This window comes from Amblyomma maculatum, chromosome 5 (genome assembly GCF_055883805.1).
Source record: "Amblyomma maculatum isolate TAMU_Amacu chromosome 5, ASM5588380v1, whole genome shotgun sequence".
Taxonomy (NCBI): domain Eukaryota; kingdom Metazoa; phylum Arthropoda; class Arachnida; order Ixodida; family Ixodidae; genus Amblyomma; species Amblyomma maculatum.
Genome location: NC_139348.1, coordinates 132,441,608 through 132,513,696, shown reverse-complemented (window position 1 = coordinate 132,513,696; position 72,089 = coordinate 132,441,608). Strand labels below are relative to the sequence as shown.

At 45.6% G+C, this 72,089-nt stretch overlaps 2 protein-coding genes across 2 annotated transcripts; both read right to left on the bottom strand.

Moving 5' to 3' along the window:
- Window positions 1–34,426: 34,426 nt before the first annotated feature.
- Window positions 34,427–60,282, bottom strand: LOC146189604 (uncharacterized). The gene is made up of 14 exons (XM_084605304.1): window positions 60,260–60,282; window positions 59,800–59,926; window positions 58,877–59,011; window positions 57,535–57,638; window positions 56,868–56,992; window positions 55,667–55,783; window positions 54,483–54,622; window positions 51,627–51,723; window positions 45,588–45,688; window positions 43,981–44,130; window positions 42,047–42,208; window positions 40,128–40,283; window positions 35,463–36,902; window positions 34,427–34,783 (listed from the first exon to the last, which is right to left on the bottom strand). Exons 1-14 carry the CDS (start codon window positions 60,280–60,282, stop codon window positions 34,427–34,429), a joined length of 3,234 nt encoding a protein of 1,077 aa, XP_084461430.1.
- A 633-nt stretch (window positions 60,283–60,915) lies between these two features.
- On the bottom strand, window positions 60,916–68,949 carry LOC146189603 (sodium-dependent acetylcholine transporter-like). The gene is made up of 5 exons (XM_084605303.1): window positions 68,923–68,949; window positions 67,340–67,472; window positions 66,812–66,943; window positions 64,792–64,967; window positions 60,916–61,095 (listed from the first exon to the last, which is right to left on the bottom strand). Exons 1-5 carry the CDS (start codon window positions 68,947–68,949, stop codon window positions 60,916–60,918), a joined length of 648 nt encoding a protein of 215 aa, XP_084461429.1.
- Window positions 68,950–72,089: the final 3,140 nt, after the last annotated feature.

Sequence of the window (72,089 nt, the reverse complement as noted above, 5' to 3'; positions counted from 1 at the left end):
TTCCCGAGAACTTCAGCCTATAATATTAGAATCGCGTGTCTTCCTCTGAACAGTTAGTAACACTGCTGTCTCGACTACAATACCATCAGCAGTCAGGAAAACTAGGTCAAAGTGGCTCTGAGAATCTGCCCTCTTGCTTTAACAGGATAGAACAAGTACCACTCTTTTGCTCCGAAGTAGGACGAAATGTCAATGATTATTTCTTTTTTTTTTTTTGGTGGTACAATGCGTTAGTCCATTCTTCTCGAAAAATTTTCCTTTGCTCCCATTAGCAAAGAAAAGCATGATCCTACTCGCCTCTAAACTAAACCTACACATTAATCACGCGACACTGGAACGCATCGATCCCCCAGTGTTGGATAGAAATCAGTGCTTTAAGTTAGCGGTCAATAGCATTCCATTACAAAGCGCAGGTCACTAAGCCGGAGGAAAGAATAACCGCAAAGCTTCCAGGCAGGGAGAGAGAGAAGAGGAGAAAGGATCTTGCGTGGGGAAAGAGACGTAAGGAGGAGAGAGTGCGTGATCAAGAATTAATGAGAAGCACTCAGTCACACTCTATCATGAAATCCCCGGAGTGCGGCTGATGCCTCCTTTTTGTCGTTTTTTTCTCGCGTTTTCTCGATGGCGCTTGGTGTTTGGCGAGAGAGCAGGGATCCGGAATGCGATCAGAGGCGTCCCCTGGGGTCTCAGTAGCAGGGACGGGGGGGGGCGGCCAGCGTCCGAGGACAGATGGATTTTCCTCGCTTCTGCCCATCGGTCATTACGTGGCTGCGTAGAAGAGGAGGAGAGTGAGGGAGGGAAGAGTTTATAGAGCAAACAGCGGACCGCTCTCGGCAATTTCTCTCGATCTGACTGAGTGCGCGCGCCGACGCTTTGCGAACGCCGGCGCAGAGATGACGAAATGCGTGTTTGCCAACTGCCTCAATGAATCGCAAAGTCGGTGCCATCGCGAGCTCTGAGTGGTTGCTACTGAGAGTCTAGTAAGCGTCTGGTGGAGGCTGCGCAACAATAAAAAGAAAGGGTTCTCCGCGGCGTTAGCGAAAGGGAGGTTTTCACGAGTGGGCACATTATTCTACGGTGAAGTGGAACGACACGAAACTAATATCGTTTAGGGGCAACCATACACTCCGTTCGCTCGTGAGGTTGCATGTGTGTTCTTGCATACTTGCTTGTGACGTGTGATTTATTGCCTGTTGGTGGTATAGACGAATGCGTGTCGGCAGTATAGGAAAATGCCTGTCGTGCCTGGCAAATTTTACTGTCCTAGAACACAATACATTGTTGCTATTCGCACAAAAAAAAGAAACAAAAAAAACGCTGCCGCACCTAAAGCAATAATCCGGGAAATGTTTTTCTGAAATGCCTACATATAGCACCTAAGAAGATTTAAGTATCAGTACAAATCCATGTCATGTACAAAATAAAAGCATATCATAATGTATCATGTACACGCGTAAACAAAAGTGTTTCCTGTCATCAGTTGACAGTCAGCACTATATTACGGTACGTGTCTGCTGTCGAGACTAGTGCAGAGCACCTCACTTAATAGACAGTTTCGGTCTCACATAAGTGTCAGCTTCACGCGCATAGAGCTCTTACGTGTGGTCAGTGCGCATGCGCAGAACGGGAAGAGACTATATATGTCTCGCGGACGTCTTCACGTTGCTGGCGCACGTAGAGTTGACAACATGGCGGCGCCCTGCGCGCCCGCCTCACAGCAATAACAGCTTCGTCACTGATTCCTTGGAGCGATGTCCCGTTCTAAACTGTTTTTTTTTTCTCCTTCAGTTTGCCCAATCTTAACCTCGCATAAAGTTTCAAGTGCCAAATAGCTTTTGTTGTTTTTTAGATAGAAGGGCGATTTTTCAACTGCTAAGCCTAACGAAGGAACGTGTCGTCATAGCAACGATCTCGCGAGATCACGCGAGACCAGAGTTGAGCGAGAAGTGGCTAGAGTGCCAGATGCAAGCCGGCAGCCAACCAGGGCCAATCCGTTGTAAACGGTTGTAATTTAGGTTGTAAACATGAGCCCTCTTTGTTAGTGTTTTTCTGGTTTGTTTTGATTATATATATTAAATGGCGCGGCATAACACGCTCGCACATTGTTTCGAGGCTCAATGAAAAATCCACACAGTTTGCGGCACGTATGCCACGTACGTGAAACTAAAAGCAGACCTGGCGAAATGCGCGCAGAGCACGTAGACTTCTCACGTTTGCGTGCGTGAACTCTGTACGCACGTGAAACTAAAACTGTCTAATGTTCTGGCCTATTTGCACACGCATCTACGTCAGACACAACTTTTTCGACAGACAGTTTGCTACCGACTACTCTTCACTTGCAGAATATAGGCCATCTGGCTAGCGTGCTCGCGTGCGAGCTCCCAACCTGCTATCGCAGCACAACATTGTGCGTAAGTTCAGCATGCTGTCTAAAGCAATAAAGCAACGCACTGCTTTCACTGGATGGCGCATATACCCGCGGGACCATGCCGCTGTGTGATGGCTGTGTTAGAAAAAATTATAAGAGTTCAACGCTGCTGAACCGAATATTGAGCGAAAGCAATAGCTGCAAGTGACCGAGCATTCTTCTAATTCTTCCCCAGCCCACGCATAAAGCCCCTTTTTAACCAAGCCGTATGAACGTGCCTTATTGGGCTCTAGGAGTAACGTGAATGTCAGGGTCCTGGCAAGCTGATTCTGACATAACCGTCTCATGTGAAACGAGAGACCCAAGTTGGCAGCTCCTGCCAGCTCGGGGTCGTCTACGGGGGCCGTCTAAAGGTCAAAGGTCAATGGTGGTCACCGCCGTTCCACGCTGAAGCCTCAAACTGCGAGCAGTATTCCTTTCGCAATAAAATGTCTAGCGCTGTGCCGTGGCTTCAGTGGACGTCGCTTCCTGTGACAATCCCCGAGAGATTACGAACCTTCAGCTTAGCTGCATACTGCCCCAAAACGCTGAACTTTGTCCCGCACTAGTCGTTCACAGACTATCCGCGGAGGACTACATGTACAGGGTGATCCACTTCTAGCTATAACACGGCCACTACTTTCAAAGCATCATTGCGTCCAACCCGGCCATTCCATGCGAAGCATCACCTCCGTGTCCCACTGTGCACATATCGCTTTGCTTCCATAAGCGCCTGCATCCGACGCAATGCTGCTTTCAAAGCAGTGACTGTGTTATACCTAAAAGTGGATGACCCTGTACATCCCGCGCTCAGGTTTGCCACGATAGCGACTTGATATCAAGATTAATTGTTAAAACAGCTTGCGCACGCTAACTCGTTCGCCTAGGCAGCCTACAACACCTGATTGTTACGTGATATGACTGTGACCTGATGTGATGTGACATGTCTGTGATGTGACTGTACTGTCTTCACCCATCCCTCTCTCACCCACAACTTTTATACCCACCTACCCCTCTCCCCCAGTGCAGGGTAGTAAACCAGTTCCTTTACCGGTTAATCTCCCTGCCTTTCCTCCTCATCTTCATCCTCCTCCTCCTGATATGAAGAGCGATCTCCTGCAGCTTTTGTGCCGAAAAACCATGTCAGACTGGAAAGCCTATGCGAACAGGCCAGCAGAGAAGGGGAGAGCACACTGAGAATACCTGGACAGTAGGTATGCACTATCAGATAGCGCTAGCAAGCAGTTCTATTTTCGAGTTTTGCTCACGCCTGTAGCTTCTTGCGCAAGTTTGAAATCTTCGTTATCCGCAGGTTGACCGCCCAATCGGAAAGTGGATGCCCCCAAACCTCCTTCCCTGCCTCGCTAAACGGGGCAACGAGAGCGAGCTCTGGGGTGAGCAGAGGTCGCTACGAAAGGAGGGACAAATTATAGTAGCTAGGTTCCAGCAGCAGCGAACGCCTGCTCTGAAGGGGGCAATTTACAGCATCATACTGATCACCTTCGGCCACAGAGGCGGACGCAGTGGCTATGAAAGAGACAGAAACGAGTTGAGTTGAGTAGCCTTACAAAGAAAGTGTGGCGCGTCTTGGCTGATTGTCGTAGCTTTTAAAGCAGCATAAGCGATGAATGCAGAAAGTAAAACAACGCGCGGAGCATCGAATCAATCAATAAATGATATTCTAGTAAGGAGCATAAGTAAGCTGGTGAATACGTCACTGCGAAAATTCCGTTTAGCTGCCGTATACCTATACTAACCGAAATTTAAAAAAAAAAAGAAACTAGAAAAGAAAAAGAAAAGAATGAATGAAAAGAAAGGAAGGGACCTGTCAGCATTTTTTCTTCCAGCACTAGAAGGAAGTGACAGATTGCTGTGCCCCGACGCCCTCTCCTCTCCGCACGCCAGATATCATGACTATCAAGGTCACAAATGACTAAAAGCGCCCTCTGCTCGGTGCATGTGTCGCTTATAGCTGAGGTGCCGCAGATGACACTCAGCGTGAAAGCTTTTGCCCGCGGCAATCCGCTCCGACGGTGACAACGCCGCTCTTTATGCATGAGACACTCCATCAAGGGAAACCATCGTTACTAACGAAAAAAAGTCGTGTTCCGTGAAGAGAGAGAGAGATAGGCAAAGAACGAATTCAAAGGGTTGAAAGAACTCGTTCTCTGCTTATCTTAGTCCTGAAGGGGGCCCTTTCAGCGAGGGAAAGGAGAAGCTGCAGGAAAAACTAGTAAGGGAGAAAGCACAACCAACTATTCATTGGCAGCCAACAAAGGGCAGCTTGCGCGTTCTCAGAAATATCCCGATTGAAAACGCTTTAAAAGATGCGCACGAGAAAAGTTTTACAAGCAGGTGCTTTTTCTTTTCTAAATTGAATACATTCTCTAACTTTTGGTCGGAGTTTATGGCCCAGACCTGTTTCCACAGTGGCGGAGTGAGGCGCAGCAGCAAGCTGAATTTATGGTCGTGTTTAAAAAAATAGCCTCACTACAACGCCAGGAATGACAGTTCTACCCCGGGAAAAACAATATTGCGTATCCCTCGCAGCTCTGGGGTCCCTAGTTCCTGTCGCGCTGGTATGCAAGCAATCATATAAAGATTACTGCTTCATGTACTCGATCTTCACTCCCACGGAGGAGCTCGTTCGCTGCTTAGGAGACTCCGCATCGAGCTATGGCGGTGCAGACAAAGAAGCAATCTCGCGTGCTATGCATAATTACGCGAGGAGCATCGCCACCGAAGGGATGGTTAAATGTTTTAAAAGGTCAACGCACCCAGGGAAATTACGAATTCGGGGAAACGGCCGTGCTCCTTCTTCTTCTTGCCTTTTTGTTTTCTTTGTTTTCTTACAACTGCGTAAACGCAACTGAGGACGTTGACCTGTTCAGCTTACGAGGCTTCTACAAGACTTGGCGTTCCAAGTTAGGGTGAAGAGGTGACAGCGGGTGTTAGAACTTTCTCGTCTTCCCCTATTCCAGAGGGTGTTCCCGTCACCATCATCATCATCATAAGATGGCACGTTGTTAGGCCTCTCGGGCAGCTGTCCGCGTAGTGAGAGGCTGCCCTAACTTATGCGCATCCTATACATAAGCAGTGTGGCTGTCGGATAGGACCGCTAAAGCCGTAGGCAGAAATGAAGACCGAAACGTGGCACCAGGTTGTTGATGTTTTGTCTACTTTCAATAAAATCTTTGCAAAAGCATCTCACGCCGCAGTGCTCTTATTTTCCTCACCAAACGTTTGCCGTTTTTTCGTCGCGGGGGTCGCCTCAGCTCTGCTTCCGGTTGACAGTTGACAGCCGTGTAGTGCGGACGCGTGTTCCATCGCTCCTCCGATTGCACGTGGCTACCGGAAACGGACGGACTGGCGACAGCGGGAGCTTCCGAAGCGTCAGATAGATGAGTTCTTTCTTTTATTAACTTTATTTCTTTTTCAGCTAGTTAGGTTAGGTGCAGCCTAAACACTAGGTTTTAGCTCTTGGTCCTAGCGGCCTGGTTTTTCGTGCCAGCAGCTAGGTTTTCTTGGCGTTCATTGTTTAGCTATCTTGTTTAGATAAATATTTTTCTTTCTAGGCTATTGGCATTCGCAGATTTGGTTTTTAACGCGTGTTTGCTAGTCGTTTCTTGTGTCTTCTTTTGGCAATTTGTATATTCTAAGAATTCGTAACAGTTATAGTTCAGTCGATGAGCGCTTAAGATGTGCAATCAAAAGAAGGTAAAGTGTACTCAGTGTGAGGCGCAGGTTAATCTCAAAGAAACGCGTTTTGATTCTGTAGGTGAAGCGGAAGGTAGCGACTTTTTGTGTCGGTGTTGCGTACTGAATGCACGTCTAGATAGATTTGATCAAGAAAGGGGGCAGTTTAGTGTCTCGTATGGAGGATTTAGAAAATGAAGTACGTTTGTTAAGGACGGAAAATCAGAAACTGCTTGGACAGCTTACTCAGATTGAAAAGAAAGGGGCCGACTTTGTCCTTGGAACCAACAAGGACGAACATTCCAATGCGGGCCACGTGGCGGGGGCCAGCACTGACATGGAAGGCATAAGCAAAGTAGGTCAGGCGGATCCGAACCGTCAGAGTTATTTAGAAGCAGCTAAGACGCCGGAAAAAAAGGAAGAAGTAAGGAAGAATGAAAATTCCAGAGATAAGGACACAGATAACCGAAAGCAGGAGCCAACAGTTGGGAGAGGGAGAGAGAAGGCCCAGGTGCTTATCGCCGGAGATTCTAACGTGAACAGGTGCAAGCGAGATATCTTGGAATGTGTAAGGGGTGATAAGAGAGTGTTGGTTGGAGCCTTCCCAGGGAGAATAATGAGGGCTGTACTAAAAGAGAGTAAAAATAGGCTGTTGAAGGATTCCGCAGAGCGCAGTATGGTAATAGTACCCGCGGGTCTAAACGATGTCCTAAATGTTGACGCTGCAGGAGTGGTGGAAAGTTTAGCTAAGGGAGTTGACGAGATCAGGGAGATAGCACAGCAGACGCAGATAGTTGTATGCACAGTACCAGAGGTGCTAGGATTGAACGGAAAGATGGAAAAGGACGTGGTGACAGTTAATCAGGACATAAGAAAGTTAAGCCTGGAGAAGCGTTTTGAAGTGGTTGAGGTAAACAGGGAGGTACATAAAGCAGGTTTTGGTAGGGCTTTTCAGCGATATGGCATTCATTTTAACAGAAGGGTCGGAGCAGAGATCGGCTGGCGCTTGGCAAGCAGGGCTGTAGCTTTTTTAGGGGGTCCGCGAGGACTCCGTGCACAGAGGTAGTTAGAAGGGAAGCAGAAGAAAGTGTAATAATGGAGGCTGAGCCCCCAAAAATGGCAAAGAGTAGGTCGAGAAAGAAAAGTACAAAAAAGAAATTTAACACTAGGATCAGCTACATAAACATTCAAGGAGGTAGAAAAAGAGCGAAATGGCTAGAGATAGAACAGCAGTTGAAGGATGACAAAATAGGTGTGTACACTCTTTGCGAGACTCATATCAGGGATCTGGAAGATCCGCCGTTTATAGAAGGCTACGTCTGGGAAGGGTGCAACAGAACGAGAACGGAAAGAAAGGGTGGAGGGGTAGGTATGTTGATACACCAGGGAACAATTTGGCAAAGAATTAAATCATCTTGTAAAGAACATATCTGAGTTTCAGGAACCATTGCCGGCATAAGGACATGACTAGGGGTAGTTTATTTAGGAACAGGACATCAATGCAGGCAAGAAAACAGGGATCTTCTTGAATGTCTCAGTAACGATATAAGCCAGTTTGGAAACGGGGCCAATATTATTCTGCTGGGGGACATGAACGGCCACATCGACGATCTGGGTGGATACACGGATTGTAACGGGAAGCTAATGCTAGATTTCTGCGAGCGACACGATCTAGTTATAGTAAATAGAGAAACAAAATGTGAAGGTCAAATCACGTGGGAATTCCGCAACAGGCAGACGACCATTGGCTATTGTCTAATCTCGCAGGAAATTTATAGCAAGGTCACAAAAATGGAAATAGACGAAGAAGGGGAGTGTAGTCTGGGAAGTGATCATAAACGTATTAGTCTGCAGATGGGGCCCTTGATGAAAAGAGAAATGGAACTTAGACAAAACGTAAACGCAAAATTAAACGACGATCAAATAGCGCAGATAGCAGCAGACATAGAGGAAGCAATAGAGAAAAGCCCCATGGAAAACTGGGATTTTGAACAGTAGAACTACTCATAAGGAGTAAAATTCAGGAGGTTAAAGTAGCAAACCGCTGGAATGGAAAGAGGAAGCCACGGAGCTGGTGGAATAAGGAAATCAGGGAAGCTATTGAACAACGACGGGCTGCTTCAAGGGAACACCGAATGGCAAAGAAAGCACAAGCTTCTCAGGAGGAAATCGACCAAAAATGGGAATCATATCGACAAAAGAAACTTCAAGTGCAGGCCCTCGTCCAAAGTAAAATAAGACAGTCCACCGATCGCTGGATGGCTGATATACACGATGCCTCTAGAGGCGGAGCAAGAAAATTCTGGAACCATATAAGCTGGCTAGGGAAGAAGAATCAAAGAAAGCAAGATCGGATTCAAGTTAACGAGGGAAATTGTTTAAAGGGAGACAACGCAGTGAACTACATCAGTTATAGCCGAGTCATTTAAGAACGACGATAGGGTAATCTCCGCAAATTAGGAAGCAACACAAGGTAGCAGAATACAAAGCACCTTAGAACTGACCAATCTAAACTGGAAAAAGGCAGAAAAAAATATTCCTAAAAACACATCTACAGGAATAGATGGAATTCCGATCAAGCTGATTAATGAACTCGGTCCAAAAAGTAAGGAAACGTTGTTAAAAGCTTTGGAAACAGTCATAGCGAATAAGCAAATTCCGGACAGCTGGCGGCAGAGTAAAATGAATTTGATTTATAAAGGGAAAGGAGAAAGGATGTACATAAAATCCTACAGGCCGATTACCATAACATCTGTAATGTACAGGTTAGCCATGCAGGCGGTGAAATTAAAGGTGCAAGCATGGGTTGAAAGTAACAAGATACTCGGAGAACTTCAGAACGGCTTTAGAAATGGTAGGCGCTTAGATGATAGCCTGTTCGTGCTTACCCATGCATCGAAATATCTAGAGTGGAAAATAGACCTTTGCATTTGGCCTTCCTGGACATAAACGGGGCGTACGACAACGTAAGCAGGGAACTCCTGTGGAACATATTAAAAGAAGAAAGTATCGGTTATGAGATAATAGAGTTCCTACAGGAAATATACCGGGATAACAAAGTAGAAATTACGTGGGAAGGGATAAGAAGTATGGAGGATATCAAAGTATGCAAAGGATTATGACAAGGCTGTCCTCTATCACCGGTGCTGTTCATGCTTTAAATGATAAACCTGGAACGGAGGATACAAGACAGCAACCTAGGTTTTAACCTGTCATACAGATTAGGTGGAAAGGCGGTAGAGCAGCGCCTCCCCGGCTTGATGTATGCAGACGATATTGTGCTGCTAGCTGAGAGTCTGGAAGAATTGCAAACTCTAGTTAAGTATTGCGGAGACGAAGGGGACGCCCTAGGCTTAGATTAGATAAATTCGATAGAAAAAAAACAGAGTGTGGAATTATACCGAAAGTGTAAAATGCAGATCAGGAAGGAAGATTTCTTTGATAACTCAAGAGGCAGTGCCCTACTTTTTGAAGCTAGATCAGGGTGCCTTACAACACGCAGCTACAAAAAGAAGCTTAACAATGGAGATGACGCATGTGCTGTATGTGGAAACTCCAGTGAAACAATTGACCACATTATACTCGAATGCAATGGTATCCATCCGGAAGTTGATGCAGGCCCATTCACTGTTCCTGAAGCTCTGGAGTTTAGAGATAACAGTGGCCGGGTGAATAAACCGGCGGTGGAAGCTAGCAAAAAACGGCTGGAAGATTGGTGGCTTAAAAGCAGAGAAGTGACATAATGTTAGTAATGTAGGAGCAAAATTTAATAAATAGAATGATGGTTTAGTTAACCACTCTAAATCAATAATTAAGATATAGGAAGAAAAATGAGCATGATAGCTACTGCTACCACCCCGTTTCAAAGGGGACGCTCCTATATTCCATCCATCCATCCTATCACGCGCCTGCTCAGCAGCAGGCAAACACTGAGATCCAGAACTTTGGTGTTAATCTTGACGTAAAATTGCTTGATTTCAAAGAACGGCTAGCGGCTACATCAGTGGAGCGACGTCTCGTACATACAGGTCGGTCGGGTTCTCCTCGCCAGTGTGAAGGATCTGAAAGACTGTGTATCCTCAACAACTGGTAATTCATCCCGGTCACTCCTAATTGCGCAGCTCTTTGCCTATTGCGCTAAATTGAGCCAACGCTAGACGATGACAACCATATAATGCGAGAGATATATTTGTTGCAATGCATTAACTACACAGTGACTCAGCGCACACAGAGGACGAGATATCATTTGCCAACTCAATCTCATGCGGCAAAGCCTACGTAACTTAATTCTACCTGCAGTGCTCTATACAGGAGTGATTCGCTGTTAAAGACATCGCGGAAGCGCATTTTTGTTTACTGTATTTGCATAATTGTATTTATGTTGTGCGTGTAATAACTGTTGGTCATGTCATATGCAATGACTAGTCGCAAAACGCCATACGATACAGCTTTGATGCTAATCCAGTTATGCCTATAGCAACACCTAGCGAGCGGTTTAGTACAGAAAGAATTGTAAGAAGTGAGCCACTAGCGTGAGTAGAATGTTTTTCTTGTGCCAATAGTTATAGGTAAGCTTTTCAATTTCAATGTTTTATATCAAATTAACTATATATCGAACTATTCCATGACCTCTTAAGAGTTCTATATTTCCAGGCTTATATGTGCAACTTCCTCATACGCAAAACTTCTACTAGTGCTACTGCTACCACATTAGCAGCTGCGAATGGTATGATCCAAACCACTACTGCTACCACCATCATCACTTTAACTTATGGTGCTGTAGAAAGCGCTAAAATTGTCTAACATAGCGATCAGTGTATAATGCCCATAGTTAGCTCTACACCAAATTACACCTTATGCCGCAGTGGAAGTAAAATCACGCACCAAAAGAGCGGGAATTCCGCGCGTTTACTGTGCCAGCAGAATGACGCCCTTATTATCGTGAAGTTTCGCATCCTTGCCCTCATTACCAACAGGAAACATTCAGCATGCGACGTCAGTTAATTCTTCTCCGAGCGCAGGTTGGTGCTGATGGTCTCAACTAAGAGACAGCGCCGGTCTTGGAATCAATGGGTTCGCGGTACCATTGCTCACCCGGCCACAGTTGCACGACTACTTATGAACACTCTCTACCCTCCCCGACCATGACGGTTTGGGCCCATATAGGCTTGCAATGCAAATGTACTGGTCGTAACGACCAACTGCGGTGAAAGTCGTTTTCCCCTCCGAATAAATCGTGCAGACAGGGTGCATTCAAATTTCCACTATGACCGCCATCTGTTCTATGTCATGGCCGCCTCGGCCTTCTAGGGAAAGAACAGCTACAGAAGGAATATACGAATTCTTTTTTTCTCACAGCGTCAGCTTCTCGCCTTGAGATGCTCGCTCAAGTCAGCGCTTGAGAAGTGATAAAAACACACGCTAGATGGTCATTACGAGCAGCGCAAAGAGAGAGGCAGAGTGAGGGACAAATACTGAGAGCTGAGTCTGCCCGCGCACATCCCTGAAACGACGGCTTGTTTACGTGCCACTTATTATGCATGGTGGAGAACAAGGCAAACTGCTGGTCGTGTATGGATATGGACCAGGGTCGGAAGGCTCGCTACGTCTCCCCATTGATGATCTGAACTGCTGCCGCCGACATGGATGAGCACATACGGTGACGCCGAGCGTTTCGCTTGTGGATAGAGCCCTTCCACAGCCCTTCGGCGCTGAGTGAAGCTATTCTATATTCCTGAATAACATGAATGAACAAGTGACTGCGTGCATTCTGAGCGCAGTCGGACTCTGCACGAAGCGAGGCGCTGCCCTGTGCCGATAGATTTTTCTTTTTGCAGCCGGAGCTGCAATGAGCCATCCATCTGGCGGTTGACGGTCCCGAATCGGAAAGTGACCATTGTATATGTAGTGGCGTGCTATTGATTTCTTATTCACATTTAGAAATTCGATATGTTTTTCCTCCCCACGATACTATCTTTTCTTTCCAACCAACGCTATGACGACGGCCCCGCACGTCGTCAATGAATCATTATGCAAGACATCAGGTACAGGTGCCAATTCGTGTAGATACGATTTTACTAAGAGGCGATGGGACGCGGTGTCCACACGGTGCCAGTGATACAAGGCCCCCGCAACGAGCGGAGAATAAATTGAACTTGACAGAGGCATCCAAGGACTAACAGAAGGTTCAACGCACGAGATTAGTAAATACGAATTGGTCCACACAAGGTGATGCCAACTTTTAACGAATGAAGGGACGATTTTGATTCATAAGTCAAGTAATTTGAGCATTTTCTGGAAGGAACATCACATGTATGCTACAGTGCTATCGACACCAAATTTCGCGTAATCGACTATCATCACGACTGCCTACCGGTGTCACGGCAAAAATATATGAGGTCGTTCAAAGCAGGCACTACGATCGCTAAAGCAGGCACTACGATCGCCGGATGGGGCAGGAAGGGATGCCAGGCAAAACGTTGATTCGAGAGAGGCTCGGAGGAGGCCCAACACTCCCTCCTAAGTGGCTGCCGGGTATACTCCCCCGCCGCACTCGTAGTCGTGCGTCCACAGCCGTTTCTTACAGCGATAGTTGAAGACGCTGGATTAACGCGATATATTACGTCATCACGGCGCGCCATGCTGAGATGTGCGAACACAGTGACGTCAGGAGTGACAGCACGTGACGTCACCAACCATACCCAGAACTATCAAACAAATAATAATAGTAAATCAACATAAGCTCGCCGGACGATCATACATACATACATCTGAACCTGCAATTCTGCTAAATCAATTGTATTAATCTTCAGTGATTACTTTCATACTATTGCTTCATTGAATATGCATTCACCAAACGATGAAGATGTGTGCAAAGGGTGTCTACAAACAGACACTGAATTTCGCACTATCTTTCTAGTACAGTTCATGTGGTATTCCGATCAGACGCATCACTGTAGCTGACGCCACGTTCAAGTGGAAACATGCGTTGAAACAGTAGCACGGAACAGAACACTGGCCAAAATATGTCATGAGATTACGGTGGAGATGAAAAGACCTTGCCTCATTTAGTACAGATCGAGCACTACAATTTCAAAGAAAAGAGGCTTTGCAATTTTAGGCTTTGCAAGTTTGAGCTTAAACTGAACATTAAAAAGACAAAGATCATGGCGTCTTGCCCTATCAAGTCCTGGAGCATCAAGGGACAAGAAGTGGAAGCCGTGACAGATTTTCTCTTTTTGGGCTCCAAGATTACCCCGGAAGGTGACAGCAGCCATGAAATTAGGAGACGCCTACGTTTGGGAAAGAGAGCCATGGCTAGCCTTGACCGCCTAGTAAAGAGTAGAGACATTTCACTGCCAACCAAGATCCGTATAACTCGTGCTATGGTATTTCCAGTTGTGATGTATGGATGCGAGAGTTGGACTGTGAAAAAGGCTGACCGCCGAAGAATTGACGCGTTTGAATTGTGGTGCTGGCGAAGACTCTTGAGAGTTCCTTGGACTGCCAGAAGATCAAATCAGTCAATATTGTCGACCATAAACCCTGACTGCTCATTGGATGGTTAAATTATAAAGTTAAAGCTTAGCTACTTTGGTCATCTGATGAGAAGAGAGGAGTCGCTGGAGCTAGCTTTGATGTTGGGAAATGTTGAGGGTTATCGGAGAAGGGGTAGGCAGTGAACGCGATGGTTAGATGGCATCCTCGAGGCGCTGCAGATGAAGTTATGTGATGTTAGGAAGACATTGACAGACCGTAACTGAGCGTGGCGTGATATGGTCCATAGGGTCACGAAGAGTCGGACACGACTGAACGACTGAACTGAACTGAACAGCCTTAAATATGAAACTGAAAAGGACGTTACTCTAAGCAAAAAAAACATGTCTAATTACTGTCTGGTGAGTGAAATTTATATTTGTTTTTGGTGTGACTTTTTTGTCTATCACCAATCGTCATCGCGGTCGCTACTCATGATTTCCAGCATAAAGGACTACATAAAAACGGGTGCAAGCACTGATCGAAACATTCTCGGTAAAACTTTTCTACAGCGTTTCTACAAAACCGCTATGGAATTGAACGTTTTAGACATCAACCCTTCCACTGCACCAAAAAAAAAAACTTACAAGGGTTCAACGCTGCTGAACCAAATATTGAGCGAAAGCATTAGCTGCGGATGACCGAGCGTTCTTCTTCTCTTTTTCTTCTTCCTCAGCCCACATATAAATCCCCGCTTTAACCAAGCCATATGAACATGCCTTAGTGGCCTATAGGGGTAACGTGAATGCCAGGGTCCTAGCAAGCTGATTCTAACATAACCGTCCCATGTGAAACGAGAGACCCAAGTTGGCAGCTCCAGCCAGCCCGTGTGTCACGTGGGGTGTGACGTCACAGCGTCACGTCGGTAAGACGTGGCTCTCGCAGCGCTACGCTGAAGGCTCGAAACCTAAAGTAGTATTGCTTTCGTAATAAAACATTTGAGACCTTAATTCTAGTGTTCTGACCATTTAAGCACGCCCCACCGTAGCATGGATGGTTACTGTTCCCGACCGAAGCACGTGTGCTAGCTATTTGAGAATCATTCTTACTCCTCTATTAGCTGCAGCGTCCACAGTGCTGCACAGGACTGTAAGCTAGAGATTAAGTTCGCTGTTTTTTGGAGCGGCCAATCATGTCATGCGAGGACTTGACCATCCGTCAGAGTGCTTGGCTTCGCCCCGTCGACTTGTCCGGCCAAATGACCCGAGGCTAAATACAGAGGACGAAGAGGAACCAGACGTGCTTATTAAATATGGAAGCTGCGAGGGAAGTCATCTCAGAGTTACCATGCCTGCAAGATTTAAGGAATAAATCGAAAAAAGGGACGCGCTTGCGCTTCAATCCGACTAACACGTACTAAACAAAATGTTAAGTTGGTAAAATGAGGGGCATCGGAACACGCTGGGCACTGGCGCTTCATATTTAATGTAGCGAGGCGAAAAAAAATATAATGATAAGAAGACGTATGTATATACACCGGAAAGCCCCGCGTCTGCAGAAAAAAAAAATAAAGGCGTTAGCCCGAACGAGTTTGAAGATTGAACCAATCATGGGATTTTGATTATGCTCCAAATTTTCCTCGCGCTAATCACCCTTCAAAACTAGATTTATTCTTGCTTTTCTGGTTTGATCCAACGGTCCGAACTGGCCTTAATAATAGAGCGCAATTTTCTGAGGGGAACATGAGCGCAGGAGAATCGCTGTTATATTCAAATGCTTTAAAGAGGCGTGTTTCCCTTAATTATGGGCACTTAAGACCCGAAAAGCCCGAAGTCTTCTCCTGGGGCAATGGCGTACATTTCTCACCCCGGCGGCTAACTGCTGTGCTGTAGGTCGGCCGGTCGTTCCCGTCGCCGTCGCAAGCCTCTACAGTAGGTCCCGGCCTTAGGCACGTGGACGTGTCCGTTTCAGCGGAGGCCGTTATCTTAAACACTGCTCCCTAATAGCTTTTCTTGTCCAACAATTACACGCGCCTGTTGATTGCAAGTTCCTTGCGGATATATTTCAGGAAACAAATGTGACCTTACAGGCAAAAAATCGCAAGAATAAGAGTTTTGGGTTTTAATGGACTCCTGTCACATTTCCCTTTTTGCGCCAATCGACAATAGTCGTTTGCTCCTCTAGATCAACGGTGCCACAGTGATGAATTATTGATCCATTTTTAAAATGTTCGTTAATATTTTGTTGTTTAATTTCTGTGGCTAGGACCAGACGTGTTACATAGACGTTATATTGGCATATAGCAGCGCAGTAACCCAAAAACAAAAACTGCACATTTGTTGACTTTGCCGCACGACGTGCAAAACTCGGAAAAGGCGTGTCAGCTATGCAATTTAAATGATAACGCCCTTGATAAGTAACAAATATGTGCCGGGATTGGATCATACACGTGCAACCGTCGGACGCAGACGCAAGTGCAGGACCGTACCTATTTGGACAGCGTTCAGATCAACATGCGGTGAACAATCCCGGCCTCGGCGGCCGCTTTTCGATGGAGGCGAAAAGCAAGGCGCCCGTGTGCTGTGCGATTTCAGTGCACGTTAAAAAAACCCCAGGTGGTCTAAATTTCTGGAGTCCTTCACTACGGTGTCTCTCATAGCCTGAGTTGCTTTGGGACGTTAAACCCCACAAACCAACCAATCAACCAGTTCAAACGCGTTCAGATCCTCCGTCACGAAATCCCGCGACAAGCAATCAAGGGTACTCCGCTTCAACAGGGAACCAATCTTTCCTGGAACCGCAGGCTAATGCACACCGAGCACGAGCGCTCGAGCAGCTTCGCACGCATTGCACCCTGTCCAATGTGGCAGATCATGGCTCCTTTGCCAGCGACACCTGTGGCGCGTCCCTCGTTTCACCAGCGTTCGCTGTCATAGGATCCTCGCTCTGTGACCACCGCTTCTTAGACCAGGCGCTTTCGAATCTCCCGCTGCTGCGAAGTCTTGAGGTCACGAGCATCGGCATAAAGCAGCTTTCTGTGCTTATACCATACAAGTGCCCAGACTGTGGGCGAAGGCAATCTGGGCACTGCTACAGCATCGAAATAAGCCTCCCGCTGCCGCTGTCAACGTTCACGCGCAGTAGTGGCTTCAAAATGGCAGCAACGTCCTATCTTGCCTATTCGCCGATTGACATCATCATCAGCATCATTATCATCATCAGCAGCCTGACTATACCCACTGCAGGGCGAAGGCCTCTCCCATGTTTCTCCACTTAACCCGGTTCTGTGCTAGCTGCATCCACTTGACCCCCGCGAACTTCTTAACCTCATCCGCCCACCTAACTTTCATATTCGGCATCATATTCGGCAGCGAACTAGGCGTGATCCTCTGTTTTCCAACGCATGCAGTGCCACTGTTGACAGCGGCAAGCAGCGACGGGTGTCACTGCCGATCCTTCCCTGGCAATAGAAAGAGTTCACATTACAGCAGAAACCAATGGAATTCAGTAATGCTATGAATGCTACTGGTCATGAGGTTGATGACGTGAAGGCCACGTGATATGGTAGAGTTCTATTTGGTCACCGGGGTGTTTGACGTAGTTAGACCACTTCACATGGCCGAGTTTACAGGTGACATGCCCAAACTAGGTCATTTCCAAAACCTATTATGAGTGGTCGAAACTAAGTAAAATAAAGCGAAGACAATCATTTGAGGCAGTAATGAGGAAAAGCTGTAGTAACAGCGTTGCTTTTAATGCTACCTCACTCCACTTTTATTGCGACTTAAGCGTCTCCATAATTTGGTCTCTAGTAGTTGCTGCTGTGGTTTGCGGTCTGTCATGACACTCTTCCAGAAGCCGCTGCTGCGCCACCCTACTACGCCTTGCACAGTCTGCGTCATCTTTGTATGGAGAACGCGATCACCCGTGATCATGTGCCCATTCGAGGCAGCCGTATCATTTGGGCAAGCGTAATAGTGCAACACGACGACGCGTGGTTATTTGGAGCACCGCTTCTCATAAAGAGCTTTGCTAAAATAACACGAAAACAAAGCTGTCAAGCCATTTCTTACGGCACTCCTGAAAAAAGCAACGCCTAGATTAGGGGCTACGCAGTCAGATATTAATGCAGAAGTATAATATGTCCCATTAGCACAAATTCTGGCAGAAGCGGCAGCATCCACGTCCCTTAAAATCAACAAATACCAAGCTTGAGAGGCATACATGACGGTTCTCCTCACGATCATGCCTCTGTCAAGTGAAATGCTGGCGACAAGGCCGGGCACTCATTAATGGGCTTCAGCATCACTCGGAACTTTATTATAGACTGACGTAAAGCAAGGTGCCGTGTTTCTGTATATATTAGGCACACTCATGAGTGATAACCATGATTTATGACTCGTATTCACTGGGCAAAGCAGCGTGACTAAGCAATTTACAAATTTACGTAATGATTGCGCATTCTCGCACTTAAGTAGTCCTCTCTCTGCAGTTTTCTTTTTTTTTCCTTTTTTTTTCTTTTCAATCAATGCTTGCTGATTGTTAAGAAATTCGCAACCACTACACCACTACTGTAACACCCTCGGGCATGGATGAAGATAACGAATAGTGTTCGTGTTGTGCTATAAGCATCCTAGCAAGCTAGAAATCTTGGTGCAGCTCGGCAGTGCCACAATCCCCCAGCCGATAGCTTCGAGGGCGTCAAAGATAACGCTGCTGAACAGCTCAAATCAGACGTGAGAGAAGCACGCATAGTGTGCGTTTAGTTGTACAGTGAGCTACAGGAATATCATGAAATTATGGTTTGCACAAGAAAGTGCTCGGACACATATGTCCTACAATGAGCTCGCACAGGAAAATAGTTTGAAAGTCTAGGCCTTGACGTTTCTACAAAAGATTTCTGTTAGGTTTACAAGCGAGCAGGAAAGAAATCTATCCTGTACTTTGGAATTGCGCATTCGAAATTGTAAGACGGCACTGTCCTGAAATACCCCAGTATCACTATATTAAAGTCGTGGGAGCCCCGCCTTAAAGTGTTCATCTTTAATCAGGTTCCCCAGATCAATACTTAGGCTTCATCTGAACAGTTTTGCGAAGAAAGGATAATCGATGGTGGCTTAAGGCAACAAACTGTATTCCAAGGGAGGAAAGCGTAGCAGAGCGGCAGAAAGTTAGGTGGGCGAATGAGGTTAAAAAGTTCGCAGGGCTCAAGTGGATGCAGCTAGCAGAGAACGGGCTTAATTGGAGAAATATGGGAGAGGCCTTCGCCCTGCAGTGGGAATAGACAGGATGATGATGATGATGATTATTATTATTATTATTATTATTATTATTATTATTATTATTATTATTATTATTATTATGATGATGATGATGATGATGATGATGATGATGATGATGATGATGATGATGATGATGATGATGATGACCAGTTTCTAATGTCATTCTGCGGTGACCGCATTATTAGATGGATAAAAAAAAGACAGGTACCAAAAATAACGCGAGTGATTCAGTTGAGAGCGAAAAAAATGTCGGCAATTTCGTATTCTTTATATAATTTCTTATCCGCACGCTATCCCTGAAAACCACAGAAAAATATAACGAACAAGGGGTATGAGTGGATCTTTCGGCAGAGGAAAAATTCTCAAAACTGTGTATGTAAAATCAGCTGTCATTCCAGATGGACACTGTTACAAAAGGCATGAGCGGTAGCTTGTATAGTACACAGACAAGCTGTCTACAGGAACATAATATCCTTCTCTTGACATTCTATTCATAATTTCCGACCTGTAGTGTCCCAGCTAAATTCAATCCTCCTAGTGCTTCGTCTCGTTGCACGCTGGTTCCTTTAGACATGGATGGAAACCAGCAAGCCCAAGAGGAACCTATGCGGATAAAATTATGTATTCAGTTTTCTTGTCCTTGTGTGTACGTCTACGCCGGCTTAACTGCAAAATGAACAAAACAAATACGTCACAGGGGTTGTTTCTGAAAGGTCACGTGTTCATATCCGCAGCTCCAAGCAGTGAAAAAGCAAGGATAAGCCCTTTGTTCAAAGAACATTTCCGCGCAGGTTTGCTAAGAAGAGAGCGCGGGAAATGGAACTGAAGCTTTCGAGATTGGAAGGTTCACGAGAATTGGGCAATTTTAAGCATAATGTTACTAAGTGATAAAGAGCGGTATTTTTTATGTGTTGCGATCTAATAACGAATGTTTTAGGGCAGGGTGCCTCGAATATTTTTGGCGTTTCACCTTAATGCAGAGTAACCGCCTTGAAGAGTTATTAAAATCCTTGTCAGCGATGCAGATAACTCCTACAGCCGCTTTCTTCCCTTTTGGCGCTGCGGAAATGTGCAGAAAACAGAAAGAAATGATGGACACGCCCATGTGGGATTTGCTTAAGAAGATTACGGATAGTCTACTCTGGTATTCATGAAATGAAACCGAGGCTGCTGGGCCAGTCAGTTTTCCTTTTTTTTTTTTTTCTTGATGCTCTCCCTGCATCTGAAAGTTCACATGTGAGGCTTGGAGGTTAAAAAAAAGAAGCAACGTGGCATATAGTTAAATTTAGAACAAATAATCAAATATTAACATATCTCAAGGGAAGGCGCTTAAGCATATTTCGATCGAAAGCTTCGCTGTACCCTTTCGGCAGTGGGCTGTCCGAAGATATAACTTCCGCTGAAATTTTCAACAAACCTTAGCAGTGACGAAACTCATTTTCTTTGTGACCAAGTAAATTTGCGCTCTTTTTTTTTTTATATATATAAGAAGGTTTCCCTCGCCCCTCTTAGAGACCAGCCTCGGCAAGTGATGTTATCGCATTGTGCCTAAGAGTGATCAGCTCAGCAGCACAGCAGAAAATTGGTAAGGAACGAGTAGAGGACGCAAAACGGCACATATACTAGTATATTTTCTACAGAGCCGAGGTACTAGTGAGAGTGTGAAAATATTTTGAAATAAATTAACAAGAACGAAATTACTGAAGGAATAACATGACACAAGTGCCACACAAACGATAATGGAAACGAGACACGCTCTCGTTCTCTTGTCCTTTTGTGCGGCATTCCTCTCTTTACAAGCTGCCTCAAGCTTCAAAGCTAATAGAAAATTGATTTGAAACTTGATTGACTGAAACTGATTTCCCTTGCCGCCATCTCTGAAACATTCTTGTAGTGTTCCTACGTGTGCGTCTTTCTTCTTCTTTTTTTCAGGGACTGGACGATCCCCTGAGCTGGAAGGTGTACTAAGTGTGTGATAAAGATCAAAGAAACATTTAAATTTCATGGCAGTAACACACATAACGAAATAACAGAATTCTTCAATAAAATATAGCTGCATATTCATATTTTAAACAAGACATGCGTTAATAGCAGACAGAAGGAGACAAAAGCGGCATGATTTAGAGTTTTCGAAGGTTTAAATAGATAATAGAGGAACAGCAAAGGCAAGGGCCTGTATTGCAACTTCCCGAAGCTTTACATGAATAAATAAATTAGAAAACAGCCCTGTTATTGCACAGACGAAGTATGCGTAAGTAACCGATATAGATTACGAATGGTCAGGACGTATCTTCAAATTTATTCACTATAAGTCCAAACCCGATTCTCAATCGTTAACGTTTTTCAATTTATGGTTTACGGGGCTGAACGTCTCAAAGCAACTCCGGCTATGAGAGGCGCCATAGTGGAAGGCTCTAAATAATTTCTACCACTAGGGTTATCTTCCGTGAACTGACAGGGCAAACTGTACGGAAGGATTCGAGATCGAATTCCGGCCGCGGCGGCTGCTTTTCGATGGAGGCGAAAAGCCAGGCTCCCGTGCGCTGCGCAACGCCAGTGTATGCTAAGAAAACCCAGATGGTCAAAATTTCAAGGGCCCTCCACTACGACATCATTCAGCGCCGGAGTCGCATTGGGACATTCAACCCCATCATCATCATCATCATCATCATCATCATCATCATCATCATCATCATCATCAGCCTGACTATACCCACTGTAGGACGAAGGCCTCTCCCATATTTCTCCACTTAACCCGGTTCTGTGCTAGCTGCATCCACTTGACCCCTGCGAACTTCTTAACCTCATCCGCCCACCTGACTTTCTGCCGCCCCCTGCTACGCTTTCCTTCCCTTGGAATCCAGTTTGTTACCCTAAGCGACCATCGGTTATCCTCTCTTCGCACTACATGTCATGCCCATAAATCCCATAAACCAAACCAAACTAGCATCGTCCTAAACGCTTAGCCTCGACGGTGGTACGTTGTGATGCTGAAATAAAGATTCCTAAAGAGTGCTTTAGTTTCGTAGGCAGCATAGCTTTGTAAAGCGCCAAGCGTCGAACTTGAAGCAGTGGTATGAACTCTGCACTGGATAGCAAAGATATGGCGATTCTAGTGTCAGCACAAAAAAGCACTCTGGGTGTCATTTGCTGTTTACTTAGAAGGCACAAATACCGGCGAATGAGAGCATTGGAACATTCCTTTGAATTCATTGGGCCTTTTGACATATTTCGTTCAGAGCGAAGCTTCTCCTACACGTACGAATTATAAAAAATTGTTTTCGCAAAACTGAAACAAATTCGATTGAATTATTTTCTTCGAACTGTACAACTTCACGGCTCTCCGAGTTTTAATGTCCGACTGAGGTATCGTCTGAGTCCTGGCGACGCTTTGCACACCAGCCAGGGCTACTATGTATAATGAGAAATGCAAAATAAGTAATATAAAATACCTATTTATACATGACATACATACTTAAGCGAGAAACACTACAAGAATATACAGGGTATATGCAAGATATTAACTAAAAAGCATACGAAAGAGGACTATTGAACACTGACGTATAACCCGAATAAGAATGAAATCTTTAAATTTATGTGCCTTAAAGGACAAAAAAGAAATTTATTTATTTATTTATTTATTTATTTATTTATTTATTTATTTATTTGTTTATTTATTTATTTATTTATTTATTTATTTATTTATTTATTTATTTATTTATTTATTTGCTTATTTATTTATTTATTTATTTATTTATTTATTTATTTATTTATTTATTTATTTATTTATTTATTTATTTATTTATTTATTTATTTATTTATTTGCTTATTTATTTATTTATTTATTTGCTTATTTATTTATTTATTTATTTATTTATTTATTTATTTATTTATTTATTTATTTAATACTTCAAGTCCCCACAAATAGTTGAATAACAGAATATTTAACTTTAACTGTAATAAACTAGCGGCGGAAGGCAATATATTGCTCTTCTTCTATATACCTTTCAATATCGAGAACTGATGGTAGATTTTACTACCTGAACTGTTCAGTGTGCACCCGGGCCTTTCTGCTCGCTTCCCGTGGATCTAAGCGCGGATTTTGCTCGGGAGAGATTGCTGTCCGTAAGCCGAATCTCGGCAGCCAAGCGGCTCGCCCTCTTAAGCTTGAGGGCGGGTTCACAAGCCATCCCAAGCCAAAGTGCTGTCACGCTGTCACGCTGTACGAAAAGTTGTGGAAACAACCGTGATAAGGAGGTACCAGGAAGAATGCTACAAAGCCGATTTGATTGAGCAACCCCGAGACGCGTACGCGGAAACTGCGATAAGTGAAGTCTGTTTTTTTTTTTCTTTTTTTTTCGACCTTCTTTTCAGAGCGACAGCTGCACGACTTTAACTTTCTTTATGGCTCGCGTTTTCTTTTTTTTTTTTTTCCTTGTCGGGATTTTTAGCGACGAGGCAGCCAAAGTAGAAGCTCCAGCGGTCACTAGCTGCTCATTAAAGTTGTGAGTAGCCGGTGTTTCAGCGAACCAGACTGGATATAAGACGCATTTTTAAAATATTTCGGGAACACTTAGGTATTTCCTTACCGTAGTGAAAACAACCGTTTATTTATTTCTTCTTTTTTTAAGTTTTCGGCAGTCTTTTTTTTATTTTGTGCGAAATTTATTAGACTCAATGTTTTTTGTACCACAAAATAGAAACTCGCTTTTTATGCATACACAATTGAAAAGCAAAATGTTTATTGAAATGCAACACTTTAACTTCGAAAAACCAGATTTAACAAAAATGAACAAAATTTGTAAAACTGCAATTGTACCTGAAAAAAAAAACGTAATTTTTTTTTTGGAGGGAGAGGAGGGAGGGGGGGGGGGGGCGGGAGGGATATAGAAATTGTCTTCCTCTCATTGGCCATTACCTGTGAAAAAATAAAAATTTTATTTTCAATAGTATCTTGGCATTCAATAATATTGACACGCAAAACGAGGCCAATGACGAAAATAAAACTTATCGGGGAAGGGACGCCTGTTTTTCGCCTCCTCGCTGTCAGAACTTAAACCCGACGGTCGAGGTAGCATGTTCAAACTCTCAGCTGCTCGATGTGTCGATAAAATTAACCACAAACTATCGCCAAAGTTGAGATATTTCTAAAGTTTTCGAACTGGCCTTTCTTGCTTTTTACTTGGACGCCACTGCAAAAAAAAAAAAAAAAAAAGGTGACGCCTTGATAAAAAAAAAAGTAACATTAAAAACTAGACCTCAGTTGTCACAGTACGTCCACATGGCTCAGACCGTCCATAAACAAATCAGAAAGCTCCGAAATCGGCGTGGAAGTCATTGTTAGCCGACTAATACGGGTTATCGTTAGCGAGCTAACGATACTGAATGGGCGCGGTAAGGAAAGAGTTACGTTCCCTGTTTAATGATACGTATGAGATGACAACATTGACGGTTAACATCTGGGGCTGCCCTTGTCGGTCCTCACTTGAGTACGTTCACCCCAACGTTGGTTCACCTCGGCATGTACTCGTGCCAGCTTTCCAAACGAACCAGTGACAATCAAAGCTAGTAGAGAGGTAAGCTGGGCTAGATGGTTAACGTTCATCTTTTCCACGAAGTGGTTGCTTCGCTAAAAAAATACACGGACAAAAGAAGTGGACATAACGTGCGCAGTGCCTGTCCACTACTTTTTTTTGTCCGTGTATATTTTTATCGCAGTAACCCCTTCGTGGAAAAGATGAACAATCTGAGCTGTTGGTTCCGACCCACCACCGTTTCGTATTTTCCTGCATGATTGCGCAACAGAACTTCCAAACTCATTAATATATCTTTATTTGGTGGCTTCAAATCTTCCGCAATTTAGTTATTTGCGGCACGGTTGCGAGATGGCTGACTCTCTTAATTATTGCTTATTAGCTCTCTTGTCTCAAATATACTCATTTGCCAAGAGTCGGAAGCTACCGCATCATGCGAGAGGTCACACAACGTAGATATGAAGCCCTGATTAGGCCAAACCAAATAGGCCTACGTGGACTATTATCAGCGTACCTGATACGGAATCTCACTCACTCGTTGGACACATTGGTCTGTTTGATACGCATTCGATTACCACCCCAAACTTCCTCCGCCACCGGTGGCTCAGTGGTTGGGGCGCTCGATGGCTGTTCCCAGGGATGAGGGATCGAATTCCGGTCGCGGCGGCCGCTTTTCCATACAAATGAAAAGCAAGGCGCCCATGTGCTGTGCGATGTCAGTGCACATTAAAGAACCCCTAGTGGTCGAAATTTCCGGAGTCCTCAACTACGGCGTCTCTCATAGCCTGAGTCGCGTTAAGCTGTGAAATCCCCCGATAATTACATTACTAAGCAGTTTTCAAAAATCACTGCATTTTTACATTTATTTCTTGAAGAATCGCTGAAACTTTCAGGACTCACGGCATGAAATAGAATGACCAATAATCACTACGTAATGGTGTATTAGATAATGTTTCAAAAGAAATGCAGTTTTTCCGAATTTGTTCATCCTAATGCGTGACGCAGGCAAAGAAGTACCTGAACAAACACAATTAGCGGGAACACAGCTCGGCGTGGCTTTGCATGTGCGGAGCATCATAGCGCCCAAGCCAGTAGCAAATTCACTCAAAATGGCGGACGACACAAAGCACCGCTTCGACGCCCACGCACTCGAGCGCTATTCAGCATTGATTCGTGACCGGTTTACGTGGAATGATGCAAAGCACATGCGTGGGGAGCCGTTTTCGCGCTAATTGTGATTGACACTTCACATATAGTAATGGCTCCTGTGTGCATTACAAGTTTACTTATTTATTGTTGCGCAGGAGCCAAGAAGCTTCAGGTTGCGTGTTGAAAACTCTGCGTCGGTTTGGCAGCACAAAGGGCAGAGGCGCATTCTAATAAACATAATTTTTAAGGAACTTATCTACTTCTGATGAGAAATTACTAACGCGAAGTAAGTGTTATATTCCGAAAGAGTTGTTAAAATTACCCGAAACGAAATTTTATTACTAGCATATTTGTTGCTATATATGTTCGCAACCGTTCGTTTCTCATCGAGCTAAGCGTCTGGCCCAAGAGCTTTTTTCTGCAAAATATTGAGCCACACTTTACAAAGAAATCAAAATATTGCGTAAATAAAATCACTGTAAATCTGAGTACTGCGATATGAAAACGACACATGACTGGAGTATTGTTTTGTGCGGTGTTTCTGTGCTAAAAAGGAGACACTGCCTAACAAAGCATCGCTAGTCCTATATAACCGCCGCAAGCCCACTGCTGGGGGTCTGCGGTGGCTGCTTCACGCTAACGCTTCTTATGCCCCTGCTCCAGCGCAGCCCCCTCGGCACAAACTCCGACCGAGATGGCAGTTCTGAAAGTTTGAGGTGCACCTATCACGTAGTCACTGGCACGCTGGCGCTGCTGCGAGACAATTTTGCCCGACACTCCTCGTACACCGCTGATCGGCTTCTCGTTCGCCGAGGTTTGCGAACGCGACGAGCTCCACGGCATCAAGAGTTGTGTCCATACAGTTTAACGTCACAAAGCGGTCAAACAATGCGGAACGCCGTGTATGAAATTGTCCGGATAATCTCAGCCACGTGTGGATTTAGCCGCAACAATAGAACTCTTTCCACAGCAAACCGCGCAGAAATGCAGTCGAAGCACGACACTTGCGTTACATTTTACCCAATCAGACGCGAAAAGCACATTATAAAATAATTTACTCTGAGCAAGGAGGAGAGCACGCATTTCAGGTTTTGAGGCAGAATCGACGTGTTTGGTCCTCTACTAGCCAAGCCAAGCCCGAAACCTCATCTTCCCGTCATTCCTGTGGTAGGTGAAATGCACTTTGAGAAACTCGCACACACAGTGGCACAACCTCCCCCTCCCCTCCCTCAGATAATACTAAATAAGCCTATGCTTTCCATCACCCAGTAGCAGTGCGGAACTGTATCGTCTGTACCATTCGTTCATTCTGATTTCTCGGCTTTGTTCCCTGCTTGCCGCAGCTTTGAAATCTCGGTGGAGCGCTCTCTCTCTCTCTCTCTCTCTCTCTCTCTCTCTCTCTCTCTCTCTATCTATCTATCTATCTATCTATCTATCTATCTATCTATCTATCTATCTATCTATCTATCTATATATCTATCTATCTATCTATCTATCTATCTATATATATATATATATATATATATATATATATATATATATATGTCTATCTATCTATCTATCTATCTATCTATCTATCTATCTATCTATCTATCTATCTATCTATCTATCTATCTATCTATCTATCTATCTATCTATCTATCTATCTATCTATCTATCTATCTATCTATCTGTCTGTCTGTCTGTCTGTCTGTCTGTCTGTCTGTCTGTCTGCCTGCCTGCCTGCCTGTCTGTCTGTCTTTATCTATCTATCTATCCATCCATCTATCTATCTATTTATCTGTCTGTCTGTCTGTCTGTCTGTCTGTCTGTCTGTCTGTCTGTCTGTCTGTCTGTCTGTCTGTCTGTCTGTCTGTCTGTCTGTCTGTCTGTCTGTCTCTATATATCTATCTATCTATCTGTCTATCTATCCATCTATCTATCTATATCTATCTATTTCGCCTAGCAATTTCGGTAGTAAGCCGCAGTCACTTGCTTAGACCATGGAGAAGAGACTGAGACATCTAGCCAGGAGCGATACAGTGACGCGTGAGAGCAATAAACGTCTGGCGCTGCTAGTGTGAGCGATAACATCAGTTGACAGCCCAACGCAGCGCCAGTAACAAGTGGGCGAGCGAGATAAGATAAACAGCCTCTGCGCCTCTTTTTCCCTTTTTTCCTCTTATTACTGTGACACCACTGATCCCGCCGTCCTGCCCCGAGCAGGAAAATCGAAGTCAGCAGTCTTGTGGCTCACCCTAGTTGACATAGCAAAGATGTTTTCCTACCGGGCATGATCATACTCGAATAAAAAAAGAATAACCCGATTGCAGTGGATTAGGAAGTAACACAGGAAGTCCGCGTGGGCAGCGGATATAGGAAGCTTGTCAGCTACCGCTACAGCCGGTTACCCTGCATATTATACTGCAATGCTCTCCTGATGTGCATCAACTTTCATCTCTGCACAGAGACTTTCACACGTCCAACTGGGTTTAACTACGTTAAAACCCTACCATCTTTCTTTTCTTTTTTTCATCTCCCTGTCAGTGACAGCGTCCCTACATTTTTTCTCTCTTCTTCCTTTCTTTTTCTTCTCGTCGCTCCCCTCCTTTCTCTTGTCTTTCTCTCCTCGCTATTTTGATTGGTGATCTTGGGAGGGCTTCATCCACACGAAGGAGGGCTTCGTATAGCGGTTCCTGCTGTATTAACATCATCCCGTATGTGCTTTTGACAAAACGAAGCTTTATTTATTCTGACGTGTAAAAATTGGACTCTTGCCTCCTGTCAACAATCATGCGAACACTTTGGCGAGATGCAAGAAGTGGAGGCACAAGGCACAGTCTGAACTCATTCCCGTATTTCAACTCCTTTGAGCGACGCCATTGGAAAAGAAAGAGCACACTGCACTTGATAAAACAACGATTGATATGTACAGACACTTGCTTCGGTAATAGAAAAAAAAAATGTAAGCACGTCGTCGCATTTTTTACTTCTAGAGAGGGAGATGAGCACGCCCACTTCCGATGGAAAAAAAAAGTTGTGCAACCAACCAATCTAAAGAGACATATATGGCGGCATAGTTCCGACACCGTGAATTAAGAAACACGTAGAACATTCGAAGAATGCATATCTATAAATAGCTCTGCGTGCTTTCATAAGTAGGTCACGTTCGTGCATGCCGAAGCGAAATTATGGGTGAAGAGGGGAACATTCCTTTGTTGTTCGTACCAGCGTTTTTCTTAGTGCAGTACCTGTTTATTCTGTCGTTTTCTGTCGTTTTCTATATATTTGCTTGATTGTCATGTGTTGCTTTAAAGAAATGCGATGCCGACATCCGGCTGGTGCCTAGGGCCAAGAAGATATACCAGGCCAAGCTGTAATACCAGGTATTACAGATGGTATGGTAAAAATTCTATTCCAGATTTCTTCACAGGAATTATTAAAAGTTATTAACTGTTCGCTAAAGTACTACTACTCATGAAACAAAGCATTGGCTATGTCATTGACAATATCAGACCGATTTTCTTTTTACGGCTATTCTGGTGAAAACAATAGAGCGCATAATTCATTCGCGCTTGTCTTAGTTCATTTCAAAAAATAAAATTCTTCCAGACAGATTGGTTTTCATCCAGAATATGATCTGCTCACATTGACCTGGAGAGCAGAATTCGTTTGGCTGGTCGGTCTCGTGAAATTTCTGCTCTAGTAACTTTAGATATCCAAAAGCTTACAACAGTGTTGATCACAGAGTACTAATGTCTCATTTGATAAATTGTCAAATTCCGAACTACATAGTCGCCTGGATGCAAGAAGTTTCATTAGGAAGATTTTTTTTACAGTTACCAAGGTGGTCTGTCATCTCGCACATGTTTTCAATCTAAAGGCGTGTTCATCATGGTTCGGTCCTGTCCCCTTTTTATTCAACATTTTTCTTTCTTCATAACCTTTGCGAGACGATGTTCACCTGTACATCTACGTAGGCGATAATTCCTTCTTTTCCTCATCCACAGATAGGCATACCTTATACCATACCTTATAGAATTACCTAACTGCTCTGGGAGCCTGGCTAGATAATCTTTCCTTTACTCTAAATGTGATTAAATGCTTCATTCTAGTCTTTCCTGCCAGGCAAGCTGTTTCTATTTCTCTTTCATACCATCTAAAGCCTTTGTTACTTCAGGTTGCTACTCTTAAGTACTTGGGCCTTTTTTATGATTAATCAATGAGTTGACACCTCATTTTGCCAATATTAAGCGATAAGGAGAACATGCCTAGGGTCTACTGCATTGAATCAGCCACAGGAGATATGGAATGAGAAGATGTGCCCTTGCTGTGACCTATAAACTTTATGTGCACCTTATTCTGGAATTCGGATGCGCCTTGTTTATCGGATGATTAGACTTTTTCACTCCATCTATCTGATTATGCCCCAATTTTTATTGCGGAATTTTTAGCTATTGTTTTAGACATTCGTACAGTTTGTTTACAGCACTTCAATGTTATTGTGGTGACAGGCGCTCTTTCAATTTGTACTGCGTTAACGTCTTTGACTGCATCTTCTTTGCGTCATCAGTTCTACGACCTCGTGCCGTCTCGTATCTGCGAAATTAGACTTGTATGGTTTTCTGGCCATTGTGAAATTTCAACGAACGAATCCGCGGACTTTCTTGCATCAGCTTCCTCGAATTGCTTTATCCTCCTAATTTCCTTTATGGGTGGTGGCGCGATTCAAACCATTTCTTCAGATGGAGTCCTCAAATTCGCCCTTTCTATCTTTTGGCGACTTCCGGTATTTGAAGTATGAATGGAATCCTAGTCAGTGCCGTGCAATGTGTGTCTGACAAATTTCAGATCTAGAATTCTTCCCTTTACCTTTTTTGTGCACTAATTTGGCTGTTTTCCCTCGACCATGTGTTCATACTGAAATGAACCTGAGACGTTGGTTCATTTTTTCCTGTCTTGTCGCTGTTTTGCCAACCACCAAAAACTCTTCCTTCAAATTACTTGCAAATATTTATCTGTATCATTGACTGTTCCAAATTTACTTTCGTTTGGCGCTACTGAGCTGGGCTCCGCGGTACACAAATTTGTAACGCCTCTGGTAGGATTTCTTGCTTGGTTCCGCTGATTGAGTTGAAATTAATTGATTTTTTTCTTCTGATCAGTAGGGCCTTCTTACTATGGTATTGCGTATTTATATATATATATAGAAGTGTAAATATTTTAATCTCATATCAAACACCACAATACCCATTTCTGTGGATTCATGTGTGGCCCAACCTTCTCATGGGCCTTGAGTGAAACAGCGCGAAAGAAACCCGAAGGCGAAGCGAAGAAGGGACAGGCTTCGCCTTCGGGCTTCTTTCGCGCTGTTTCACTCAAGTCACAATGAACCAACTAGCCCAGCAAAAAGTTCTGCTTGATTACCCTTCTCATGGGCATGTGCCATTAGCTAAAGGCACAACAACTGCAATTTGGGTCTCTGTTTACTCCGCCTGCGGTGCAAGGGCGCTCGTCCTTGAGGTTGAAATCGTTCAGCCAATTTGCTTGAAGACTTCCACGAGCGAACACGTGGGTCCGTTCGTCTCCTCCTATCTTGGTGAGAGCGGAGCTACTTGGGCAGGTACATCTTCAGTAGTGGTATGAATATTATGTCTAATTAGTATGCTTATATTTGGGATGCAACATCGAATATCTTTCAATAGCAGGGAGCAGTTTTACTGGACGTGCGTGACCTTTCCGGTCAGTGGTAATTGGCAATGGTAATGAAGCCACCATACTGTAATTTTATTTATTTATTTATTTATTTATTTATTTATTTATTTATTTATTTATTTATTTATTTATTTATTTATTTATTTATTTATTTATTTATTTATTTATTTATTTATTTATAGGTACTGCTATCTGGTACAGATCATAGCAGGGTGGGAAAAGCAAAAAGAAATATAAGCATATAAAGGCACTCAACACATGAACGGGGCACTCCAAGCGATTGGTTTTACGAACAGCGTTGGTACAACTGTTAGTCCTTTAGGAATTAGCCATTAGTCCGTTAAAACTCATTCGCATAGCGCAGCTGGTCGTTCGAGGAGAGCAACGCAGTGCGTAACCATTCATCTAAAGAGAGCAAGAATTGTAATTGTGAGTTAAATTAGCGCCACATTTTACAAACTAGTACTTCTTGATAACTGCTTTACTACGATTCTAAATGCAGTTCGCCCTTGTATTGACCAAACCTCTCGGGGTATGCACACGACGCATTCGGACACTGACGTTGGGTCCTTCGTTATTCCACAATCCCGGCGCCGAATAAACACGCCGTCTAATCATCGTTAGGCAGAGAGTGCCGCTCTTCCAAGCACCGCATCGCTCGACGGACGAGTGCGAAGTCCGTTCCTGCATCTGCAACCCCGCGAGGCGCTGCTAATCCTGTCCTCCGCAAGTGACGTGCCTACCGGCGCCTGGCGAGGATTAAGGCAGACACGTGGAGAAGAACTGGGTAAGCTGGATTAAGTAGCCGGATCAGCGGACGAGTTGCCCTGAGCGATTCATAATTCACATGCGAGCAGAGCGTGGATGCGCATCCGGGCGCGCCAGCGTCGCAAAGTTCCTGTACGAAGCCGTGCATGCATAAGCCGATGCAGGAGTTTGCGTGGATGTTTTAGTAACGAAAGCGAGAAGAAATTATTTAATTCAGGCGGTGCTGATTGCAAACCCAAGCCAAAAAGAAGTGTACTCTATGGAGGGGAGAAATGGCGTCCTTGCGTCCATGGCATTTGCGTCAAGGATGGCGTCATCTAATCATTAAACAATTGAACTGTACTTGCAGGAAGGTTTGTTCTTAGCCAGAATCCTAATGTTATCATGCTGGCTCCAAAAAACCACGTGTATATGATGTTTCAGACATATTTTGTGAAAATATATGGGTGACACAGCTCATTAGTTACTGGATGTTCGGAACGACGGATAAAAGTAATGACCGCCCTGGATTTCCTCCCTAATTGCTTGTTGATTGCAGAAATGTAAACAAAACTGTAAAGTTTGATAAGAAAAGTGTTTTAAGGTCAGAGCCTTAGACACCTCATTAGCGATGGAACCGAGTGATATCGGTGGTTTCCAGTGAACGCGGTTTCGGAAAATAGGCGTGACATATATCGGAAGAGTCCCGTGGTCGCAGTGCTCGAATTTACATAGTCAATGTGTGCTGTATATACATTTGACTAGTTATCCACTCTTTCAAAAACCTTAATTAACGTCTTTATCACTTCACCAGCTTCTTAATTCATCTTATGTTTTCGCATTCACAGCACCTAGGCTGGCTTGAATGCCCTCCATAGGATTATTTGGTAAACTATATAAGCTACTTTTGACCCTCTGTTATTGTCTACGGACCACAACACAGGGTGGGAATATTAATATTTAAAACTTTTTTGCCGCCGATGCAGGATGTGGCTGTGAATATACCGGTGCATCCAGAATTTCAAGAGTCTCAAACTGACATATCGTTTGCAACTGCAGCCATAAGACTGCTGAAATTTTAGGCCGTTCGGCCATTGGTCACCTTTTGGACAAACTTAGCTTTGGAGAGACTCCATCTCTGGTAGCTTAGTGTTTATAATTATGTTGCATACGAGAATTATACTTGAAGCATGTCACCATACGCGTCGTTATGCAAGAATAAATTAACATTATTATTGCGCACTTTTGCGTATACGCTATTCCGAGCATAACAGCTAAGGCTAGGTTCTGCCTTTGAAACAAAACTGCAATAAATTTTTCTTTGGCAAGGATGCCTACTACATGCACAACAGTCGCGCAGCAGAATGCAGCACTCAAGCTTTCGCCTTTCATCACTTTTAGTCGCCAAGAAATCCTCGAATTTTTATAATTTCAGAAGTGATCACAGTTCTGCTGGCGCACCTGGTTTCCATTATGCAAAATGCGACGACCAGAAAAACAAAGCGTCCTGTTAATGTGTTCGCTGTTATCTGCGTCAAAGCTAAATCGAGGGACTTCTTACGCCGCACACGACCTTGCTCTGACCTCCAATAAATTAAAAACAAGAAGGCGAGTGTAATTAAAAACGCAGCTGCCAAAACCGGCAGCATTTCCCTTTCCGTGTATTTGACCTGGACAATTCATAGCAACGGTGCCTCGCCGCAATATACTAACTGCCGCCAGTCCGTGATCCCACTCTTGTGGGGCACTATTGTCTCCACCCAAATGAGGATATCAATATCCGCCCTTTCTTTTCAGCGCTCCATTTAGGGCGGTGCGTCATTACGCGAGAGCAGTCGCGCACAATGCTGCAGACCCACATCAAAGGAAATAAGAGTTCATGCCCTGAAGTCGTACAGATAGCTTATAAAATACGACCGCTGTTCAAGGCTGCTTTTATTAAAGAAACCGAGAAAGGCGAAAAGTGAAACACATGTACATCATACTGAGCAAGTGGTATTATACTTGCCGCGAAGCGCACTGACACAAGTCATGCAAATTACCAGTGGCGACTAACAAGGCCGCCTCCACTATGCGCTATGTTACGCGGAGAGTGCGCATTCGCAAACGCACTTAAAGTCACGGCCACTTGGTAGCTTCAACAATAAAGGCACCGCGACAGTTATAAACTTCACGGGCCTCTAAAAGCTTGCGCCAGGCGAGGCTGTCCCTCTCAGTATTTGGCATTCCGGCCAACGACGTGCTGATTTCGAGGGTTCCCCCTTGAACTCCTTCGAACCATTCTGGGAGATGCAAAACACAGAAACATTGCACCACATCAGATCGGATGACGACGTGGTGAGTACCGTATCTAGATATTAGACACGTAGACGTCAAGTCGAAGACAAAGACGTCTAACGCTATTTGCCACAGTCGGGCACAAAGTTCGGAGTACCAGTCTTCTACGGCACGCCGTCCGGAGCGCTGCTTCCTGCCCCTATTCGGTCATTCTCCAAAGACCTATGTCCGGAACCTGCCTCTGTGTCGACTCGCTTGGCGCCTTCGACCGAAACAACTTGCGGTGACGCAGGAGCCAGATTGTCCGCCTGGTTCTCCGGTGGCAAGGCTGTGATGGCTGACGCCATGTGCGGTTCTGCGGTCACAGGCGTCTGTTTTGCAGCTGAGGGCGAAGCTGCTGCACCAACGCCTCCTGGTTGTGGTGTGGAGGCACCATGAGCAACGGTGAGCTTGTCGGCGCTGTCAACGGTCATCGTGGATTCCCTCTGCGACCGTCTCTGAGACTGCGGTAGGGCCCGTCCCTGCAAGATGAGAAAGCACTCTCCGTAAGCCGTGTCTAAGTTTTCCATGTGGCATAAGAAAACCGTTGTCGCTGAACCTACAATGAATGACGTAGAGGGTACTCTTTTGGGTACAAAGGGAAACCACCATATTTTCCCCCGTGTGGAATAGCAAGCTAAGATCACGGCACCGTAGTCCAATCAACACTGCCGCAAGCAGACATCTCCAACTGTGTCTCGTTATCTAATTAATCGCTTCTTTCTCTGTCTGTTTATATTCCCCAGAAGTATCGCTGATTGATAAAAATTTGGTCGGGGCATCGTATCGTAATATCTCTACTTATATTGGCGATATTTCTGCACAAAACGCAACTCTCACTTATCATGCTGTTTTGCATGCCTATCTAAGAGAACTGGCAATCTTGATGTTACTAAATACAGGCCTACTCTGCCAGTGTTTTCTGAGAGTTTTCAAAAAATTATGTTTAACCGAATATCTGGTTTCTATAAGAAATACATCATTATAAGGTAGAAAACCACCAAAAATCTGTTTGCCCGCTTAATTTTTAACAATGCAACAAGGGGCTAAGCAACTCAGTTTAAATTGAAAATGAGTGGAAGAACGCGAAAGTACCTCACCTATTGCGCTTTTGAACCCATGTCAAGGAGTACCATTCCTGTTCCAGTTCCGTAGCCTCACCTTAGAAGGTCCGCCAGCGGGTGTCGAAACCACAGCAGCGTTGTCCTGAGCCTTGGGCCCTCCTCCTTCGGGAAGGCCGCGGTCATGTGCCTTCTTCTTTGGAGCCTCTTTCTGGATCTTCCTTTTCTTGGCCTTCGGCTTGGGCGCCTGGCCAAGCTGTGGCACTGCTGATGCGTTACCTACATCCACAACTGGTAAGACCTCATTCGAGAGCCTCCCTGCGTGCAGCTTGGCGTGAGCTGCTTTCTGGGACCGTGCTTTGCCAATGGGCGCTGCCTTTAGAGGTGACACAGCCGCCTCTGGGCTGCGTCGCGTCTTCCGTGCAGGAGACGGCAGTTTCCTGGGCAGCCCCACCTGGTTAGTAGCGGGTGGCGAAGCCACTCTCTTACCAGACGCCTCTGTCGTTATAGTTTTCGCTCCGAGTGGCGGGGGTGCCGGTGAAGGTGCTTTCTCGAGTTGGTTGAAAGCCAACTCTAGAGGACTCTTTTGGTTCGACGGTCCAGCCGTTGGCCGTGGCACGGGAGAAGCAGCGCCCGATGGCATGTTCTTCGCTACCGCCTCAGTTGGTAGCGAAGGCTGTTTGGAGGCAACGGCACCATCGTGGGGAGACCTGGCAGTTTTGTGTTTGTGCGCCAAAGCCTTTTTCGCTCGCCGTTTTGGCACGTCATGCTGTGGCCGTTCGCGCTGAGCATGCTGTGCTCCTCCAACTTCCATAGACCCTCTGGGAGTGACTCGATGGTCGATGGGTGACAAGTGGTTTAGTAGTCCCGGTCGGGCGGCTTCCTTCATAGGTGAGGGTGGCGGGAGGACCGGTCCTTCGGGAAGGGAGAGACCAGCAGGAGCAGCATCGCTTACCGCCGATTTGGCGACGGTTGGTTGCAACACAGGCTTTTCGCTTGGGGCTGGCTTATCTTCTCGTGACTTGGGACTGCGCAGTCCTGGTACATGCTTTACAGGAGCTGCTGCTTCAGGCTCTGGGGAAAGAGCTTTTGCATCGACAGGGTGTTCTTCACAAAGCGAAGGTCGACCCGAAAGCTGTTCCTGGATTTCAGCCAAATCAGTCTGTGCTTTCGCAGAACGCTGGCGGAGGGTCGAGTAAGCCGGATGTTCGAGCTCGCGAAACAGGTCACCGATAACATGCAGCGCGTAGTCGCAAGCTTCGACAGACAGATGATCGGCGTCCGGTTCTGGTGACTTAGGAGCACCAGCAGCAGTCGGTTGGGCGCTCTCATTCTCGTGTACGGGCAGCGGCAGCAGTAATGCAGGATGCCCCGACTCGCTTGGACGGCGTGAGGATCGAGAAGCTGCACTCGAACGCACGGCCTTGCTTCGGAGGACTGCCCGTGGGCGTGGTGGATTTGAGCCGGCCTTGGATCTGGCAGCGCGCCGCACGGCGCTCAGCGAAAGGGACTTGTGGAAGGTGCCAGATTCGCGAATGACCTGCAGACATACAGGGTGGATCACCTATGCTGACAAGCGGTGCATCCCTCACACCTTACCCGCTGCGACTAGAAAGACAGAAGGTTCACTATAGAACCAAATCACTGTGTAGAACTTGGGTATTATCTTCAATGCCCTTTGGGTTTCTTTTTTAATACAAGTCCTTAGCTGGCTCTAAGCAGTCACACTAACCTCAAACTTGACCGTTTGAATGACAGATTTCGATTTACTTAAATCAGCCGATTTAGTGACTGGATGAGCATTACTTGTCAAACCGACATTCATGCTAGACATGAACAGTGATATGAATCCTAATGTCTCTCTGTACATTTATCCTTATCTGATCATGGTCCAATGGGGCCACACGGCTGTTGGTGTCATGTACGGTGCCGCACGCTCATAGGATGAAGCATCTAGCAGGTGGACGCTCCCTTCGGAACGCCAATTTCGACTGACCAGGCCGCGCCTCAAAGCGAAGTGGCAGGTCATTCAAAACAGTACCTCCTTGTTTTTCTGTGCCTGTTCCAATTTGTTTCAATGTGCGGTCGTGTCAGAGATAATGGTAGCTCGAAGAGAAGGACCACCTGCTCGAGTATTGTATTCTCCCTACGAGTAAAAAGGACGACCCTCAACGTGATTATGTTGGTGCACCCGTATGGGCCGATAACTCGAGGGTTCGCCTTGAATACAGAAACACAGCCTGGAGCTTAAGTACATTCCAAGCGATAACCGATGTAGCACTCGTGAAGAGGTAGGCCTTGTACTGAAATCAAGTAGCCTGTAACTGTTCACTCTCGTGCAAATATACAGCGATGCGTCCCTAACACGGCCACCGGTAGTTTTCTGTATAACGTGCACTACTGCTTGAAGGAAAGAAGCCAACAGTCGGCGAGGCCAAGGAAAGCGTTGGGGATGGTACTTTTATGTCTTTTTTTTTTTTTAATGTTTGCTTAGATAATCACAGAAATTAGTAATGTAATCTGTTTTGGGGAAAGATAATTAAACACAAAGTAGAAGAAAAAACAACGTGCCGATGGTGGGATCCGAACCCACGACCTCCGAATATCGCGTCCGGTGCTCTTCCAACTGAGCTACATCGGCCGCTGTCCCCCCTGCTACTTTCTTGGGTATTTATGTTGTCTGTATACGAATCTTGAGAGTGTTCACCAGCGCCACCCTCAGCCATAGCGGCGGACGTAGAACGTCCTTTGTTACCGCCAGCGTCACGTAGAACGTGATCAAGAGCGAGGGCGAAAGCTGTGCTAGAACCCTCTTACGCTACCTATGGCTTCAAGACTGCCAGAACCGAGACCCCCGTAAGCTACATTTCCCCTTAATTGATCTGCTTGTGCACTACTGCTGTCATATACGAGCCGCGCTGAGAATGAACAGCAGGACTGACAACATAATCGCTGAATGTCACCTGGTCTATTTTGTTGTTTAAGTCACAAAACCTAAAACAGCAGCGCGCCAAAACGAGGACTAAAGTTACAGGTCAAGCAAAGCGCACACAGATGGGATTCTGTGGCCGTTAATATTTAACGCGAAATAATTAAGGGTTTAATTAATCAGAAAAATCGCCTTCAGGCAATGTCATGAAAAGTTCCTATTGGCCGAGAAGTGTCCCGAGGTGTCATGGCGTCACACACCACCAGCCAATCAGCGCTCGGCTTTGTCAAGTGACTTCATGACATCAAGAAGCTCTCGACTAATCGAATAATTTCGTGGCTGCGTTGGCGGGTGTTCTGGCGAGTGGCAGATGACGTGACCGAGCGCTGTTTGTAGCCGACTGCATCGCATTGTCCTGCGACCCCGAGATGTCGAGTTTGCGACTGCGCTAGAAGCTGGAAAATGTGCTTCTCACATTATATGGCCTAGAACCTTTATAGTGCTAAAATTTTAACAAAATGAGCAAACAAAAGTTACAACGAGCACGTTAACTGCAATGGCAGTCATCTCTAACGGCGAAGTCGTTTCCAGTGCTGCAGCATTTGCCGTTTATGGTGGCTTAAGCGCCCCACACTTTTTGCACTCTTTCGTCGAGCAGTTTTTAAAGATCAGCGAATAACACGAACTAGGCCATCAGCAAACACTCATATATATATATTTTTTCTTTAGACCTCATCTGGATCTAGAAAGCTAACCTTGTCTCAAATTGATATTATTCTGTAAAGCTAGTCCGAAATCTCTATTGATTTTTCGCGAATAAATGACCCATGGTGACGTTTCAAGAGTAAGAGATCACATAATATTTGACATTGCAGAACGGCGTCAGCTTTTCTGGCATTGCTAAAGACAACGGGATATTTAAACACCGCCAATAGTGTCTCCAAGAACTTAGCTCCTTTGCAGAGTGACTGCAGATATGTAACGCCCAGAAATTCTGAGGGCGTGCGCGAATGAATATGAGTGCATTACTATATAGATGTTTTCGAATTTCTTGCTTAATCTTCAGTAACCGCAAGATAAAAGGTTAATACGCATGATGCTACTCTTTAATGCGAAACCACATCTGGTCTCAAGAGTGGCGCGTAAAGGAATTGTGTAAAGGAATTTGAATGGAGTGTAAAGCATGTCCGCCCAAAACAACGACTAAAGAAAATCCCTGCAACGTTTGTTTCTAATCCGCGCCAGTACGAACAGACCAGCTTCCCTTCTCAGGAGAACAATTGACTCTCGCCGCAGCTAAATATGCCTGCTGCGCAAAACAGACTTGTGTCGTCTTCATGAAATTTCATCTGCGCCACTTCTTCATTTAACCTACGCAAATACGACATACAAATACACCATCTGGGCGAGTGCGGACGAGGTCCGTGAATGTAGCGTAGGGCGAATCCTCCAGGTGGCGTGACAGAACTCGCGATGCTTTTGCATTACTGCACCTAAAGAGACAAACGCATCGCTGTATTTTTTTTCTTCCCTTTCCTGCTTTCTGTTGTTCAGGCTTTATTTCTCTAGTCAATCTCAACCTCCTCAAAATTACTCAGAGTTTACGACGTAAGCTCTAGTCAGCTCAACAAGCGCTGAACTCTCTCAGCTGGCCAATAAAAGTAACTATATGCAATGCACACTGCTTGAGGCCAACTCTCTATCCTCCACAAAGACGAACATTTCCAACCATACAGTGCGCACGCGTACAGAAAGGCATAATAAAACAAGTTGACATCAGCTCGCATGGCATGGCTGCGTTCTTGAAGAGGTCCAGCTGTTTCAGCTGACACCCACCGGTTCTGATGAGCGCCACTTGACGCTTGGCTTGCCGCTCTGTTCATCCGAGCTGTCGTATCTCCAGTCGCTGGTTGACGGGCTGGCCACAGCCTCGCTTGTCAGGATCAGGTGAGTGCCCAACAAGTCGCTCGAAGAGTGCGACCCCGACAGCCGCTGGCGGGAAAGAAGAAAGAACAATGCGATCGCTCTTTGTTGAAGGAACGTCATTTTGATGAACGGAGTTCTCGGAAGAATCGCCATTCCTGCACCTCCGCGCCTACGCTGAGAGTGCAGTGACAAAGTTATTCGGCTAGGAGATGCTGATTTGTTACACGTAAGCCGCAAACGTGGATATTGTTTTTTTCTATTCGAAACAAAAACAATTCTTTACCGGCAGCACTCATATTCTATCTCATGACAGACGAAAATCCCATCCTTCGCAGCAGTATTGCGACGTCTCAAGAAGAGGCCAGTGAAACAAAAAAAAATGTATATTTGCCATAACAGTATATCATGAAAACTAAGCATCAATGCACCCTGAAGGCAATCAATAACAAACACCTGCTCTCTGAGCCTATTTTTCACTTCGAGGGAATACAGAGCCCATTGCGCAGTCCATTAAGCCACGTCAGGATTTGAGATCAGCTTTTCACCTACATTTACTTTCGTATAGTGGGCGTGAGAAACAGACTGTTAACCCCACAAACACCTCAAGGTTGCAGAACCTTTCAGTCGGTTAAATTGCGTCAAAATGGAAAAAAAAACATCAAAACTTTGCGACTTTGCGCATCAATCTGCATGAGCTGTTCTGCATTATCCGCCGAAAGGTCTCAAATGGTCCTCTCATGGTCATTCGAATCGGGACTACAAACGCAGAATAAGGCACCTATGTTTATATCCTATTGTCTTACCCACCGGACCGAATCAACTAATCAAGTACTCCGCAAAGCCGAAAGCGCAGTGGTGTTGTCCAAGACGCTCGGGTTAAACACGAGGCCGACAGTCTGTAACTTATGCAACTGGCTGCCACCCCTCGGCAACCTACAAGGAATGCGAGATTTTCCGACTGACGCAGCTGCCCGAAGGCGGCAAATAAGTAGGCGTACGCCAACGACTTTCACGGCCGCTAACGCACCGGCACGTGGTCGTCAGAGCACGTGGGCAAGGAGGGGGGGGGGGGAGGGGGGAGGTAAGGAAAGCTGTAGCGTGTGAACCACTATCGAGACGGAAGCAACAAACATTTTACATCGCAGGCCACAAAAGCTGCTGAAAGCTTCGGTCGGTGAGGCGTCTGTCAACGCTTAACGTTAAAGGGCCCCGTGTAATAAAAAAAAAAACTGTGTCGGCGTTGTTCTCCGTTGTAACACGAACATCTTCGACATCTATTGCGACATCTGTTACATCTTTGACGAACTATTACGGAAATAAGCGAGTAACAAATTACTTTTTTGCTAATTTTTGTGTGTGCGTGCGTGCGTGTGTGTGTGTGTGTGTGTGTGTGTGTGTGTGTGTGTGTGTGTGTGCGTGCGTGCGTGTGTGTGTGTGTGTGTGTGTGTGTGTGTGTGTGTGTGTGTGTGTGTGTGTGTGTGTGTGTGTGTGTGTGTGTGTGTGTGTGTGTGTGTGTGTGTGTGTGTGTGTGTGTGTGTGTGTGTGTGTGTGTGTGTGTGTGTGTGTGTGTGTGTGTGTGTGTGTGTGTGTGTGTGTGTGTGTGTGTGTGTGTGTGTGTGTGTGTGTGTGTGTGTGTGTGTGTGTGTGTGTGAGAGAGAGAGAGAGAGAGAGAGAGAGAGAGAGAGGTCCCGATCGTCCCTAAAGGCACACGCTGCCTCTGGGCTAACGTTCAATCAGTAATAGTGTGTGACGATTAATTTCTGTCGTTCACGTATATGACCCTGTCTCTCGCCAGACTGAGTGACATTATAGCACAATAAAACTCCTACGCGGCGCTTAGGTGGTGGCTTAGGCCGCGCCGTAGGTCCCCGCCTCTCAACGTCGGTCGCCAGGTCTGTGTCCTCGGCGATCAGTTGCTGCCGGTAGAACATGGCCAGCTCCCAGCCATCGGGCACCCACGTAGGCAGTGGCACCAGACAGTCTCGCAGGCCCTGCGAGATGATGATGATGATGATTTCTCTGACCCACTCTGCGCGCTTCCTATCTCTTAACGTTACACCAACCATTTTTTTCTATCCATCGCCCTCTGCGTTGTCCTAGACATAAGTAGAACCCTTTTCGTTAGCCTCCACGTTTCAGCACCATAAGTGAGCATAGGTAAGATGAAACTGTCGAATAATTTCCTCTTGAGTGCTACTGATACGCTGCTTGTCATAATGTCCAAATGCTGTCAATTGCGCTCCATCACAATCTTATTTATTTCCCTGTTATGGTCTGGATCTGCGGTTACTGCCTGCCCTAAGTAGACATATTCGCCTACCACTTCCAGTGCTTCGCTACATACTGTGTACTGATGTTCCTTCCTGAGACTGTAGCACATTACCTTAAGTCTTCTGCATAATAATTTTCAAACCTACCTTTCTGCTATTCCTGTCTAGGACATCAACCATTCTTTGCTGTTCATCCCCAGAGTTACTTAGCAAGGCAATGTTAACAGTGAATCGCAGATTACTGGGGTATTCTCCATCTACCCTTATCCCTAACTGATCCCATTCCAAGTCTCTGAATACTTCCTCTAAGAAAGCTGTAAATAGTACTGTGAAGATCGTGTCTCCTTGCCCAACACCTTTCCTTATGGTAATTTTGTTACTTTCTTATGCAGAACTATGGTTGCAGTGCAACCACTTTAGATATCTTCCAGTACTTTAACATACGGTTCCCCTACACCCTGATTGTGTAGTGCATTTATGACTACCTAGGTTTCCACTGCATTAAATAATTTTTCGTAATCAATTAATTCTACATATAAAGGCGGGTTATATTCCGAGCATTTTTCTATCACCTGGCTGATGGTGTGGACATGATCTATAGTATAGTACCCTTTCCGCAAACCTGCTTGATCTTTTGCTTGACTGAAGTCTAAGATTGTCCCGATTCTGGTAGTGATTACCTTAGTAAACACCTTACATATAACAGATAGTAAGCTATAAGGATACGGCCTGGATACGGACCATCGATGACACCAGACATTACGTATACAGGGTTGCGAGTTCTTCTATCACGATATCCCCCCTCCCCCCGTCCTTCAACAAAACTGTAGTTACCTGATCCTTCCCAGCTGCTTTCCTCCTTTTAATAGTTTCTAAAGATTTCTTAACCTCGTCCTTCGTTGCTGGCGGAACGTCTGACTGCTTTTCGCTGCTGCCTATTTCATTGTTGTCCCGATTACATCGGCGACTATATAGATCAGTATAAAACTCCTCGACTACTTTGACTATCCTGTCCATATTCGTGATGACATTGACCGCCTTGTCCCTTAGTGCATACATCTGATTTTAGCCTATGCCCAATTTTCTCTTCACCGCTTTAAGGCTACCCCCATTCTTTCCAGATACACCTCATGGTTGCTTCATGAAACTTCTTAGCAGATGAAAATTTTGAACCGAGCTTAAGTACCCGAAATCGGCAGACAGCCTTAATAATTATAAATCTGGATACATCGCTTTGTTGGATTCTGAACAGAAACAAATTTTCTATCATTGCATAAAATCTACCCTCCCCGAAAAGTTTCTGGAAGGAAGAAAGGTAAATATATGTCACTCAAGAAAACGTTTTTTAACATCCACATATTTAAAAAATAAAGGAAATCGTCAGGATGATTTTATGACTTCAGTGAAAGTCGCATAGCTGCACCAAAACAGGTCCAAGTACGCTTTGACATCCTCGACTCAGCACATACTTGGGCAGTGTCTTTCAGACTCACCATATCCGTGAACAGCGCATAGATGAAAGCGTACACCAGGATACAGCTGATCTCCACGGCTTCCAGCCAGGTGATAAACGCTGTCAGCAAGAGGGGGTAGTGGCGCTTCCCTGACGTGGGACTAGGCATCAGCTTCATCCAGAGAAGAGCCTGCACACATGCACACCGGTGGTGTTCCGCTGAGACACTTCCGAGATGCGAACACTCAACAGATACTAATGGTCTAGTTGCTGGAGGACGCAATTGTCTTGAAGGATGACTAGAGACATGTTGAACTAGAGTCTTGGTTTGGGCTTTTTGGTGAGAATGCATAATAATAAGAGTCAGCGCGAATAGACGAAGCCGAACTCAAGACAACAGGGCCGGCTTGCACGATAAAGTCCGAGCTAAGTCCAGACTTAAATGGTGTCTTTAGAAAGACCAAGCTAATTTAAGACGGCTCGTGTTCCGAACGTCGAACGCTTCGGGTTCATGTTCACCAGAGTGGCTTCCCAGAACGGCCTCAGCAACCACTTGGGGCATTTTTCCTCGTAACACAATCTTAAGCCGCAAAAAGCAATGGCACGGATTTTACACAACGCAAAATTGACGGAATGTGTACATCTTACAGCAAAGACAGTTCCAGCGCATCCCTGTATTTCCCTAATTTCTCTACTTAGACACCTGGCGTCCTTGTGTCTTAACCAAGACAGCACTAGAGTCGTAATCATACAAGCGACTTATTCAAGTCAGGACTGAAGCCCAGTCTTGACTCCAGTCTTAAGCGGCCATGCTATTGGCCTATTCTTTAGACTCCAGTTAAGTCTGGACTTAGCTAAGACAGTCTTAAGATTGTTTTGTGCAAGCGGGCCCAGGACTGGAGCTCAACTACCACCAACAGTTTATTGAAAGTATGCAGGGAGCAGCTTTTATACACAATACACAATCCACGTGACACGAAGAGACCAAGAGTAAAAAAAAAAATGTCAAACAAAACGTCATCCTTCCACTGCTCCAAAAGCTCGTTAAACCCTTATCTGCAGAATTTTGAAAACAGCGATACCTGTGTTTCCGCTTTAAATGAACGCGTACCCTTTGTCGTTAGAGAGCAAAAGTCTATGTATATCGATAAGGGCTGATTTCAAAGTGTTTTATATAAAGATGCAACGCGGATAGACAAGGACGAACACCAGACAACTGGACTTGCGCTGAACTACTAACAGTTTGTTAAAAGCAGGAAGCGCTTTAACAAACTGTTAGTAGTTTAGCGCAAGTCCAGTTGTCTGGTGTTCCTCCTTGTCTATCCGTCGTCTATCTCAAACAATGCCGTCTATCTCAAACAATCTCGCAGATAAACATGTCATATCAATCACGCTTCTGCAGAACAGTTCCTAAGTGGAATGGCCTTCCATATGAATGGCGACCGTCGTCAGTATTGGTCCCTTCAAAGCCACGGTAACCACGGTAATAACCTTCTGCTACCTCCCCCCCTCCCTCAAGCAGATTACCATTATATGAGGTCCCCTACGATCTTTTGAAGATAAATGAACTAATAGCTAATTAAATTAATAAATTATTAATTTTTCTCGCACTAATGAATTGGCCAAAGACTGCGACGTGGCACTCACAAGAAGGATCACCGGAGTCAGCGATGTCCAGCAAAGTTTGACAAAGAAGCCTGGTTCCTCGTCCGTCATAAACCTGGAATCCACCCCAAGTCTCTTGACACCTGTGAGAAAAAATGAGCGGTTTTCTTTTTAATGCGGTATATTTTTATAAACATTAAACATGCGCACATTTGTCTCGAGGTTCTGTTCCATCATATTATGCGCACTAAGTTTCAGTGTCGTTCTCCGAAGGTGGCTTCAAAATCTGTTCTCACTATTTTTTTTACTTATATGCCTTTTTTTTTTTTCGTGCAGGGTACGGTGTCATCCGCGTGGACCCCAAGATACCTGAACAAGCGTTTTTAGTTTCCACTGTCGTCGCCACATGTCACATCGCTGCGCAAAACCACCGCGGAAATTTTGAATGTTCGCCACATCCCGATGATTTTCTGCGGCCTATGTAACTAGTCTGTACGATCGTAGGAAATATTTTATAGACCAACTCTTGCAGCGATTCGGAAGAGTCCGCAAATGTTCACACAGAACCCGAGCTCTCGGTACTCTTAAAATTACAACTTAAGTATCTCCGCTACGTTACGCTGTTTTCGCTACTAGTAGGCGGCAAACAGATGAGTTCAGGGATCAGGAAAGCCGTTCAAGTGTGTCAACGGACTGTTCAACATTTTGGTTGCACTCTGACGAGACGACAGGCCTATCAGTCCACACTGGGACATCCTGTTGCATATTTCCGGCACGTTATTACCATGTATTGTGCAGAACCAAATCAAATTTAAATTTCAGTGTAGTTTCTATTTGCATATTGCTTACGCATGCGCAGATAAGCCTTTATGTGCTGCGTGCGCAGATTTTTTGCTAGAAATAAAACGGCTTTAATACACAGTTGGAAGTTGTATCTACGCTCAGGTTGTCCCCAAGTCATTGCTTCCAATGGAAGCGCTGTCTCGCCCCCACACCACACTCCTATGTGACCAAGAAGCCCATGTTGTCAACGACAAACCAATCGTAGGCATTACGCCATCATGAAGGCATACCTGCCGTTAATTTCGTACAACCTAGCAGGTTACCCAAAAGCAATACCTTTAATGCGGCAGCTTTAAAGGAAACATTTTGCATTTGCGCGGTGCCGCCTTTAGTGCTTTAGCCCATGACGTCATGACAGCGAGTAGCGCTTAGTTAGGATGAAGTAAAAGAAAGCATCACGCACGGCCACACGTAATGCTGGCTTGCTAGAACGCCGGTCTTTCATTAGTCCGAACACAATGCCGACGCTTGGGACGACCGTAAGTTCCCTCTCTCTGTCCTTCAGTCCTTATCCCTTCTCGTCCGTCTTAACTAAGTCTGCCGAAATGAACCGTTACTTGACCGGAGGGATGCGGGACTGCAAGTGACCAGTCGTGGGTCACGCTTGCATTGCATCCAGATACCGATACGCCCACGCCGCACCACAACCACACTGCACCCAGCTACTCCAACACTCTCAACAAACACCACTCTACTCGTGGTTTATTAACTGCTATCGGTCTTTATCAAACTACCCCTCGCTAAAAGATGCACCACTTCAATTGTACACATTCGGACATTTATTTATTGCGAAAGCAATATTACGTCAGGTTTCGGCCCGTCGCGTAGTCCGTGGCCGCAGTCACGAATGACCTTGAACAGCCACGAATAAGAATAAGAAGAAGAAGAAGAAGAATAAAAATAAAGAATAAGAAGAAAAAGAAGAGGAAGGAAAAGAAGAAGAAGAAGAAAGGATAAGAAGAATAAGAAGAAGCAGAAGAAGAAGAACGCTCGGTCCCCCGCAGCTAATGCTTTCGCTCCAAATTAGGTTCAGCAGCGTTGAACCCTTCTCATTTATTTATTTATTTATTTATTTATTTATTTATTTATTTATTTATTTATTTATTTATTTATTTATTTATTTATTTATTTATTTATTTATTTATTTATTTATTTATTTATTTATTTATTTATTTATTTATTTATTTATTTATTTATTTATTTATTTATTTATTTATTTATTTATTTATTTATGCACCGCTAGTTTTCCCGACTACCGTGAAAGAAGCAGTATAGTCGCCAGAAAATGTCCGAGTTAGCGAAAGACGGGGACCCGTACGCTTTCACCATGTCTGGTGAAGAAAACATGACAGACGAAAGCTACTTCCCTTCTAAAGGGGCACTGAGTACAGGCCTAAGGGACTTTTTTTCCTTGTGAAATGCGACATCTCGGAATTTCATGGCTTTGTTGCCGCTTGCCTGGCAGCAAAAGACGCGTTTATTGCTGAAAGGTATCGATTCAAAGTTTCGAAGGCTCTTATTTGGGTTTTTGGTTTCGCTGATGTCGAAATCTTCGAAAAAAGACCTAAACTCATTTAAACGCGGTCTTCGTGACTGTTGGCTGCTAGCGGTGCTCTCTAGCGACGTCAGAAGTGCAAGTTTCCACCGGCGCGGAGTTGCACCATTTGTAAGGCGTAGTACTACCTTCGTTTGCACCAGACTCGCTATGTGTATCCCGATCCCTACAGCAAAGTTTTCCGACCTGAACTTCAGCGACTTCGGCGTCATAGCATAGAAAAAGGACGTGCTCAGAGAGCATGTGATGCTCTTGCGAGCTGAGGCGGATAGACTATATGTACAGCGCCGACGTGTTGCAAGGTGTCGATAGCAAAAGAAGCTACCGATGCTGCACCAGCCATCGTTCAGCCGCCGAGAAGACAACTGAAGACTGGATTGCTATCTACAGATGTTAAATAGTGGAAAAGAAGAAACCACGTATTGTGGCAGAAGTAAAAAAAAAATAGAAACAGGGCTTTTTTTTTCACATTTTCTACCGTTTCCTTCGCTGAGGTCATCATCATCAGCCTGACTATACCCACTGCAGGGCGAAGGCCTCTCCCATATTTCACCACTTAACCCGGTTCTGTGCTAGCTGCATCCACTTGACCCCTGCTAACTTCTTAACCTCATCCGCCCACCTAACTTTCTGCCGCCCCCTGCTACGCTTTCCTCCCCTTGGAATCCAGTTTGTTACCCTAAGCGACCATCGGTTATCCTCTCTTCGCACTACATGTCCTGCCCATGTCCATTTCTTCTTCTTAATTTCCACTAGAATGTCGGTAACTTGAGTTATTTCTCTGACCCACTCTGCACGCTTTCTATCTCTTAATGTTACCCCTACCATTTTTCGTTCCATAGCCCTCTGGGTTGTCCTCAACTTAAGTAGAACTCTCTTGGTTAGCCTCCACGTTTCAGCCCCATAGGTGAGTACAGGCAAGATGCAACTGTTGTATACTTTCCTCTTGAGCGATACCGGTAAGCTGCCAGTCATAATCTGCGAGTGCTTGCTATATCTCGTACTTCTGGATATATCTCGTTTGTTCCATGGTACCTTGAGTACTTACACCAATAAACGCCTAGTCGAAAGTGATTTACCGACGTCACTGCTCCGCAAGCATGTGAAGCTAAACGAAGCGCTATGCCAAGAATTGTTCCCCAGATAGCACTGTATGTAGCACGAGTTTCGTCCGTTCTCAGGCGATTACCCAATAGCACCGAATAACCAGAATATTATGAGGCGTTTCTACTAAGTCCAGTGTTTATTGAGGATGCAGGACATCGTTACACATGCTAATAGCAAAACAAAAGAAAGATATGCGTGTCTGAAGAGCAAAGGCTAACCCTAATAGGAGTTTTTAGACATAAAAATGTGAAAACTGGGGAAAGCGTGGTTACGCTATAATCGAAGGTGACTCAAGCCTACAGTGACACCCCCCCCCCCCCCTCCCACACACACACACACGTAATCCCTCGGTGACAGAGAGCAGTCGGCTGTTAAATCTTTTCCTGTCACCTGAAGAAAACGTTAAGCATCAGACCAAAATATAAGATTATAATTTCGATGCCTGTGACCTGTTTAGCATAGTACAATATCGAAGACTGATTTCGTTCATTGATTAGCGGAGTAATGCACGCACCGCGTACAATATGGCCCTTACTTACCAATTTATATTTCCTGAAGTTGTATCCTACTATTCACAAGCAAAAATAATAAATTCAGTTTCAGTGCACGGCAAGGGTTATGCTGATTGAAGCACTCAGATTATGCTTAAATTTTTTTCTCAAAATGCAGCCGTGATATTTTTCTGTTCTTAGCTACTTTCAGTCCTTTCTTCTCCCGCCAAACCAGCCCACAGAGTATATAGAAGAGCCATCCTGTATGACAACTTCCAGTTCCATTCTGTAGAATAAACCGCTGTATAATTAGCAATCCGGCCCGATTTCCTACTAACGTTTTTAACAGGAGTGCATGCCAAAACGTGACCTTCGTCCGAAGAGCACTTAAAGGGGAGCTTTGACTGTTTCTTGCGTCCTGCACTCCAAAATCGAAGCGCTGAAACCGAATACCAATACAGGTGGAAATATGCCAAAACAAAGGGTCCGCCCTTTACACTGTAAAGTGCTGTTTTTGTTTGGCTTCCAACAAACAGGCTACTTCGGTTGCCTTTTTTTTTTTTTCATTCCTTGCTCAATAAAAGCGCACTGGTGGTTTCGAAACAACGTGCTTTAAATTCAGGCGCTTAATCTTAATACATATTTCTCAGCCTGCAACTTTTGTTCGTCATGGCGCTTATACTTTCAGATTACAGGTGGCGATACTTGTATTTTAATTCCTGATATTTTTTACTTAACAATGAGAGCTTCCTTTACGGTAAGTATGAGATAGGAGCTGATATTATATCAATACAAGCCAACTTCAATTATCCTCAGCATCCCTTTAATAACGAATGAACGGGGCAATAGCCACCAGTTTATCCCCGGGCTAGCGGGCGACACCGCCAGAAGAGGATGGCTATACCCTCCACCCATCTCCGATTGGTTAAATAACAGCTTTTCCTCCTCCTGTTTCGAGTAGGGGCCTTGGGCCCATATTCCGAGTTTGCGTCGTTATCGAAGTGTCGCTATCTCACGTGACCTCGAGTCATCTGATTGGTCAAAACGCCGGAATCGTGTGTTGCCGCTACGGAACAGGAAGAATGTGGCAACATCATGTTCCGGCGTTTCCACCAATCAGATGACTCGGGTTCGGAGAGATAGCGACACTTTCGATAACGACGCAAACTCGGAATACGGACCCTGCTGACCCCGTGGCGCAACACTTCTGTATAACAGGACAAGTATCCAGGTGCTGTAGAGTGGCTTGTGTGGCGAGAACTTAGCTGTTTCCCTGCCATCTTCTTTCAGCTTCCACGAGTCTGCTATTCCGACCTTCGGATGCGCCGAGGACAGAAAACTTAGTAGAAGGATGGAGGGGCGAGAAATCTGTGACAGAGGAAAATAATTTGCATGCATTTCCGCATTGAATGCATGCAGAATAGACGTGGGCGAAAGGTTTCGCTGTTTGCTTTGAGCGCAAACTTCGTGTGAGTCGGATGTATAAACAACGCCTAGCAGAAGCTCCAACCAGAAGCAGCTCCTACCACGATCGCAAGACTGTAGGGCCTCCGCTCACCGCCGCCCTAGCGTTCAAGGAAGGACCAGCAGTCCGAAGCTACCTGTGCCGGGGGCGAGCCGCCAGGTGTGTCAGTGAAAAGACGACATAACGGCCGGTCGAGAATTCAAGTCCCTCACCATAGAGTCTGGCATACAACCGCCGCAAGACCACAACGCCCGCAGACCTTGCCGCCTGTCACCGAGAGGCTCAAGCCGCCCATCGGCGACGCCAGGATTCAGGGATGCTTGAGTGAGAGGCGCACGCCTACAGAATACTCGAGCTCGACTCAACGCAGATAGACAGAGAGACTACCTTAGAAGCCTTTTTGCCTTTGCTCGTGAATTTATGGTCGGTTCTGGTATGAGCGAGATTATTTGCTATTAAAGACAAACAACGTTTGTATAACCATGCCCGTGTTCCCAGCAGGGGATTATCTGCATGACTATACACACATCCTGTGCATTACTAAGGCGATAATGCGATTAATTTTTCATTCTTTTATTTTCCCTTTCTTTCCGGCTGCGAATCACGCCCTGTGGACTCACCGTATAGCTGGAGAATGACCAAAATCTCGAGCACCAGGAGCAACAACCGGAAATTGTTTTGATGGTACGATAAAACAGACACCATCTTCGTTCCACCCTAGGTGAGAAAGAAAAACAGCAGTAAAAAAAGTAGCAATTTTAACAGGGCGCCCTAATCGCATGATGTATGCTCTGGAGCACACGCACGAAAACTCGGTAAAGACAGACAATAAATAAGAAGGGGAAAATTTTTTTACACCAATAATTAGCTACTAAAGCAGCAGAGTAATCGAATAATTACTGTAAATTTACAACAGAGCTCGTGCACAATCTTCTCAGGCAGCATGTCTGCTGCCATCTAGCGAGCTTCGCGATAGGTATCTCGTTGTTTCCAGCGGAGGCGGCCGTTTTGTTTTCAGTGTCAAACAACTCAAAGTCAAATTATAGAACGCATCTAACTATACTCCGTTTCATACATCAGGTGCAACGCAGCGAAAGCTACGGACGTAGTCCGCAAGAAAAAAAACAGGAGGCGTATCACTACGCGCTCGTTCTGTAGGCGAGTAGTTCCTGCCGAAACAGGCTCTATTTCGAGCATACACGTTTGCAATAACATGCTTCGCATGCTTAGACATCTTCACAGAGCGGATCTTATAGGAAAAATGCGCACCAAAGAATCATTTTCTCAAAAAGAGATGCGCAGCGCGGAGGGCACAGCCAGCGCCATCTGGTGGCACAGCTGGCAAGGTTGCGGGGCAGCAGAACGCGGCACGAACAAAAACGACATAAGAAAAACATACAAATTAGCCGAACCCGACCTTTTCTCCCTAAAAAAGGTGCTTTTTATGAAGTTGATGGCAAATGTAAAATGTATTAAGCTTGCAGACAAAACAACTATTATTTTCCCTCCTCAAGAGCAGGCACTATTTTTTATCGCGGATGCGGAGAGCGCAAGCAAGAGCTGTAGCTTTGGTAGTGTTGCACTTGATGTATGAAACGGAGTATAGAATTTCTAAAAGTAGTACTGTTGGCGCCTGTAGAAAGTGCATGAAGGCCAACTATGCCCATGATATGTTTTCAGTTTATCTGCAAAAAAATAAATAAAATGAATCACAAAGTACGGAAAAAGAATTCCAAGTTGATGTTTATCAATGAAGCTCTATCTTAATCGTCTGCCTGATACCTACAACATATTCTTTTGGTAATACCGAGTTTTACAGCACAATTTGAAGTGGTTTAGAAAACAAATATCAGCAAAGTTTAAAAATGGACGAGCTTTATAATTGTGTGCATATGCACTACCGAGGTCGAAGGAATGACGCTTAAAATTAATGCTCACAAAATTGTAGGAATAATCTTAGATGCATATCTTTATAAAAGATGCTCAACACACAGTAATATCTCGTTAAATGTACCCTGTGGCCCTGAAAACTCATATCCAAGAAAACGCTCGCGGGGACCCCTGACAAGACGCCTAGCCAGGTTATTATGAATACCGCCAGTGATGGCTCAAAACACCTTCCACAAGGGCGAATAGCTCAGTGTACTGTAAACAAAATCGCACCCTTAAAGGTGAAATTTCGTGTCTGTAATTCACTCCCTATAAAAAAGGTGCATTAAGATACTGATGCACCCTTTTAGTGGATGCAGTGCTGCTTGCTGTACACATTAAAAAGGTGCAACAATATCTCAATGTACCTTTTCTGCCTTTCTGGAGGGTGTGAGTTAGACACGAAAAGGGTGCTATTTTGTTTGCAATGATGGCTTCCCAAACCTCAGCTTGCGCATAACAAACGGGCTACGATTGCAGGCCATCCTCGTCTCAAAACATTTGTTTCTGTTTCCCTTCTCCTTAACCTCGCGGCGTCACCCGGTGATTATGGACATCTCCAGTGTATGAGCCATCTATCTATGCATAGCTGTACGTCACTTCAGGTGCCGATTGGTGAGTAGCTGGTCGTTTTTCTTTTCTTTTAGAATAATACCCGATATTTCTGAACTAAGATATGCGTTTATCGATTTTGCATGCGTGATTGTAAAGTCCGTTCTGGGAGCCGAAAGCGCTTGCTCTTCACACGCTTCTCTCAGCTTATGCGATGGAGCTTCCTAAAATGCGATATTCCGCTGGTTACGAGGCTCCAGTTCTGCCCAATCGCACCCTGAAGGAGGTCCAGGAGGCCTTCGTCATTTTGGAGCAGTTTTGCGCTGACTTTCCCGAGTGTGCGCATGTAATAAAGCCCTTCGTAGCTCTATGAATAATCCTGGTGAATTTTAAGTGTATTCATGTGTATTAACGACATACGCATAGTTCCAAAGCAATATTAGCCTTCGGAAAAATTTGTGACTCCATCTATTAAAGGCGGATCTTAAGTGTCCCTCAAAAATTTCCTCTATCACTCTGTCCATGAAAGCATAGCCTCATTTTCTCCCTCTATACTTCTTCCATTATTTCCCGTATTGCTCCTCATCTCTGCTCTCTCATCTATATCTTGGCCGCTTTCACTAGTGACCTTGGACGGACTTCATCCACGTGACGGCTCAGGCTGTGCTTCGTAATGCTCACATCTTAAGATAAGGAGGATAACAGAAATATTTCAAAAGTTTAATGTTCAGTACTAGCTAGCCAGCCCATTATAAGCACATCTTGACTCTACTTTAATTCACTACACAGCTGACGATGATGCCCCATAAAAAGCTCTCCAATAACACAAAAAGCCTATTTTTTTTATTCTTACAGCCTGAAATAAACACCCTGTATGTTTCGAACCTTGTGAAAAAGAACGCATGCAATCTCACCGAGTAAACACAAGGTCAACCTAACACTGTACGCGTAATGCTCCGTAACTGAATCAAAGCACGCTATACATATATACTTACAGGCATGCCGACAGCAAAGCTTGCGAAGAATAAGAAGAGGCAGGTGTAGAAGTGCGTCACCCTCCTCTTCACTAGAATTGGCGGAAAAGACACGGACAGCACCTCGATGATGATGTCGGGCACGATAAGCTGCGAGGAATCTACATTGACTGCCCAGAATAAACCTAAATCTATCTGCACTATTGAAGAACGTGTAGACGAGACGTCCCACCAAACTTTGCAAAGGAGAACCTCATTATAGCAAAATCTCCGATATTATCGGCTCAGCAGGATGTTCTAACGCCTTCGCCTAAATTATGTACAGGCCCTAGAATTTTCATTTCATTTTCTAATTTCCCATCCTACGCAGGCAAGAATGCCGCCCTTACGCCCTTGAGTTCCACTTTAGCGCCTTCCTGCGTGTCTTGGTATTCATACATCGGAACCGATGGGTCCGAATTGCGTAGGAAATGCCTATCATATGGGTCACTTGCCTCGATAGATTTCTGCAGGATCTGCGCCGTTGGCTTCAAAACCCTTCTTGCGAGAGTCGCAGTTTGGATATCCAGAATCGTTAGTGGTCCAATCCTAAAGTTATATAATGCATAAGAAAGGCTAGTAAACTTAGGTTTACATGCTGTTCTCCGGTGGCCACTGTATGCATTCGGGCGAAACCCATCGGTGTAGTACGCATAGGTCACATGCTCCAACCCTCCCCCTCCCTCTATGCCCCTAATCTCCACCTCTCTGATCATTACTGCTTGCTGTATCCGGAAGCTTAACACTGTCAATGCTGAGCGCCTACAACTCACACTAATTCAATCGCTTACACAACAGGTCAATGCGAAGGACGTTTATTATAAATGGGTGAGCAGCGTTAGTAACACATGACCCCCCCCCCCCCCCCCCTTTCCTTAGTAAGACTGGATATTTCATTCGGCTACTTTAACACTGCCAGCAAACACAACAGCTTACTATTCGTTTTAATTCGAGCATAGCTACATGTATCCACAGAGATCGTCCACCCAGAGAACTTTGACACTCAGATGCATTCCGTATCGCCCCTACAGATGTCGCTGCAATTCTGTTCTTCCCTTCAATGGACAGCATAAGCTCTGCGCTTGTTCCTAGCAATAACACCAGCAGTCGCTAAGCACAAATTGAAGCACTCTTTCGTAACCTATATATGCTGGAGAATAAATTACTCACGAACTTAGGCATCATCAGAGTGACCACCCACAGGTAATGAACGCGGCTCCAGAACTCCGGGTGAGGTACCAGACTCACGACCTGGGGAGTGATGCTGACGACGAGGTTGAAATCTGCGATTGTGGTGCCGCGGAAGTTTTACTTAGCTACAAATGTGACAGCAGTTCACGCTGCACCAACCATGCATTTTATATTCTATTTCATTCGTTGCTTTCTTTCCTCTTTTTCCCATTCCTAAGATGTACGCGCTTGGAAGGGACTCCGCGAACCGTGCTACACCCTTTCGGGGAAAATAAGCAAAGTATCGAACACCTCAGCCAGCAAAAATGGTTAGAGTTACCGTGTTCACACTGGAGTTCAAGTTATAGTTAGTGCGCTTTAACTACTGTGATAAACAGACGTACGATCCTCGACCTTGAGAAATAATTTCATTTTACAGTATTGACACCTCCTTCCTGACTTTGCGAGTAAAAAAAAAACAGAGCATATGTCTATGAAAAATTATATTTCATGCCCCAGCTAATAACACTAGGTGAAATATTAAGAGACAGGAAGAAAGCAGAGTGGACCAGACAGAAAACGCCAATAATACGCGCGGTGCAGGTCACCATCTTCTGTGCAAAGGAAGTTCCCCGCCCTTGCTGTGCTAAAGGTGGACACGATAGTCACAGGCTCGGAGTCGCGGAGCCCTCATCTCGGAATAATTATTAACCACGTTCTTTTGCCTACTTCTCTATTATTTGGAGGTGGATTCTAAAATGTCAGTTATTTACAACAGGAAATACAATTTCAATCTTGCAGTTTGTGGTGCTCAAAATTGCGAGCAAAATGAATGAAATGGACGGCTCAAACGCATTAGTCACCGACTTCTACCAGCGGGGGAGTATAATTTATATTATTGCTTATTCATAATTGTTTTTATTATTGTTCTTATAAAGTGCGCAAGGCGTCACAGTGCGAGTCTCATCGTGTGTAGCGCGTGACGTCACTGTATTCGAACCACTGAGCGTGGTGCATTTCCGTGACGTCATCGCACGCTGACCAATCATCGTGTCGCGGTATAACTCCAGTGCTGCGTAAGTCATGGACATACCTGTCTTTGTAAAATATGTCTTTGCAAAAGCTGTCTTTGTATAATGTGTTATTTCCCCAGTTCAAAATCAGCGCGCTTTCTTCGCCATTTCATTGAACACTTACCTGCGTGCACTAGCATGTGCACACTGATTCCCGTGCTGTCCGACAGGTGTCCTAGGAAGAGGAAGGAGGTTACAGTGCCAATTCCCTTGCTGGCCGTGTCCGCCACGAGCACGAACACCACGTCTCTGTGTTTTTAGAAAAAAACGAGGAAAACAGCTAGCGCTTACAAATGCACCAGTTTGATCGCCTTCCGTCATGCTTCGGACGGACTGAAATATGCGTCACAGATTTGCGGCATATGCATGTCTTACAAAAATGTGTCTTATAAAAAAATTTGTCATCCCTACTAAAACCAACCGACCTTTCCCATTAAGGGGCAGTCGCGTACCAATGAGGGCAGTGCGGCAAACGGGAACACAGCGAATGACTATTTCATTGGCTGGCTTGATCCACAAAGCAACAGAAACTTAACGGCGGCGAAATCAACAAGCGTGATCGGCGGTCGTCGAGGAATCAAATCACCTCCTCTCTTGGTCGCACTCAGTTCATAGCTGACGAAGAAGTTTTCAGATAACGCGGGTAACGCATTTACGATAATCACATACAACGGGAGAGTTACGAACATTCCAGGCAAATCCCGTCGCATCTCCGTCAATTACCTTTGAGTGCTAACAAAAATACAAAAAAAATCATTTGCGGCAATACATGTGTTGGGGGATGCACCCACTCTTGAAGTCTGTTCTTGAAGCAGTTGAGCCGCTCGATGCCCAAATAGATGGTTCCGGTGACGCCGACACTCTCCACGGACACGTAGAGAGCATGATACCACATCTGCGAGAAAAACGGCAGACTGCAATAACTTATACGTTCATTCAACTGAGCGAATACCCATCTGAAAATGTAGCCGGACAGTGTGTTTTGAAGCATATCAATTTCTTTTCCCATTGTTGATGTGCCTTTTTATCACTGTTCATAGTGGTGTAACACAGAAGGGTTTGTATTACGTTATTCGTGGAAGGTACGCACATGCCACTTTATGTATACACATGCCCGACGCTTAAACCGCACTGCTCCAGGGCCCTCTAGCGGCAACGAATGACAGACTGCGACGACGGATTTGTCATGCTTGAAGAACAATAAATACTAGTTTCTGTCTCAGGAACCATCCTGCATCGGCATTGATTGGCCGAAGAATAGTTCACCTGACAAGGCCGGACTGTAGGTGGCGATTGCAGCTTTGCGTCTAGTCTTTAGCCGCCACGCATACCACCTGCGCCTATATAATAACAGACTCTATGGCTGCCTACCGCAACTACATCAAAGGGCGAATATGTCCCCAGGCTGCCAGAATATTGAAAAATTATGGACACCCCGAACAAGACAAATGCCTCGTCTGGACACCGGGACATCAAGGCGTGGAAGGGAACGAGTGCGCCCATGCCGCTGCCCGAGCTCTCCTCCCCCGGGACTCAACCCCTCCATCCTCCACACCGCCCTATCCCGGCCCTCTGGCGACGTATGCGGAGAGGTTACAGCACTGCAGACTCTCTCGCAGAAAATATCCACCCCCAGCCAAGGGGCTCTCCAAAGCGGAGGAAGTTAGATGGCGACACCTACAGACAGGTACCTATAACACACCAGCCCGTTTAAACACAATACACCCCGGGTTCTGCGACCCCAAATGCAAATATTGCGGGGAAAAGGCAGGCCTGCACCACATGGTGTGGACCTGCCCACACAATCCTCCAGATGATCCGAATGCAGTGCCAACAATTGAGGGGTGGGAGGCTGCCCTATCCAGCTCTGGACTAGAGGCCCAACGGGCCATCGTGACACGTGCGCGGGTAGCAGCGGCAGCGCTGGAGTCCCGGGCAGCCGCTGGAATCCCGGACTAGGGACCCCACCTACACATCCCCCTCCCTTAAATATACTTAATAAAGTTTTTCACTCACTCACTCACTGGCCATGCCGGTTAGCCGCCATTTTCAGACCAGCCGTGAAGGTAATCGGTCGTTCGCTTCCTAATCTACTGCTGTTGCTTTCGTTACGCGTACATGTAAACTCCGCACCTCCAGGTTTGTGATGTAGGTCCAGTTCGGATGCAGCAGCACATGCAGACCTTGCACGGCACCAGCGAGGGTGGAGGCCCGAACCAGGAGCAGCAGCGTGGAAGTCATGTGCAGCGTGATGAAGACGTAGAATACCTGCAGGTTGAGCCTAGCTTAGGTCATCGAGAGTATCTAGCAAGAGGAACACTAATTGCAGCATAGTCTCGAAGTGCAGAATAACATTCATGTGAGCCTCTTGCATTTAAATATATAGTCATTAATATAGTAGTTCTAAGTTTAAAATCGCATAGTATTAAATGCACTGCAACAAATAAATTGGGACGCTTTTCATAACTGGGCAATGGAGTAGCAAAATATTCCTTCTCAGTCAAATTTGTGAGCTTTGTGTTGTGTTGTGTTTTATGGCACACAGGCAACTAAGGCCATCATGCGCCAAAAGCAAGGTTAAAAGTCTGGACTATGTTAAAAGGCTTTAAAAAGTCATTATAGGTTCTATAACTTATTTAGATACTTTGCTTCTTTTAGGAACGAGAATATGCAGGAAATGTCAATGAGTGACCTTTCTCCTAAAAGTAAGCTTGGGTGGAATGGTATATGCCCATTGTAATGTTGTGGGAAGTGCTTCTGTCATAGGTCTTCAAGTCTTTTACAACTGATTAGGATATGGTTGATTGTGAGCATGTCTCCACATTCTTCACAAGCAGGCTGACCGTGTTTCGTTAGTAAAAAGTTATGTGTAAGGTGTGTGTGACCAATACGAAGATGACATAGAACCACTTCAATGAAACGCTCTTGGTGGCTACATGTTTTCCATTCTCAACCACAGGCTTCAGTACGTGTAACTTATTGTTGATTTCTTTGTTCCATGAATCCTACAATTTCTCTTTCAATTTGTGAGCGGTTACCCAGACGGGATCACTCACCGTCTTGATCCTCAGTATTCCCCTATGGGCCGTGGCGAACACCACCGCCCAAATGGCGGCAACGATGTAGAGCGGCTCTTCGCGGGACACGTCCGACGGAGACTCGTCCCAGACCGATTGTCGACGGCTGCACAGAGACGTGACATACGAAAAACATGCGACAAAAAAAAAAATACTCTGCCACTTTTAACGTCAGCCCTGCTGTCTGTAGGATATTCTTGCCCTGATTCACCGCGAATTTGAGAGCATGCATTAAAGTTGACTTGGAGGTCAGCGCTGTCGTTTTGGACAAACAGGACTGATAATTCATCAGGCCGTCGTTTCTCCTACTGTATCAACTCTGGTAGCTAAGGCATCACACGCCGTAATCTAAATTGATATTTGCAAAAAAAAAAAAAAAAACGCACAGGCCGGGGCAGCAGAAGCAATAAAAGATGGAATATTTCGTGCCAGAGCTCACCTCGTCAGCCTCTGCAGTCGCATGTAAAATGGCCAGCTACAGTCGAAAAGTTTTAGCCCCAATTTTGAAAACCTGGCTACCGGATCTTCACTTGTCAACGCACAGCGAGCCTTAAGGCGAGCTCTTGTAATCTTAGGGTTAACCTCGACCACCCGGAATTCTTTAACGCCCACTGACACCGTACAGCAGTCCCGAACATTGGCAATTCTCCCGCATGCATTAAAATCAGATTATCAGACTGACTGATTATCAGTTTGAAAGATTATTTATTGGTTGATTATATCTCACCAAATGAAGATTTTATTAGTTTATTTATTTTTATTTAATGATTGACCAGATTTGATCGATTTACTCGGTGAGCGACAGTATATCATACTGATTCCTTGACTATGCATTCGAGAGGTTCATTGGCTGAACATCCGGCTGATTGGCTACACATCTGACGTCAGACGGACGGACGGACGGACAGGCAGACAGAAAGGCAGGCAGAAAGGCAGGCAGAAGGACGGACAGAAAGACATGAAAGGGCAAACATACAGACAGACAGAAGGACTGAGACACCGATGATGGCAGATCGCGACTGATTGATTACCTTCCATGTTCTGGCTGTGCGCGCTTCCCAAATTTTCAACCAGATAGCTTCACTCAGCCCCAACTCACAAGTCGTACGGCGGCGCAATGTCCAGCAGACTTGGCACGCAGTCTTCCATAACCACTTTGTACGTTTCAACCGACACCAGGGGCACCTCATCACCGCTCGCAACCGGCATGCCCTCGGTCAGCGAGTGCCGGCGGAAGTTGCCGACGAGCCGTCCCCGCAATAGCTGGCAAGGAGCCTGTAAAAACAACGCGAAGGCAAAGGGAGGTGGGTTGACCGAACAAGCTTGTCAGTTTGTAGATCAGATGTTGCTAATTTTCGCATATTTTAGCAGGCTCTCTCCGCTTCCCAGGTAATCGAAGTACCCGTTAGGTGCTCGGCAGTAGACATCTCGAAAACATGGGGGCCGTTTCGTTCCCTGTGAAGGCAGCGTGCGCCGGTTTCCAAATTATCTGAATTTCCCTGTTCCACTTTATCTGGCCTATTTTTTTGTCGCAGCGGGAGAGATTCCACCTTGCTAAAATTTTGGATGGCAGTTCTGCAGTCGATTATTACTAGTTTTGCTTCCGTTTCTACGCAAGCCAACAACTGTACATTTTGAAAATAAACATACCATCATTAAATTGGTAGCTACTTATTTTGAGCCACAACTGCTTGCATTTTTATGTGTCAGTTACAGACGCCAGCTCTGTGTTTGATGATGTAGAAGACTGTAACGCGATTTTGTTAACAGTATATCCCATCCAACGAAGCCATTTTACAAGTGTGCAGTATGTGAAAACCAATTGATCAACCTTTGACGTTCGATATTTCAAGCCACACTGCCGACTGGGAAATGAGTATTTTCACCTTCAATAGTGAACGGCTTCAATTTCGCCGTACGAGATTGCTCACTAAAATGAAAAAAATAATTGTTATTTTAGCTCATTACTCGTCTAACCTCTGTGCTCTATAACATAAATATTGTGAGTCTTGCTGGACAACCCGTCTGCGCTCATGGTTTAAGAACTGCAAACCTGTCGACGTTTTAAAAATTACGCGATAGGTGGTTGATCGAAGGTGGGTCACCGGAGTGATACGTACAGCGAGCTGTCACCCTGTGTGACCGTTCGACGCAACACTAACCTAACCCTAGACCACTTTATTGGTCACTGCACATGGATAGTGCAACACTTCCAGCAAAAGACATTCACTAGAGCCTATTCGGAGTGGTCGTGAAAATTTTTAATGTTCAAAAGAAAGTTTGGGAGTCTGAAAATCCTGCTATAGGGTCAGTACGCTTAGTCTGGGACACCGCACGATGAGGCCTCATCACGAGCCCGCTTTACTAGAGCCATTTGGGCCCCCAGTGTGAAGCAATTGAGAAGTGCACTCTCCCATGTCTCTACGGTAAGGGTATGGAAAATGGGATTGGGAGCATTCTGAGCACATGCCCATACCACGTGATAGATATCGCAGGTATCTCCACAGAGCGGGCAACGCCCATCAATGTTGGTATCAAAGTGTTTCAGCACGGCAGGAAAGACAGGTGTCCGCGCTGAGAAGTAAATATAACGGACATCACTTCGCAGATTTACTAACTGCTCTCACATCCATAGACAGCCACAGCTACTGACACCAAGGAAAGCACAAAAGTATTTTGGCATTGATCAATGTAAAATAATAATGCAATCATGGAGGTAACTAGAAAGCAAAAGAAAAAACAACGACATGCCGTCCGTAGGCTCCGAACACAGCACCTCCGAATTTCGTGTTCGATGCTCTACCGACTGAGTGACGGGGATCATCATCCTCATCATCATCATCAGCCTGTCTATACCCACTGCAGGGCGAAGGCCTCTCCCATATTTCTCCACTTAACCCGGTTCTGTGCTAGCTGCATCCACTTGACCCCTGTGAACTTCTTAACCTCATCCGCCCACCTAACTTTCTGCCGCCCCCTGCTACGCTTTCCTTCCCTTGGAATCCAATTTGTTACCCTAAGCGACCATCGGTTATCCTCTCTTCGCACTACATGTCCTGCCCATGCCCATTTCTGCTGAGTGACAGGGATGGGTGTGCGATATTCTACTTTCTTAAGCATTCATGTTGCTTGTAGCCTGTTCTGAGAGTGTTCGCCAGCACCACCCTCGACCTTAGTGGCGGGTGTCACATGGAGCCTGATGGAACGAGGGGGGCTAGAACTGTGGTTGTTTTTTTTATCTGCTTTCTCAACAATGATCTTCATAATTGCATTATTTGCATCACTCAGTACGAAAAACTTTCCTGTGCTTTTCTTTGTTTCAGTGACTACTGACTCTAAGCCACTTGTTTCTCTGATTTGTGAAGCGCTCCCACATAGAGATACAAAAACTAATTTGCGGCCCACGTGGCAGCAGCATTAGACACCACACTTGTAGATGTCACAAAAATTTGCGCATTACGACATGGGAATTAAAAGACCGGTGAGCATTATTTTCGTCTCGTGTCATTCTGCGGCAGCAGGATGTCAGCACGAAAGGCTGGGCAATGATAGACAAAACTATCACAGCGGTTTAGTGTGGTTACACCAATAACTCGTGCTGAAGCACTGTCCACTTGGTGCAATTATGTTGGTCAATTTTCGAGTGAAACGGGTGCAATCTATAGGTGACCCGGGCCAAATTTGCGTGCGACCATCGCATTGGACGTGGTTCATTATATATGGATATTAGTTACGGTTTAATTTAACCAGGATCAATTTTCGGGTGACCCGGGCCCAGTTTCGGGGCTGGCCCGGCCCAACGGCCAAGGATCAAGGTCATGTCTGTGCACGATGGTTGATAAAGGTCATTGCACTTGCGGATGGACTTGATTTAAGACAGGCTGTGGATACGCTAAGCTCGCAAGGTAAAATATTCGTTGGACTCTCGTAAGTGCGGTTAAGCGAAAGCCTTTCCTGCGACTCTCTGCACTCAAATGCCACTTTTTCACTCATTTGCTTTTTTTTTTACATTGTTATATCTTTTGCTGTTCTTTTTTCCTCTTTTTTTCTCTTTGTTCATTTTTATTCTTTCTACATTTTTTCTGCTTTGGTTCTTCCTTTTTTACTGTGTTTATTCTTTTTTTATCTTATACTTTCTTCCTCTTTTACTCTTGACTGACTATTTTCGATGTTGTAACACAATGACGAGGCACGACATTAAAGTTTTGCAAACATTTTGCCCGTTTTCATACAATTCTGACGTATTTTTTGCAATTTCGACTTCCGTGGATGTTTTAACATCAGCTCACTATATCGACGTCCTTGGCTATTTTTACGTCGAATTAACTTTATAGTTCTAATCAATTAACTACTCCACATTTTCACACACCGATATTTTTTCACCCTCTGCATCATGCAGCCATTCTTCTACTCCTTAATCAATTCTTTTCCCGACAATGACGGTATGACATCCTCCGTGAACGCACATCTCTGCCCACTCTCATGAATCTAGAAAGGCTTTGAACTAATAAAGATTTGCCGGCTTCGGTGATCGCACAGCTTTTGCAGCTTTGGTCGTGAGTAGAGCTTTCGCTTTAAAATCCAGACAATCAGAGCGATATATGCGGCAAAGTATGAATTATAGTTTTGCCGTCGGATGGAGCAGTCCGCTACCGCTGACGGTTCAAACCGTGGGAATGGTCGCGAGGTGCAGTCCATAAATCAGTGCGTGGCACGCTATGTCCACTCTCCCCACTCCCCATATTGATTAGTGACCGCGGTTTGTCTTTCGCTACTCGTCACCTCCCCAATCTCACCCTCTTTCCTTTCCTTCTACGTCTACAAAAATGTAGAGGACTTCCTCTCCACCTTCTCTCTACCGCGCTTCAAGCGCCCGCACCCGCACTCTTCAAGAACGATCGTTCCAATTCTGAAGCATTCAAAGACTGAGCAGGCCTCAGTGCTCAGGAAGCGCGCGTATACGCCACTCACGGAGTCTCGCCGAACGGTGTAGCAGGTGAGGTTGCGTGTTATCCACCCGCCGGGACAGTCGTGGGGCCAGTTGAACGATCTGGTCCAGGACAGGAGCAGCGACAGTGCATCGGACAGCTGCGCGGTGTCGGCCACGGCATGCACCACGGCGTACGCGGTCACTGAATAGCCCAGACCTGCACCCGAAGTAAAAATAAATCGCGAACTGCTGGAAAACAAAATGAGACACAACGAACAATGTTATGAGGAAGGCACACTACATGCCCGAGGGATCTTAAACCTAAGGACACGCCCAGCCCAAAACTGGCGAAAGGGCAAATCCCAAAAAGCAATCTACATATATTACCTCGATAAATATTAGCATTCAGTATGTTGAAAACCACTGCCGAAAATATGACATTGAAGCCCTGATTAATCGCCACTTAGGCATGCCGCTTCTGTCCGTGCTCGATAAATATTAGCATTCAGTATGATGAAAAACACTGCCGAAAATATGACGGTGGAACCCCGATTAATCGTAACTTGCACATGTCGCTTCTGTTCGGGACAGCACGAAGCGAGAAATCGGGTTACAACGATGGCTGCACAGTGGACACTCCCCGGGAGAGAATGTGTCGGCGTTTCCACTATATATGTCGGGATTTGTAGGGGGACATCTCTGTGCCCGCTATCTCACCGACAAGAATGTTGTAAAGCGACAGGTCCCAAATGTGCCATCGAATTTTTTGCTTAAATCGCAGGGAAAACGGCGGGTCAATGTATTTCTTCGATTCACATTTTTTTAGGGAAACATTTCTGTGCTTTTGGTTACATGCCCTTCTTCGCAAATATTTTGCTTTAATTCGGGACGATATACAGAGTAACCGCCGTTATGTTGCCGAGCGAACGTACTCCATATTTTCGACTCTGAAAACTGCATCGTCGGATCTGAATCCATCCACTGGTGGCTGCGTTTCGATGGAGGCGAAACGAAGAGGTGTTCGTGTGCTGTGCGATATGTCAGCCTTCCACTAAGGCACCTCTTGCTCTTTTTCCGTTTTCACTGCCATCTACATCCCTTCACTTACGGCGCGCTACAAGTGTCCACAGAAAAAAATTGGCTGTTGTATTGCTTCCGTCAAACCTAGTATAAAGCGATAGCTGAAGCGGAATCCGCCTTTTTCACAAGGCCGTCCTGCGCATGCGCGCCTCTCCCCTGGTTGAAAACAAACCACCAACTCCAGCTGCGCATGCGCAGTTTTTGGTCTCCGTGATCGGCGCAGCCGGAGCCAATCTCGGAGGCCATGTGTAGTTGATATTCGTGACAGGGGTATGCGATAGATGGCGGTAGCTGTCAAGAACACACACACTGATTTCGCAGGCGGCTGCATCTCCCAAGGACGTTTTCAACCAGCAGCAGACAAATTTTCAACCACTCTCACAGGGCGCCACATTTTATGAAAAAGGCGGATTGTGTGCTGCTCGTCGCTCACAACTTGCAGCATCGTCGCGGCGGTGTTCAGCAAGACGCTCCTCACGTTGTTCCGTCGTATCCGCCGCTCTTTCAGCTTTGCCCCTTCTCTTCTCCTCCGCAAATTTTCAGCTCGCAGCGCAATGTCCTCCGGATCGTCAGATGGAGCCAACCAACGATCGTAACGAGCACGGCTGCTCAGATGCTCTTCCTCCGAGTCGATGGCGCGGCTCCGGCCGAGGCGAGCGGCACGCCTCTATATATACTAGAGATTGACGTCAGCGATCATGTGTATCGCCACGCAGCTGCTCATGCGTTAAGCTACTTCCCACGTCAGTTGACCTTCAATCTTGACCTTGATTTTTGGTGGGAACATAGCTACCCAAAGCGGTTGTGGCTTAAGTTCCAACTTGACCACTCTGTTTGACGGAAGACCACGGTGTCCTTGGCTTTACCTCGCGTAGTGAAGCTATCGTTATCAAAGTGTGACCGATATATAGTGCCTTTCCTTTCCTGTTAACCAATTATTATTATATAACTATCATTCTTGCAGAGGCGCCCGCTGCTCACCAATGAAGAGCGGAACTGTGCTGAAGATGCCCCTGTTGCCGTCACCAGCGAACTGGGCCAGATTGCTCTGCAGGCGCATGATGGGGAACGCCACGACGCCCAGGAAAGTCAGGTACGCCACCAGGAATGGTGCTGCGTTTCCAGAAGGACATTTAACAGCGTCGAGCGACCACGGAGAAACGAACACCTCTCAAGCGTATACAGCTCTCGCCCCCATAGAGATCTCTTCGAAGAGATATCTGCTTCCTGCAAGACTGTAGTTGTCACTTCTCAGGCGGTTATCACACGACATGACGTCACAAAGTAAACCTGGTCGGCAAATGTTGCCGGATATGTTATGACGTCACAGTCAAGGCGCTGATTAATTGGAGTGAACCCACGGTTAATGGACACACAGTGGAGTGTTATAACGTCGCGGGAGAACCTATTATACCAAGCTCATCAAAGCCTCCCTGACAGAGCTAATGATCTAGTGGAAAGACGTTATTGGTGGTAAGATAGGCGTCACTTCTTCGAGATGTCTCTTACCTCCCCCGTAGACGATGACCATCATGGGAAACTGGGCTGCGTTGGAACCCCCGGCCGTCATGGCGAACAGTGTGGCCAACTTGTGCGCCCGACTTTCGTAGCAACGCCGGCCGCAGTTCTTCCTCGATAGCGGCTGGGAGGAGAATCATACGGTGATAACGTTTGGCAAGGTACCGAGTGCAAGGGCGCATGGTTCGGTACACGTTGCAAATTAGCTGAGGTTAGTATGCTCAGATTCCGGTGCGCGAGATTAAGTCGTAGTCTCGTTTGCGGTGTCCGTCATCGCCATTGACATGTGGTCCTGAACACCTCAGGCAGTGTCCGACAAAAAAAAATGGTGGCACGAAAGCCTGCGCGATGTACCTGCGGAATACAGCCACTGATCTGCTAGTGACTGCAACAGTTGCTTCTACTTCAGTGACAATTGGACACCTCCATCTCGTTCTCCTCGCGTCCGGCAAAATAACCCGTCAGCATGCTAGTCGTGAGCATACAGGGTCACCGCTAACATTCAACGATTTTCTGAAGCCCATACCATTCTATATATGCAATTTAAAGACATAACGAGTTCATATAAAACCAAAGCAGTGACAAATACTGATGTTTTTAAACAAGCGGTATTATGCGTGGAAGTGGACTGCACCTGCTAAGCGCATTACCTCTTCCAAACATCTTTACTCTCCAGCGAAGAGAAAAATAGGGGTCACTAGGAATGCTGTATCTGTTTTTGTTGTTGTCGAGGTGAAGTGATATATTTCGCAAAAAGGCAAAATCTCAATAAGCGCTTGCAACTGTAAGTAGTGACGTTCCATGTCTTTACCGAAAATTACTTCGACCCAAATTTTTCTATCTTATGCCCTTTTTCCCCTGCAAGCGGCTTTAAAACTCGTGAGTTTAAAAAAAAAATGACACAATTCAGGCTCTTACATTTTCCTAAAACATCGTAAAATAAAATGCCCCTTTTCGGTAAAGTTGCCCTCACATTCATTGCCCCAACACTGTGGATCACTGGCTAAGGTGTCCGACTCCTCAGCCCGAGCAAGCGGGTTCGAATCCGACAGCAGTGGCCGCGTTTCGATCGAAGCGAAACGCAAAGGCGTTCGTGTGCTGTGCGATGCCAGTGCACTTTTAAGATTTTCGGGAGGTAGCAATTATTCTGGAGGCCTCCAAGATTAAAGATCTCCAGGCGCCCATTACTATTCCGGAGCCATCCAGTACACCTTCGCTCATTGCCCATGACACTCTAGGATGAGAGACCTCTTATACCATGAATATATCATATCATATCCCACCGAATTCAGTATATGATGTTCGAGACCCCCTGAATGAAACACCCTTACATATAGGCCTGACAACTTCGCTACTTCCTCCAAAACATTTGTGGCTAGAATCTCTGAATTCAGTGCATTGATAAACGAAAACACTGGAAATATGTAGCCGTATAAGACCCAGATGCGGGCGTGCGGCAGGCGCCATCGTAGCCGGAGCCTGCTTCTGGCGGAAGGTGAACCTGGAAGCTCGATTTTAAATATCGACGCAAGATGGTGGTCCGCTGCATGGGATAAGCTGTCTTCAACACTCACCTTCTTGTTGTAGCCCTTGTCAGCCATTGTGTGATGCAGGGCGAGTGACGCCCACAGAAACATGCAGCGAAAGAAAGCCAAAGGCCTCTCAGGATCCTCTCCTTCTTCTTCTCGCTCCAGTGCAGATGCGCATTCTTCTTCTTCTTCTCCTTCGTTGTAATGGCACATACCCATAGTGGGGGATTGGCCAGAATTCGTTGTAGGTGACATAATATTTTTGATAATGTCGATTTGACTGTATGATATAGATAACCTAATAATTAGGAGCTAGTGTTGCTGAAATAACTTGAAATTTTACGCATTCTTCTATATGACTGCATTCGACGTTTTCTTCAAGGAGCAAAGAACAAACATTCTGCACTACTCATCAAATCTGCCGCCAGCATCGCAATGAAAATGAGGTAACTGAGTAGTATACCGATAAACTGGAGATTTAAACATATGCTGAAAAAGGTTTTCTCTCAGCAGGTTACAAACCGGGGGAAACCGCGTACCCTCTGTCGAGAGGGATAATTGTTATCTCGATTCGAAAAGAACGACGTAGGTGTGTCATTAATTAATGCACGCTCGAAAATTCCAGGGACACTCCGCTCAGCTTTTCCCCTCATTTTTTTTATTCCACCACATATTGCAGAACTTCGCTTTCACTGGGTCATTGGGCACTGTGGCATTACACTTGATGATAGGACTGATTTTTGAGCAAAGTCCGCCCTTAGAGGACCTATTGTACCGTTCGTTCCAAATACTGCATACTTAATTATAGCACGCTTCCAACGCTTTCAACGTCTCCACTACCTGGCATGAGCCACTCCTTACTGCAGTGGATTACCAACATTTGAAATTTCATTGGAGTGCGCGGATGTGCAGTTCAAGGCAATGTGAAGTGTCCATGACCCTCTTGCGCTGCAAAATAGCGCGACTAAGTCTTTAATTATACCGTGTGGGGCTATATATGACCAACCTTAGTGACTCTTATAGCGAAATTGAATCCATAGATTACTTTTTCCTATCCTGCAGGCGGTCCGCTCATCTCCGTAGAAGTTACTTGGAGATCTCCCACGCTCGATCATCTACGGCTCCCTCTATCCCGATTTTCCTCTCCTTCGTGGCAAGCACCAAAAGATACGCCCTGAAACCAGTATGCGATCTCATTCACGGCTACGTTGCTGCAACCCATTCAAATTTTTATTTGTTCTTTTTCGACAGCCGCCGGCATACGGCCTTATCACTGATGCTGACACGCGGATCAATTCTGTATTTTGTTATTTTGTTCATGCTCGTTCTCGCGAGGCGCAGCTTTATCAGTTTCTTTGTCGTGCAAGATACGCCGAGATGTGTCTCGAAAATTCCTGCCACTCGCGTATGTCTCTGCAATCTTCCAGGTTGTGCTAGTCACCGTTTGCGGCTTTATCTAGATGTTTCCTCGTCGCCTTTAAATTGAGCGTTTGCCGATGTGACGGCATTCCTGATTCGACGACCAGAGATCACGTTTGCAGCAATCGCCGCCGCCGAGTTGTTTAGTTCTTTTGCGGGCGCATAAGCCAGCCCAATAAATAGCTGATTTCAGTGCGATTACGCCTCTCTTCTCATTTGCTGCCTAAAGTCTTGTCGCTACTACGTAACAATATAATTACATCAGGTAAATTCCTCTGCTAAAATGAGAATTCTTTGCTTTTCATCCTTTTGATTTCTTGTTTAAGAATCATAATTATCAAAATCCTCCCCTCCTTATCCACAAGTCTTTTGTATCTACGATGCACTCTGGCCATTACGACTGAGGACATCATCATCAGGCTGTGTAGGTGCTAATGACCCTTTTATGGTGCGACATTTCCCAGTTAAATTTGAATTTCTGGAGATGTGGGAGGAAACCGACAAGTACTTATAGCTGCTCTTGTTGCCGGGAAATTGAATTCATATAGAATTTTTTCTCTTCTCTTGCCACCCTGCTGGGGTGGTTACGGCGCTCGACTACTGTTCCCGAGCACGCGGGATCGAATCCCGGCCTCGGCGGCAGCTTTTCGTTGGAGGCGAAAAGCAAGGCGCCCGTGTGCTGTGCCACCCGTGGCTGTGCGATATCAGTGCACGTTAAAGAACCCCAGGGGGTCGAAATTACCGGAGTCCTCCACTACGGCGTCTCTTATAGCCTGAGTTGCTTTGGGACGTTAAACCCCACAAACCAACCAAACCAACCAATCTCTTCTCTTGCTGGCGGCTTCCACTTCAAACAAACTTACCTCTCAAGGTTGGGACATAATCTTTGCATGTCGGTAGCGAAAGGCCACGTGGCACCAAGGACGCCGTTATCTTCGTCACGACCCTGTAGAGCCATTTCTCCTTCTTGCTCTCATTTCACTTTTTTTTTTTTGTAGCGAAAGCCAATCTACGCTACCCTTCGCGCATTTCGCGATGCCTGAAAAAGAGTGGCAGTGCGCATGCGCAAGAACTGGTTTTCGTGGTGCGCCGCGTGTGACGCTGCACTATGGTGGCTGCGCCGCACCGGTCTGCACCGCTGCGCCGACTCGTTACGTCACGTGCCTCGTTATGCAGCCTCACTTAGCATGCGCAAACCTTTCGTGGGTAACCCAGGGACTTCAAGTACGTGGTGCTCGCCACAGAAAGGAGAGGAGGGCAACGGTGTCCCAGAATATGCGCGCGCCGGAACAGAGAGAAGGGCAGTTTCCGCAGTGCGCATGCGCCCACCGCCGCAGAGAGCTGACCGAGTGGAGCAGGAAAGCATCGGCCGGCATCGCATGCGCAGAGCATGAAAGTGATTTCTGCATAGAATGCCGGTGAACTTTGATGAGTTCAACGGAAAGCTGGTTGAGTTCGATGCAACGCTCGATCACCCGCAGCCAAAGCTTTCGCTCCACATTCGGTTCAACAGGTGGTGTGGACGATGGGGTGTGAAGTCGGAGCAGAGCCCGGCGTGCATGAAGGAAGCGATTTTTTTTTTTTTTTGGGGGGGGGGGGGGGGGGGGTTATCGGGCAACGCTATCGTAGAAGGGGGTTCGAAGGTTTTACTGCGCGCGCAGTTCAAAAGCTCCCCTGCTGGTAACAGAGCATGGGCGATTCTCAGCGCCGTATCTGTCCGTCTACTCTCCTTCTCAAGAACAGTACTAAGACCATATCTGAAACTTCAATCCGCCTCCATTCTTCCTTCTTCA

What these genes read in the sequence shown, in the direction of transcription:
- LOC146189604 (XM_084605304.1), bottom strand. Translation starts at nt 60,282, where the DNA reads ATGCGACTGCAGAGGCTGACGAG. An exon ending in CGACTGCAGAGGCTGACGAG is followed by an intron (nt 59,927 to 60,259) that starts GTGAGCTCTGGC and finishes GTCTCTGTGCAG; the next exon opens with CCGTCGACAATCGGTCTGGG. An exon ending in GATGATGCCTAAGTTCGTGA is followed by an intron (nt 54,623 to 55,666) that starts GTAATTTATTCT and finishes CAGTCAATGTAG; the next exon opens with ATTCCTCGCAGCTTATCGTG.
- LOC146189603 (XM_084605303.1), bottom strand. Translation starts at nt 68,949, where the DNA reads ATGGCTGACAAGGGCTACAACAAGAAG. An exon ending in CACAGTTCCGCTCTTCATTG is followed by an intron (nt 64,968 to 66,811) that starts GTGAGCAGCGGG and finishes CTTCGGGTGCAG; the next exon opens with GTCTGGGCTATTCAGTGACC. An exon ending in ACACCGTTCGGCGAGACTCC is followed by an intron (nt 61,096 to 64,791) that starts GTGAGTGGCGTA and finishes TTGTTTTTACAG; the next exon opens with GCTCCTTGCCAGCTATTGCG.